The following is a 72,089-nucleotide window of genomic DNA, read 5'->3' on the forward strand; positions in this document are numbered from 1 at the left end:
ACTATTTTTATTAACTACTTATTACCATTTATGTAGGTAGTAAGGTGTATTTTTAAATAGCATATTTTATCCTTGAACTAAGAGTTATAGAAGATTGATAGCCATTTTCTCACAGCTGGATTATCTAGAGTGCTTGAAAATATGTAGTGCAGCACTGCCAGTGCTTTCCTGAAGTCAAACACTGCATCCTTTTTCTAAATATTTCCAAGTGCTCTTGTTCTGCCAAAAAGAAAAAAGTAATGAAACTGGTCAAATAAATAGGTGACTTTGGCTGATTTCTGCCATAAGGAGAGAAAGAGGAAGAGGGGCAAGAGGTGAAAGGGAGAAAGGAAGGAGAGAGAACTTATATTTGAAAAGACCATGCCAGCCGGGAGTGGTGGCTCATGCCTGTAATCTCAGCACTTTGGGAGGCCAAGGCGGGAGGATTGCCTGAGGTCAGGAGTTCGAGACCAGACTGGCCAACATAGTGAAACCCCATCTCTACTAAAGATAGAAAAATTAACGGGGCCTGGTGGTGGGTGCCTGTAATCCTAGCTACTGGGGAGACTGAGGCAGGAGAATCACTTGAACCTGGGAGGTGGAGTTTGCAGTGAGCTGAGATCGCACCTCTGCACTCTAGCCTGGGTGACAGAGTAAGACTCTGTCTCAAAAACAAAAAAACAAAAAAACAAAACAGTCAAACAAAAAACCATGCCCATTCAAGATCGTTAGTAGTATAAGGTATACAGATAGAACTTCTGAGGAAAGAAATTGCCAGCAGAGCCAAGTTTTCCATGTATTAAGTAATCTTTAAGAAAACATTTTTTAGATTTATGATTCACTTGAGACCTGGTTTAGGAGCTAGGAGACCTGTCTGGGTTGTTAGATGCAGCATGCACTTAGAGTCCAAACCTGTCTCCTTTATTTACTACTGGTGTGATTGCAGATAAATTTTGTTTTTCCTGATGTTTCTCACTGCTCTGGGCTTCATTTTCCTCACCTATAAAATGTTCATAACATCTTACAAGGTTTTTTTTTGTGAGAAGTAAATGAGATAGTGTGCCTATTTCTGGCACATAGTAGGTACACAATAAATGGTAGCTATTATTGATTTAAGTATACCCATCTTCCAAACACTTCTCTGCAGATAGCCTGCATCTGAATTTTCTGGGGAGTTTATTCAAAATGAAGATGCCTGAATTCCACCTGAAAATGTCTAAATCGGAATCTTAGAATGGGGCCTGGAATCTATATTTTAATTAAGCACCAGATGAGTTCTTGGGGGAGAGGAGGTTTTTGGGAAGCTGGCACTTTTCAGTCAAAGTACTGAGAAGGAGAAACTCTCTACTAAGGGACTAAGAAAGCTGGAGAATGTATTAGTATTGAATGCACTGTTTCAGAGGGCTTGGTGGAAATTGTTGAGAGCACAAAGAACAGTGTAAGTGGAGATGAAAGTGGAAGCTGACCTCTATGAAAATGGAAGTTTAGGTGGATGTGGGACCAGATGGACTTGAGGTTTTTATGGTGACTGAGGAGAATCAAGATAAGAAGCAGGGATGGAGTCATTTTGTCTTTGCAAAGAGAAACTTGGTATGCAGTTGTTTGGTGTCAGAGGCAGTGCATAATCAACCTAGTCTACTGTAAACCTTTTATTCTTCACAATTTAAATAATTAAATGGAGGGGAACCTATTTATTAAAATGGATTACAAATTGGAGCTAAAGTGAGTATATATTATCTAAATCCAAGCCTTTTGTCTTCTCCCTATTATACTGCTCTTAATTTGTTCTAGAAAGTTTACTTTCTAGTTGCTTTGGCATGAGTTGGAAAACTACCCTGTGCTTTCTAAACCAGCGCATCTGAAACATTTATGTTTGGATGTGTAAGGCACTTGATATTGCTTCACTGGGCAGGTTACTTTTATATTCCCAGAAAGCGTAGAATGTGAAGAGAAACCTTTCGCTGCTGCTTTAATAGCTGGAGGAAAAAAATACATGACAGTAAATCTGCTTCGAGTTCCCCTGATACTAACATAATTAACCAAGCATGGGTACATATTTTATTTCTACTATATTTGAATATTTGCAATAACATTTCCTATTTCTAGAATATACTTTAATGGGGGATAACCACCCCAGTTAATTAAGTTCCAGGGCATTTGTGGGAGGAATAATATGCATCATAATACACCTTTTCAAAGAGATACATTGACCTCTAGAGAAACTAGGTTTTCAATAACAATGCCAATATAAACAAGACATTGTGCTGCTAGAAACAAAGGCAATTGTAATCTTTTCTACTACCATAAAATGAATATATACGATGCTGTTTTAAGGCTTTTGGGTTAAAAATACCTTCTACAGATGTTAAGGAATAAAACGGCTTTACTCTTAAGATTTGCGTGCTATACTCTTTAAACTTTGATTTATTTTTAAGATCTCTGACATTCAACAGGTACAAACCTCCTAAAGGGACTTCCTAAAGAGTGATACCTGGGCCCCTGCAATGAAAGCAACACATCAACTTTAGCTTTCACATATGTTTACAAATGACTAGATGAAATTACATCCTACTAGGATGCCACTCTTCTCCTGGTTTGTGAGCATGTTCAGGGCAGAGATTACAGCTCCAGAGCCTAGCACAGAGTATTGGGACAAAATAAGTATCTGTTGAGTGAGTGACTTAACTGAATGAATAAATTAATAGATCACTGATTATCTTTCACTTGTCTTTCCATCTTGCTATTCCCCTCCTCAGGGCAAACTGAAGCAAACGCTTAGAATTCATCCATATCTTGAATTTTATTGTGAACTCCTAAAGGTGCAAACTTTGGCAAAATGGAAGCACTAAGAGACAGACATTGGTTTTCTTGTCAAGTTGATTTTGCCCAGTGATTCTTATTCAAAAGATTTAAAAACCTCCCTAGCCATTAGAGGCAATACTTAAACTAAATAAATATTTTGTGGGTGTCTCTTAAAAAGTCCAGTTGGCTGGGCTCGGTGGCTCATGCTTGTAATCCCAGAACCTTGGGAGGCCGAGGCAGGTGGATCACGAGGTCAGGAGTTTAAGACTAGCCTGGCCAACATGGCAAAATCCCGTCTCTACTCAAAATACAAAAATTAGCCGGGCATGGTGGCATGTACCTGTAATCCCAGCTACTCGGGAGGCTAAGGCAGGAGAATGGCTTGAACCCGGGAGGCGGAGGTTGTGGTGAACTGAGATCGTGCCAATGCACTCCAGCCTGGATGATAGAGCAAAACTCCCTCAAAAAAAAAAAAAACACAAAAACACAAAAAAACAAGACAAAACAACAACAACAAAAAACCCTCGAGTTTCTTAAAGAAGTATTGTAATCTTAAAACAGTGACCGTATCCACTATAAAGAAAAAGAAAAACACTGCTTCAAACACATAGCAGCCAAGAAGATCTTTTTTATTTTGAAAAACAATTGAATCAGATCATATGGGGTTCCTTTTAAAAAACTCTTCAACAACTTCTCATTGCTCTTAGGATAAGATCCAAAATGTCTAATATGAACTACAAGCTAATTTGTTGATTCATTGAAGAAATATTGATTGAGTGCCTTTTAGGTATTTTAGGCTGGGAATATACCGCTGAGGCGGGGTGGGGCAAAGTCTCAGTTCTCACGGAGCTTACACTGGCCAGAAGTGGGGGCGGGCCAGCGGAAACACTGACAGACTATAAACATATAAATAAAATCAACAAACAAAATCAACAAATAACAAGACAAATTCCTTTCTGACGACTACTATAGAGAAAATAAAATAGAGTATTTGCTAGAGAAAACAAGCTATTCTTTCAGTTCCCCAGGTTCCTTTCTCTCATCCCATGGAATTTGTACGAGTTATTCCCTCTCCCAGGGTTCCTCTCTCATCTTCCTCTCATCCGGAACCATCATTCCGTCTTCAGGTCTCAGCTAAAAATGACAGTTTCTTTTGTTTAAATGTTCCTTTCATATACTTGCCATTGTCCCCTTATGTCTCCTTTGTAATGTTCATTACATTTAAAAGTATCTCTTCAATGTCTTTCTTGCCATAGGGAAGGGTCTTCTAGTGTATGTTCTACTGATGGTGGTATGTCCCCAGCGAACAGAAGGTAGCAGATTATCAATACATTTTGTTAAAATGAACAGAAGGAAGATTGGGAAGATCTTTTCTTTTTTTCCTGTTAAGGGCCACTTGACCAAGAACGGGTAAAAATCATTTGAAGGTCACACATACATAAAAAGAGCATGGGGCTGGGTGCTGTGGCTCAGGCCTGTAATCCCAACACTTTGGGAGGCCAAAGTGGGCGGATCACCTGAGGTCAGGAGTTTGAAACCAGCCTGGCCAACATGGCGAAACTCCGTGTCTACTAAAAACGCGAAAATTATCCAGGAGTGGTGGGTGCCTATAATCCCAGCTACTCAGGAGGCTGAGGCAGGAGAATCTCTTGAACCTGGGAAGCAGAATTGCAGTTAGCTTAGATCGCACCATTGCACCTCAGCCTGGGCGACAGAGCGAGACTCCGAGACTCCGTCTCAAAACAAACAAACAAAACAACATGGGAGGGAAATGCAATTAGGCTAAAAAGAAACCAAATAAGTATTTAGGAGTCGCTTTGGTAGGTTCTAGAGTGGCACTGAATGCCACCATGGGATAAATTGTTTTCAGAAGTACTTTCCTTGATATCGTAAGTAAAGTAGCTCCACATTTATAAAAGAGCACGAATGAATATGTGGAAAAGGAAAAGAAAGAAAGTACATTTGAAGCATGGAAAGAATAAGTGGTAAGGGAGATATGTATTTTTCAAATCCAGGCAGATTTTTCTTTCAAAATAAAAATGGCTCTACCGCTTTCCAATACCAAGTAATAATGCACATTGTAAAATGTTGAAGACAATACTAAAAGAGGTAGAGAACATAAAAATGGGCCCTGAGCAGTGGCTCATGCCTGGAATTCCTGCACTTTGGAAGGCAGAGGCGGGTGGATCACTTGAGGTCAAAAGCTGGAGACCAGCCAGGCCAACATAGTGAAACCTCGTCTCTACTCAAAATACAAAAATTAGCTGGGCGTGGTGGCACGAGCCTGTAGTCCCAGCTACTCAGGAGACTGAGGCAGGAGAATCGCTTGAAACCAGGAGGTGGAGGTTGCACTTAGCTGAGATTGCGCCACTGCACTCCAGCCTGGCTGACAGAGTGAGACTCCATCTCACACACACACAAAAAAAGTAACCTGAACCTATTTACAGCTCAGGTACTCATTTTTAATGCCTACATAGTAGTCTATTATGTGGTTATACTGTAACTAATTATTGTTGAATTGTTATTTTTTCTGATTTGTCAATATTTCGATGTTATAAACCACACTGTAATTAGCATCTTTGCACATGCATTACATACATATTTGCAAATTTGTCCACTTCTTTCCTTAAAATAAATTTCTGTACCTGGACGTGTTGCTCAAATACTATGAATATGAGTCCTTTGAAACACATTACCAAATTGCCTTAAGAAAACTGATACTGGTTGGAAGCGGTGGCTTATGCCTATAATCCCAGCACTTTGGGAGGCTGAGGCGGACAGATCACAGTATCAAGAGATCAAGACTATCCTATCCAACACGGTGAAACCCCGTCTCTACTAAAAATACAAAAATTAGCTGGGTGTGGTGGCGCACACCTGTAATCCCAGCTACTCGGGGGGCTGAGGCCAGAGAATCGCTTGCACCTAGGAGCGGAGGTTGCAGTGAGCCAACATTGCACCACTGCATTCCAGCCTGGCAACAGAGACAGAGTGAGACTCTGTCAAAAAAAAAAAAAAAGACAACTGATATCAATTTGTCTCACTGGCGATACAAATGCGCCCATTTCATAGGATCTTCATCAACAATTAATATTATCAATTTTTTTATCCTTGACATTCTGATAGGCAAAAAAAAGGAATTTTAAAAAATTTTTTTAGTTCATTAAATTTTTTTGTTTTGTTTTGGTTTTTCTGAGTCAGATTTTCACTCTTGTTGCCCAGGCTGGAGTGCAATGGCGCAATCTTGGCTCACTGCAACCTCCCCCTCCCGGGTTCAAGGGATTTTCCTGCCTCAGCCTCCCAAGTAGCTGGGATTACAGGTGCCTGCCACCATGCCCAGCTAATTTTTTTTCTGAAGTTTTAGTAGAGACGGGGTTTCACCATGTTGGCCAGGCTGGTCTCAAACTCCTGACCTCAGGCAATCCACCCACCTCAGCCTCCCAAAGTGCTGGGATTTCGGGCATGAGCCACCAAGTCCAGCAGTTGTTTTTTAATTATTGTGGATACATAACAGTTGTACTTAATTGTTTTTATTTTTATTTTTGATTAATTACTAGTAAGGCTGAATATATTTTCATCAAGTATAAAGTTATTTACTCACAAGAAAAAAAGAATATATTGTCATATGCTTATCAGTCACGTGTTTTATCCTTTTATGAATTACCCATTCATGTTCTTTGCACATTTTGAAATGGAAGTAGATATCTTTTTGTTTTTTTTTTGGTTTTTTTTTGAGATGCAGTCTTGCTGTTGCCCAGGCTGGAGTGCACTGGCACAACCTTGGCTCACTCCAACCTCTGCCTCCCGGGTTCAATCAATTCTTCTGCCTCAGCCTCTCAAGTAGCTGGGACTTCATGCGTGCACCACCATATCCAGCTAATTTTTGTACTTTTTAAAGTAGAGACGGGGTTTCACCATATTGGCCAGGCTGGTCTTGATCTCCTGACCTTGTGATCCGCCCGCCTCGGCCTCCCAAAGTGCTGGGATTACAGGCGTTAGCCACCGCACCCGGCCGGTATTTACCTTTTTAAAAATCAATGTTTAACAACTCTTTATAGGCTAATATTAGCCATATGTGTTTATTTCATATGTAACATTTTTGCTAGTGTTTCATTTATCTTTTATTAAGTAAATATATTACCCCCTGGCTGTAATATGTCATTTTGAAATGATTTTTTTCAGTTTATCATTTGTCTTTTAACTTTACTAACCTTGTATTTTGACATTCAGAAGGTTTACTTTTATTTATGAAGTTGTACTTATTAGTCTTTCCCATTATGGATTTTGTGTTGTATTTCGAAAGTGCTTCTGCATCCCCAAGGCTATAGAAATATGAACCTAGGCCGGAGTAGTGTCTCACGCCTGTAATCCCAGCACTTTGGGAGGCCCAGGCAGGCGGATCATGAACTCAGGAGTTTGAGACCAGGCTGGCCAACATGGTGAAACTCCGTCTCTACTAAAAATACAAAAGTTAGCTGGCCATGGTGGCGTGCACCTGTAATCCCAGTTACTGGGGAGGCTGAGGCAGGAGAATCGCTTGAACCCAGGAGAGGGAGGTTGCAGTGAGCTAAAATCATGCCACTGCACTCCAGCCTGGGCAACAAAGCAAGACTCAAAAAAAAAAAAAAAAAAGAAAGAAAGAAAGAAAGAAAAGAAAAGAAAGGAAGGAAGGAGGAAAGGGAGGGAGGGAGGGAGGGAGGAAGGAAACATAAATAGTAACCTATATTTTTTTCCACTTCTTTTGTGATGTTATATTTTACATTAAGCCACATAAGCCTCAAGAATACGTTAAGGAGTGGCTAATGTTATTGCCATAATCAGAATATCAGGCTTAATGGCAATTGCAGGCTACTGAAGAATTCATTTTACACGTTCTAGGTAAACGTTCTAGTACATGATTATGTAAAATAAGACAATAATCTGAGTAGATACACAGCACCTAAATCATGTATCCCTCTGCCAAAAATGACAATATCAATGAGTCTTCTAGGGAGTTGGGCAGGTAAGTATGAGGGATATTCTTTTAACTGCTTGGAGTGAAATACTTATATTCCAGGCTGATATAACATCCATCAAGCTGAGGGGGTAATTCTCCCAAAGTATTTTGAGGGCTTACTATGTGGTCGCTGGGGACACAACAGTGAACAAAACAGAGAGGTTTACTTCTCAGAAAGGGTGAAGTAAACAAATAAATAACATACTTTCAGATTAAGTGTTTTACAAGAAAAGTAAGCAGGTAAGGAGATGGGACAAATCGTTATTCCTTTTTTCTTTTTTTTTCCTCAGACCCTTTTCCGCCTTCAGGAAGAAGTTATTTTATGTAGGGTGGTCAGGGAAGGCTTCTCTAGGAAGGTAATAATTGTGAGGCTTGGATGATGAAAGCAAAGATATGAAAATAAAATATTCCAGCAAAGGTAAAGTAGTTGAGGTAGGAAGAAGTTAGCTTTGCTGGAAAAACAGTAAGAAAGCCAGCATAGCTGGCATGCTATTGGAAAACAGAAAAATTGGGAAAAGGAAAAGAACCTAAAAACTTGGGTAAGGTTTTCCTTTAACTGTGACAATGGGAGTGGCATGCTGTGTGGCGCGTTCCCTCAATTCTTTCAGGCATTGCTACCGAAGAAAGGCCTTCTTTAACTGTCCTTTTACAAATTCCAACGTTATCAGATTTTCCCACCCTTTTACAATCACCGCCCTTTTTCGAATACTTTAGAGTTACCGCCTCAAAGTTATCAGTCTTTTACACATCTCGAATCCGTTTGCCCCTTGAAGGAACTCTTCCGTCCCCCTTCTCCTTGATTTTTCTCCTTGGTATTTACCACTAACATTATATATATATATATATATATATATACATACACACACACATACATATATATATATTTGTGTGTGTGTATATATATGTATATATATTTGTTTGTTTCTAAATTATTGTCCCCGGCCCTCAGTAAATTATAAAGACTCAAGAACTGGGATTTTGATATTTCCTTTTTTTTTTTTTTTTTGAGACAGACCCTTGCTCTGTCACCCAGACTGGAGTGCAGTGGTGTGATCTTGGCTCACTGCAACCTCCGCCTCCTAGGGTCAGCTATTCTCCTGCCTCAGCCTCCCGAGTAGCAGGGATTACAGGCGCCCGCCACCACGGCTACTTTCGGTATTTTCAGTAGAGAGTGGGTTTCGCCATGTTGGCCAGGCTGGCCTCGCACTCCTGACCTCAGGTGATCCGCCCGCTTCAGCCTCCCAAAGTGCTAGGATTACAGGCGTGAGCCACCGCGCCCGGCCTGTTTTCTTTCTAAATTTTGGTCTATTTTAATTTCCTAAGCAGCTACAATGGCGTTTGACATACAGTTGGCATTCAGTAAATACATGTTGAATAAAACGTAGGCTACTGTATGAACTGGTCTGGACGGATTGTGTGAACTGATGTGATGTCAGGTTAGACTAATATCACATTTCTCACTCTCTGAAAATGTCTTCAAGCAGTCAGACAGTGACGTCCTTCAGTTTTCAAAATGGGAAAGCGAAGGTTCCCACAATTCTCACAACGCAAATTTCTCGCCACAATTCAAAATGGCGGAGGAGGGTGGGGCCTGTCACATGGTGGGCGTCATAACAGCTTTCCTTTTCCAAACCGCCGCGTCGTCTGCCGTCCCCCTCCTCCTCCCGCGGAGCCTTTTCGAGGAATCGACTGGGATTGGCTAATAGGCTGGGAGTGGGGCTGCGATGCCGGGACGCGGCATCATCACTTCCTGTTGTGGGCAGTCGTTTCCTGTCGCTGCTTGGTAACAATGGGGAAGATAATGGCTGCCTGAGCAACGTCTCCGAGCAGGCGCTGGGCTAGAGGCGGGTCTCAACCAGCTACTCATTGGAGTGGGCTTGAGAGCGGCGGCCAGGGAGGTGCGGAGCAGCCTCGGCGGCGGCGGCCGAACCAACCGAGTCGGATCCTGACCCTAAAACCTAGTAAGTGAAGACTTGGGAATCCTGTGAGAAATGGATGTAGAGCGAGAGGAAGACAGCGGAGCCGCGGCTGCCGCGTTCTCTCAAAATGGCCCGAGTGACGCGTCGTGGCAGAGGCTCAGCGCCGCCTCCGGACCCCAGGCCCGTTGCTGCGGGGGGCTCCGTGGCGTAGTCGCCGCTGCCATTTTAGTTGAGTGGTATAGTCGACAGGCGCTTTGAAGGGGAAGAAGGTGGGTAGTACTTCCTCTCCGTGGCCGCGCGAGCTGCAGCCCAGGCCCTCCCGAGCCTTAGGAAATCAGGGGAGGCGGTTTTCGAGTTTTGGCCTCAGGCATCAGAATCTTAGAGCGTCTCAGGCTTTTTCTTCTCTGTTCTCTGGAGGCTTCCCTGAGCTCCCCGCGTTTTTCATGGCGGGCTTGGGTTTGGGAAAAGGGAAGTAAAAAATCAGGCTGCCCAAAGTGAGATGCTGGGAACTCCTGGGCCTTTAGATTTCCCCAGATTTGCAAAACCTCGTTTTGTGCCCTTCTGCAGGGTATTACCAATTAGGCGCCCCCTGGGGCCGCGATGACATCTTCCCTGAGGATCTGAGGCAAATGTGGTCTTGCTCGAATAACCCTGGCATATCCTTTGCCAGGTATCACTGGAAGGATCCCCTGCAAAAGAGAGGGAAAAGCCGTTAGGTGTTTGTTGTTTTCTCCTGGGTAAGGGATGGAATTAGGCCAAATTATTTCCAAGTTAATTTCTGTTTAATCAACCAACAACCCAATCCCTCCCCCGTTTAAAAAAAAAAAAAGTCTAAGGGGTCTCTGCTTATGCAGGCGGTACCTGCCACGCACGCCATAGCTTAGTAACTAGTATTAACCGGTTGGGCTTCTGCTTCCTGAATACTCGGTCCCTTTTTCCCTTATGCTGATTAATTTCAAGATGGAGGAGACAGCCACGTTCCTTCCCTAGACAGTTTCACCATACTTATTCCACAGGTTAGTCTGGGAATGTGAGGCCTAGCAGTCCTGTTATTGAGGTCATTTTTTTTTCATTTTGGGGCAAGAGGAAGCAGTTATATCAGATTGTCATCTACCATTTGCAAGACCCCACAATGATTTTTTTGCCAGAAATAAGGAGCCCGCATTTCCTGAATCAGAATTAACCGCAGTGCTTTGGACTGATTGAAAGGGGGAAGAAATAATAAACCTACTGCTACTAATCATTTCTTTCACTCTTCGTGATTATAGACAAAGTAACTACTTATCACCCCATTAGGTACATTGTGTCTTCCCTGGAAGACTGGCACAATTATAGCCCCTCCCCCTCCCCGTGACTTTTCTAAACTGTAAAAATATAGCTTAGGTAGGTAGAAAGACCAATCCACTTTTTAAAACTTGATTTTAGGACACTCTCCACTTACTGAAAAATGTTACAAAGATTTTTTAGCCCATGATGTTCTGATGAATTTTAATACTTTAGTCCCTACCTTAGGCTAGTGTAATGTGCCCGATAAGTTCTTGAAAGTGACTATCAGAATCTGAAAATAATTACTGATATGATAAGAAAGGCCTATTTTAAGCTTATAATGAAACGTAAATTGTCTCTCAGTCTTAAAAGACATGTTTTATCTAACTCCTGGTCCCCTCTGACCTTCTTGCTCTCACCAAATGCCCTAATACTAGCATTGAGTGAGGTTGGGTTGTGGTGTGTCTGTATTGTTTTTTGTTTTTTGTTTTTTTTAGGTTGTGTCTGATTCAAAGAAAATGTGTATCTTTTAAAAGAGGAAGAATAATGGATTCTTTTTTTTTCTAGAGCAGAGTGTGAAGAAAACTAAAATCCAGTTTATTGTATTTCAATACTATGTCATAACAGTCAGGTAATTTATTTTTTGTTGCGTCTCCTGATGATTTATGTGTAGAATGCATGTTTACAAATATTTATTGTTCTATTTTGCAGGCCCTGTAATTCGATGGGCTCATTGATAGATGTTAGATGGTGTTGGGTATTCTTCATGATAAGAATGGGTACTTTTCACTGGGAATTAAAAGGGTAATGTTTCTGGATACCTGGAACTCACCAGTGCTTTATCTGTGCATTTGACTCTTTAATGTCTGAGGTTTACCAATACCTGTATAGAACAAAAAAAAAATTTGTTGTCTTATATCATTGTTGGAATGGCATGAGTATAAGTAAAATAACATTTAAATGTTCATTGGATAACTAAATGAAATATCAGTAGAATAGCTTACAAGAGTATGATCTTACATTACTTTGGTGGTTGATTTTTTTCCTTTAAGATTCAAAAATTCATAATTGATACATGATACTCTTAATTGGTATTAACTCCTTTCATTATTATTATCATTGTCATTAGGGTAACCACATAATTTATTGCCCTAACCAAGACACTTTTAAGAACAAAAGGAACATTAATAATTCCTGGACAACAGGTGCAAACCTTGATTGTCCCAGACAAACTGGGATGGATACTTAGCCTAAATTCATAACCAACTTCTGCTGAAGGCCTGTGATGCTAGGCTATGTGCTTTACATGCATTATTTTATAATCCTCACAACAAAGCCTTATGAGAATGTTAACTGTTTTATAGAGGAAACCAAACACCCAAAGAGGTTAAGTATAATTTGTCCTCAGTTAAATAGCTTTAAGTGGTAGAGCCCTCATTTTATCCCAGGCCTGTGTGACATTATGCTTCTAGGTTTGATTGCTGTCTAATTAGATAGGAAATTCAATGAAAATGAAAGGTTGTAGTAAAAAAGTCTGTAGGTTATGTTGCATCAGAAACCTTTATTAACACTTAAAGATTATCCAGCAATCCCCCCTTTTTGTCTGTTACATTCCTGTTTCAGCTATTATGCATGTTTACAAATATTTATTCTATTTTGCAGGCCTTGTAATTGGATGGGCTCGTTGATAGATGTTAAATAGATAGCTCTTTGTATATAATTTGATAAACTTAATTTAAAATCAGAAATTATTTTAAGAAATAGCTTAATAATGAAATGATCCGGAAATATTAGGCTGGTTGGATATCTTTGAGGTTAGTGAACATGTAGTGAACCTTAAATAATATAGTAGGTCAAATGAGGCATCTGCCTTTATGGAATTACATTATGTGTACATTAATTTTTCCATGGCCATGGTGGATCAGAAATAGAGCAAATCACCAACCAGCCTCCTCCTGTTCTCTTCATTTACAATAGAGTGGATGACCAATCAGAGAATAAAAAGTCTTCTGTCAAACCCAAACCAATGAGGTCCTAGAATTTTGTGCCACTGCATAGAACTGGACAAGTTTTTCTTTAACACAAAGATTTCCAAAACCTATGGCCCATTGATTTCAGAAAGTATCTAGTTTACATAATAAATTGAAATTCTGATGTCCAATATAAGAAAGCAACAACACTTCTGTGTCTATTTTTCTTTCATTTTTTTTTCTCAACCTCAAGCATGAAAGTTTCCCAGATAATCCAGCAATTCATTTCTCTTTTTATCAATTGAGGTATTTTTAAAATACACCTCACTTGGGGGAATATATTTATGAACTTGTGGTTTTTCTCCTGAAATATATAGTTGGTATTTTTGCTCTAGATTTTCTTATATTTTAATGCTCCAACCCAAGGTGGGTTTTTTTGTTTTTTGTTTTTTTTGGTTTGGGGGAAGGTCAGGACAAGCTTTGCTCTGTCGCCCAGGCTGGAGTGCAGTCGCGTGATCTTGGCTCTCTGCAACCTCCGCCTCCCGGGTTCAAGTGATTCTCCTGCCTCAGCCTCCCAAGTAGCTGGGATTACAGGCATGTGCCACCACGCCTGGCTAACTTTTGTATTTTTGCTGGAGAAGGAGTTTCACTATGTTGGCCAAGCTGGTCTTTAACTCCTGACCTCAGGTGATCCACCTGCCTCAGCCTCCCCAAGTGCAGGGATTACAGGTGTGAGCCACTGCGCCCAGCCCCCAATCCAAGAGTTTAATCTCATTAGTCATAATAGCACCTACATATTTGTGAGACAAATAATCTGTAGGCGGAGAGCACTTGGTGCATTATATAGATTCGTGAATTTCTTGCAGTAATTTTGCAGCTACAGGTTGGGTTGCTATTAAAACATTTGACAGGCTAATGGTGTTTCCATGATGGTGAACATGTTACTTCCTGGGAGAAAGGAGGTATTTGTGTTTGATGTTTTAAATTTTTTTCTGGAATGACAAAAGGTCCCTTCTGATATCCCTTGACTGTAGGAAGAAAGGTGTTAACTACAATTTTCATGTTTTATTGACGAATAAAAGTTCCCTTTAGTGCTGATTATAACTAAGACCATATGAATTATCTAAACTGGGACACTTTTGAGAGTGAAAGGGAGAGCCATATTACTAATTGCTTCAGTACAAGTGTAAACCATTACTCTTCTGGACATAGGTATACTAGTTCAGGAAGGACAATTGTCATCATGGTTGGTCTTAAATACAAAATTATTTCCTCAAATAATATAACTGATTGGTATAGATAGTATTTTTAGTTAAGTGATTTTAATTTTAAAAATTGGCTTCACTCTTTAAAAACCTGATTTTTGATGGAAAAATCTTAGGTCCTTAAAATAGTGCCTTAGTTACTGATGAACACCAGCATTGTCAGTTATCAGTGATTTTTACATTAATAACTTAAACACATGCACTCTGGGTTTTTGAGTCATTTTCTTTTTGACTTCTTAGGAATAATGAGAGAAGCAAGTCAAAATGAGTTTATGGATAAGACCAAATTTTAATTTAGTGGCATAGCTCGATAATAAAAGAACATAAAATGGGTAATTGAAGATTAAATTCACTGTCTAGATTAAAGTATTTGACTGAGATGAAATGTCATAATGGTTTCCTTTTTTAACTAACTTGATCCTGTAGATCGACAGAATTTGGCATGGTCTTCAGTCTTTTGATTTACTGAAGTTCTTAACACTCTTTCAGTTTAACTGTTTTAGAGGGTTTTAGTAAAAGTTGTTTGAGCTGCAAGTCGGTAGGTACATGAGGAACATTCCTGAGTCCTTTTAGTTTTTCTCTGTCCTTTTCAAGTGGTAAAGATAGAAGAATGTAAATGGAGGCTAAGCTAACTGCCATTCAGAATCTCTTATTGCTATAGTAGCATGAGCAGTGGTGGATGCCTTGGTAGCATTTTCTGATAGATCACTCTTGGAAATTATCAACAAATTGTTTAGTTGGTGAGAGGTATCATGCAATAAGGAAAGTCAGTGAGACATTAACCCTTCCTGTTCTTTTTTTTTTTTTTAAGAATGCTTTATATTTCTTTTCAACAAGTTAAGATAACCACATAAGTGGAGGTAGAAGTACATTGAGTGAAATGGTAGTGAGAAAAGCAGAGCTTATAAGCTTATGCCCTAGTTATTTGTGCTGTTTTCTAAACCTAATTTTTCTTAATATCGAAATGTGGCCTAGGTTATGTCTTATTTACAGTCACAGATACATAGAACTGGAAAGTACCTTGCAGATGGTTTAATCCAATACTCTAATATTGGTGGAGATTCTATGGCACAAGAGGTTAAATGAATTGGCCAAATCCACATAACCAAGTTATAGCCAAGACTAGATTTCAGTGTGTCTTTTTTCCTTTCACAGAGCTGAATTTCACCCTGCTACCCATGTGTAGAATAAAAAAAGATACCTGGTTGTTATCAAATATTTGTCTGTTACAAATACCGTAGCATTTGAATTAAACATTCTATATATGAAGAATCCCCAACGCTTTTGGTGCCTACATACATGATGGTACTTTTGGTTTCTGGCCTGAAATTCAGCAGTTCTTTGTGATTTAACTTTTTAAAAACTGAATAAAGTATTTTTCATTTTGGTGATGGTATTTAACATTTTCTTCATTGACACAGATCACATGTTATTAGTTCTTATCTCCTTTATGAGGTTCTTTTTTGGGTTTTGTGTGTGTGTGTGTGTTTGTGGTGCGTGGTTTTTTGTTGTTGTTGTTTGTTTTTGAGACGGAGTCTTGCTCTGTCACCCAGGCTGGAGTGCAATGGCACGATCTCTGCTCACTGCAACCTCCACCTCCCAGGTTCAAGCGATTCTCCCGCCTCAGCCTCCCGAGTAGCTGGGATTACAGGCAGCCACCATCATGCCTGGCAAATTTTTGTATTTTTGTAGAGACAGGGTTTCACCATGTTGGTCAGGCTGGTCTTGAACTCCTGACCTCAGGTGATCCGCCTGCCTCAGCCTCCCAAATTGCTGGGATTACAGGCGTGAGCCTCTGTGCTTGGCCTCCTTTATGAGGTTCTTAATGAAGCTCTTGCAAACAAAATGGATTGCCCTTCTCTTGTCAGTGTGACACATTTTTGTGTTCATACCTGTAATTTTTAAAACATTGGCATGTCCTGCTTTAGAACTTTATTATAGAATTTGGAGCTTGAATGAACACATGCACAAGGTGAACATATTCAACACGATTTAGTAGTTACTTGATGTTAGGTTACCTTAATTCCTCCCTCCCACCCCCCCCTTTTTAAAAAAAAAAAAAAAACAAAACAAAAGAGGTAATTTCTTCCAGGTGACTTTTTAAATTTTGATATGGAGTCTCACTCTGTCACCCAGACTGGAGTGCTGTGGCGTAATCTGAGCTCACTGCAACCTCTGCCCCCAAGCTCAAGCAATCCTCCCACCTCAGCCACATCAGGTCCCAAGTAGCTGGGACCACAGATTGGCGTTACCCTGCCTAACTAAGTTTTTGTATCTTTGGTAGAGACAGGGTTTCACCATGTTGCCCAGGCTGGTCTTGAACTCCTGGGCTCAAGCGATCCGCCAACCTCGACCTCCCAAAGTGCTGGGATTACAGGTGTGGGCCACCACACTCGGCCGGCACCATGCCCAGCCAAGATGACTTACTTTTTAAAATTGGTTTTTACACAAGCATTTCACTTGGTGTTTCAGAATTTAGTTTTGTAAGGTCTGTTTTATTAATGGTATTTTTGGATGCCTTAAGTCTCCTTAATTGGGTACTATAATGTAGTGTGTCCATCAAATATAACATGCCTGTGTTTATGCTTAGCACCAGGTCTCCTGACCTGTTAGTACTGAACAATATGTTTTAAATGACTTTTTGCCTTAACATTATAACAATTAAATTTTTAAAAGTTTGGTGTGCATGGATTAGAAGAATTAAATGAGATATTACATTTAGCAGTAATCAGAAAGTCATTTGCATAATTTATATTAATATATAATAATGACTAGAAGAAGTTGGGATTATTAACAATACTTTAAAATTCTCAAGGTGAATAAAATCTGTTTTAAATAAATCTCAGGCTTGGTGTTCTTGCTGGCCTTTCCTCTCCAGAATTAAATTTACCTGATACAATCCCATTCATTGACCAGATGAGTAGCTCTTTGAAACGATTGGGCAGAATTTCTAATTTGGTTTCTTGTTTCCAGGAATGGATTTGGATATATTGGCACACAGTACTGTAAAAGAAATAAGCTTAATAAAATATGCTGTTTATCTAAGGAGCAACTGTATTTTTAAAAATTACTAAAAGTTGACTTATTTAAAAATAAGTCCATCTAGGTTTGTGCTGCTTATAAAAGGTGTTTTGTCATTTTGGAATTTTTCATACAGGGAGTGAACATGCTGTAAAAAGCTCATAGAATAGTTTAGTCATCCCTATTGGGATTGAAGGAAGGAATGTGTTTTAAAGTATAGAGTCTTGGGTTATGTTGGAGGGCGGTTATCTTAGTGAAAAGTTGACTGGATTTGGAATGCAGAGACCTGGATTTAATTACTGGCCCTTTCCATTTACTAGCCACATGGTTTTTGGTAAATCACTTTCTTTCTCTGTGCTTCTGTTTCTCACCTGTAGAGGTGGTGATTCCTACTTCATGGGATTATTGTGAAGATTAAATGAAATACAGGTGTATGGGCTGTGTAAATACAGGGTGATGAGTATTGCTTATAGCCAGAGAGAGACCTAAGTGACTTCAAAACAATTATATTTCATTGTCTAAATTACTGTATGTTTCACTGGTAATCTTTGTAGAAAAACAGCTGATGCTAATCATATGCTGAAGTCAAAATTTCTGACTTATGTGAGATAAGAAATAGATTTATGTCCTTCTCTTTTACAGTGATGTTGAAAGATCCCAGGGATGTATAAGGATTCTTTTTTTCCTCTTACTACTTCAACTAGAAATGTACCACAGTATTACTTACTGTAAACTAGAATCTGGAGACCTGTTTTGTTAATATGTTATTCTTCACTAATATTTTCACACCCAAAATGGAGATAGAGCTGTATTTGATCATTTGGACTATGGTTTCCTGATATTTTTGGCATGCCTAAACTTTAAAATGTTTGTTTGCACTTAGTAAACAATAGTGGCAGATTACATCTACCTGGGGCAGAATTTGTGGTTTTTAGATTTATTCCATTTCTTTTTTTTATGCCACTTAGTGAAGGACTGCTTAAAATAAGACCGGGCTCATTGGGTGTGTGAGAGTAAAATTATTTTACAAGGCATTTGAGGGCATTGCCTGAATTCTTGATTTCCATTTTCTTTGCAAATGTAATTACCTCTAGTCCAGGGGACCTCTGCAGGTATTGTAGCCATAGCTTACTCTTTAAATTCCCTTTTAAGGGAAGGAGTGCCTTGCCAGTGCTGAAATGTCTTGACCCCCGATTCCGGTCCATGGGAAATGCTAAGTTAATGCAGAAAGGATGGAGTCTTTGAAATAAGTGTGTTGCAGGAATATCACGGGGAAAATATTTTCCTTGATTGTCTCTGGCATATATATGGAAGGGTAGGGGGAAAGGAGACAGCAGCATATTATTATTATTGAAGAGGTAGTGATTTGGATTTGTTCACATGTTGCTTTATGAGTGTGTCTCATTTAAATTTTGAATTAAATAAAATTTAGAAATCCCTCTTTCATGGAATGAAATCCAAGCTCATCAAGCAGGAGCTGTTTAGGATTCAGAAATCTCTGAAATCACAGTGTCAGGAAAATTTTGAATGGAGGTGTTTTGTCTCTAGTTTCCATGTAGGAAATAGTAGAAATTCTAAAAGGTCAAGAATGAATCTTGAAGATTCATGAGCATAGGAAAGACTTATCTATCCCATGAGTATTGAACATTGTAAGATATTGAACCTTATTGTTTTATTTTTGGAAAACATAAAGGGGATGCAAATAGTGGGTTTGTAGAGCATGAACAATATATTGGTCACATTTAAAACTCTCCCTATTTGGGATTTCTCTGTCTTACAAAGAAATACTTTAAAGTTATGCTGCCCAATATGGTAGCCACTAACCACTGTGTGACTGTTAGACACTTGAAATAAGACTAGTGAAACTGAAATTTTAAGGTTTTTTTAATTTTAAGTTTAAAAAACTGAAGAAGTGTAAAATGTTTTTCCACGAAACACAACTTTAGAACTACATTCCATTTTATCCGTTGAAAATTTAGCATCCAACTTGTGAAAGGCTTTAAGTGTAAAACACACACCAGGTTTCAAAGACAGTATTTTTTAATGTAAAACATCTAAATGATTTTTTTTATGTTGATATGTTGAAATGATTTTTTTTCTTTCTTTCTTTCTTTCTTTCTTTTTTTTTTTTTTTTTTTTTTTGAGACAGAGTCTTACTCTGTCACCCAGGCTGGAGTGCAGTGGCTTGATCTCGGCTTACTGCAACCTCCACCTCTTGGGTTCAAGCAATTCTCCTGCCTTAGCCTCCAGAGTAGGAGTAGCTGGGACTATAGGCGCCTGCTACCAGGTCCGGCTAATTTTTGTATTTTTAGTAGAGATGGGGTTTCGCTATATTGGCCAGGCTGGTCTCAGAACTCCTGACCTTGTGATCAGCCTGCCTCAGCCTCCCAAAGTGGTGGGATTACAGGCATGAGCCACCGCAGTCAGCTGAAATGATTTTTTTTGGTTATGTTGAGTCAAGAAGATACCTTACTAAGATTAATTTCACATGTTTTTACTCTTAAAGCAGCTGCTTGACATTTTTAAAAATTACCTATATGGTTCAAATTGTATCTCTTTTGGACCGTGCTGTTTCAGACAGATTACTAAGGGAAATGAACTCAGTGTTCACATTGGATTACTTTCAGTCATTTAAATATCCACAATATGCAAGGCACTGTGCTAGTGGCATTTGGCAGTTTTTAAGGGACTGTAATTCTGGTTCATTCCCTAAAAGAAATTACTTGGGAAGAGAAGACACATACACTTCAAAAATATAAAACATTATGGAAGGCAGGAAGTGCCACTCTAGTAGCATAGACAAGTGCTATATGCAGAGATGGATGGAAAAATTGCTAGCTGAGATAGTAATAGCTCCTTAGGAGGGAATATCTCATTGGATCTTGAAGGGTAGGTGAAATAGGGAGAGGCTAAGAGGGGGCTGAGGGGAATAGCGGTACATTGTGACAGTAGTAAAGCACAAGGTATGTCAGGGAAGGGGAGTATGGGGTAGAGGCAACCTAAGCGGATTGGTGTTGCTAAGAAAATGTTGTAATTTTGTGTCACTGGAGTATGTAGCTTACTATGACCCTAAGCCCAGAATAGAAGACCAAGAGACTTCACTACCCTGAATAGCATTTTAGTCCAAATGGTCTTTCGGAATCAGTCTCTTCTGGCTCTCACCTAATAACGAATCGTTTTTTTAATATCCAGCTTCTGCTTGATTATCTCTGGAGACAGATAGTTTGCTTGCTTCAAGAGACTGGTAGCATCTCTCTTTTTTTGGCAATTTTGTTAGATTGTTTTACTGAAAGGAAGAATTATTTGCTTCCACATGTCTTTAACTATTGACTCTAATTTAACCCTGTGGTTGCGCTCTCTTTCATGTTATTCCTCTCTAAATATTTGAAGATGGTAATTGTGTCCATTTTTAGTCTTTCTGCAGGCTAAGTACCTCCAGGTAATTCATCCATTTCTTTTGTGATGCTCCCAAGCTTCTCACTAGTGTTTCACTTACTCTACATGTAGTCTGCTTTTGTTTTTGAGACGGGATCTTGCTCTGTTGCCCATGCTGGAGTGCAGTGATGCAATCTTGGCCCACAGCAACCTCTGCCTCCCAGGTTCAAGCGATTCTCCTGCCTCAACCTCCCGAGTAGCTGGGACTACAGGCATGCATCACCATGCCCAGCTAATTTTTTTGGTATTTTTTTTAGTAGAGACTGGGTTTTGCCATGTTGGTCAGGCTAGTCTCAAACTCCTGACCTCAAATGATCCGCCCAACTCTGCCTCCCAAAGTGCTAGGATTACAGGTGTGAGCCACCATGTCCGGCCTTCTACATGTACTCTGAACAGCAAGTTTCAGTGGGGCTGTTACCTGCTTTTATTTGAACACCATTCTATGGAAGCAACTTGTGATTCTCATAGGTTTTGTAGCCAGGTCAGACAGGCTTTTTATTGAGCTTGTGTTAACCAAAAACTTGAGGTATCTTTCATGTGAACTGCCAAGACAGGTTCTTCCCCGACTGTATACTTTTACTATGGGCCCTTCATTAAAGTGTCTGAGGTAGGATATTTACCATTGTTTTTATTTCAGCCCATCCTAGGAATCCACTGATAATTCGTGCTAACTCACAGCTTCGAGTTGTTTATGGATTTGTTTACCATGTCTTGGGCAGATTCATCCAACTGGTTCATTTAAAAATGCTAAAGTTTATAGGGCTGTTTGCAAGTTAACATTGCTTCATAATCTTCGAGGGTGGTATTCAACAACTGTGAATCTTTTTAATTGTATTGTCATCAAGCTCCTTACTACTCAAAGAGTGTATGATTCTAGGTTCAGCATCAACATCACCTGGAGGCTTAATAAAAACGCAGAATCTCAGGCCCTACCCCAATCTACTGAATCAGAATCTGTATTTTAACAAGATTTCCAGATAATTCCTATTACACTGATCTATATTTCTTCATAATAGGAAGAAAAACCTCAGATCCTGTGCAGAAATGAAGTCAGTAAGTCAGCAATGTTATCCTGATGTACCTATCAAAGAGATTCTCATCCCTGACTTTCAAAATAGAATTACCTGTGAAATTTAAAAAATATCCATGTCTAACCAACCCCAGAGAAAGTTCCCTAAATAATTCTAATGTGCAAGCCAAGGTTTGGAACCATCCCTATGTAATGCAAATAAGGTTAATCTTTTCGGGGTTTTTTTTGTATTTTTTAAAGTTTACCAGCAGTGAACTCCACTTCTTGTGAACATACTGTCTTCTACATGTTTGTAGTTTATCTGATAATGTATTTGCAGAATTTTCCCCTAGATGTATTGTTAGATTTTACTGCTCTGTAGTTTATAGATCTCACTTTTTTTGAAGATTGGATCATTTAGCATCTCTCCTGTTCTCTATGACATCTCAAAAAGATTGTCATTAGAAATTATGCATTGTTGGCTTTTGATTTTCTTTGAAAAGTTATTTTTTCCACTCTTTCCAGTTAGATGATTCTCATTGTTGAATAAAATAGAAACAAAATGGAAGTTGAGTGACTCTTCTGTCTTCTGTTAATATATCTGATGCACCCCCCTCCATACTCAGTACAAGACCCCTTTCTTGCTTCACATTCAGTGTTTTAAGTCTTTCGCATATTTTTGCAAGTTTCTGTTCCTTCTGGGCTTTTACCTCCCTGATAACTTTTTTTTTTTTTCCTTTGAGACGGAGTTTCGTTCTTGTCACCCAGGCTGGAGTGCAGTGGCATGATCTCGGCTCACTGCAACCCCCATCTCCCAGGTTCAAGTGATTCTCCTGCCTCAGCCTCCCAAGTAGCTGGGATTACACGCATGCGTCACCACACCAAGCTCTTTTTATTTTTAATTTTTTTTTTTTTTTCTAGTAGAGACAGGGTTTCACCATGTTGACCAGGCTGGTCTCAAACTCCTGACCTTAGGTGATCCACCTGCCTCGGCCTCCCAGAGTGGTGGGATTACAGGCGTGAGCCACTGCACCCAGCCCCCTGATACTATTATTAAGACTTTGTGCCACTGCTGTAACTGTCCTTGGCATGTGAGTTTTCTCTTTTCTTTGATTCATGTCCTTCACATGTCAGAACTTAACCAGATATCTTTGCCTTCTTTGGAAGATTTATATTTTTCAAGCCTTTTAACCCTGCAGCTATTTTCAGAACTGTTTACGTATCCTACACAAGTGAATTTTGTCTTAACTTTCATGCATTAGCGTTCAAACTACTAACTGCTTTATTAAGAACATTGGTTAAATGTTCTTAGCAAATTTGAGAAATTATGGCTGACTTTTTTTTTTCTTTGTGCTCTTCTATATTTTTAAAAATCAGCTGCCTGGCCGGGCACGGTGGCTCAAGCCTGTAATCCCAGCACTTTGGGAGGCCGAGACGGGCGGATCACGAGGTCAGGAGATCGAGACCATCCTGGCTGACACGGTGAAACCCCGTCTCTACTAGAAAATACAAAAAACTAGCCGGGCGACGTGGCGGGCGCCTGTAGTCCCAGCTACTCGGGAGGCTGAGGCAGGAGAATGGCGTAAACCCGGGAGGCGGAGCTTGCTGTGAGCCGAGATCGTGCCATTGCACTCCAGCCTGGGCGGCAGAGCGAGACTCCGTCTCAAAAAAAAAAAAAAAAAATCAGCTGCCTTTACCATTTCCAATACCAAGTTGTATTACCTGAGATTCATGTGGGAAAACTTGGCTTCCTTTACTTTTTTTTTTTTTTTTTTGTATTTTTTAGTGCCTGTTTTTTGTGTGTGTTTTATTTAAGCGTCAAAGTTTCAAGTATTATAAAGTAAGCATTTGTCAGAAATGTATATAGTATAATCTTACTACAATTAAGCAATCTCAATTATGAGATTAACAAACTCCAAAAATATTGTGATCTCCCCCCACCACCACCACCACGTTTCTTGACATGCTCATCTTAATTAAACAATGATAGGATAGTTCTAAGAATAATGATCTAAGGAAAACAGTGGAGATCTAGGTATGCCCATGTCTAGACTAAAATCTGTTTAGGCTTAGCAAGCAGGCAGGGTTTGACAAGACAGGCTTCTTTGTGTTTTTATATCTGGAGTAAGACTTGACTTTTCTCTTTAGAATTGATTTGTGAATATTCTGGCACTTCAGGTGTTGTGTGTGGGTGTATGTGGGGTTAAGTCATAGTACCAATATACACTACCCTTTTTCCATAAGTCAAATTTTCATGTTGTCCTAGTCTGTTCAGGTTGCTGTAATAGACTATCGTAAACTGGGTGGCTTATAAACAACAAAAACATATCTTTCACAGTTCTGGAGACTGGAAAATCCAAGATCAGGGTGCCAGCAGATTTGATATCTGTTGAGAGCCCAATTCCTCATAGACAGCTGTCTTCTCACTTTAACCTCAATGGCAAAAGGACAGAGGAACTCTCTGGGGACTGTTTTATAAAGGCGTAAATCTCATTCATGACGGCCCAATCCTTATGACCAAAGGCCCAACCTCCTAATATATTCATCTTGGGGTTTAGGATTTCAACATGTGAATTTGAGGGGGACATTCACATGTTGGGGTTTAGGATTTCAACGTGAATTTGAGGGGAACATTCGGTCAGTAGCACATATGTTCATGGAATTTAGTTGTGTTTGTGGGGAACGTAAGGGGAGTCTGGGGTTGTAAGGGAAAGAATCAGGATGAACATTTTTGTTTGTAGTCTCCCTGTATTTTAGATTGTTGACTACCATTGTTTTTTTGTGTGCAGTTAATTGATGAATATGTGTGGAATGTCTGCCAATATTCTGGTTTCCTTAAACTCGTACAAATAGTGAATGACAAATAAGAATTTTTGGCTAAGTTTATGTATTACCTAGAACAGGAGTTGGCATACTTTTTCTGTAAAAGGCCAGATAGTATAATATTTTAGGCTTTGCAGATCAAAAAGCAAAATTGAGCATATTGTTACTTACACAAAAAAAGAGAGAAACAAAATTCTCAGTTTTTCCTGGTAAAATTCAAAATGTAATAACACTAATTGAGTACAGTGTTTTGTGAGATAGGTTTACTAATAAGAAGAATGACACTCTTTTGAGGGTAACATTTTGCTTAATTGGGATTCATAGCTAGTCTTCCTTATTAGTCATTTGCAAATGTTCATTTATGGCTAACTTAAATATTTAATATTTGAAAGTATCTTTTCATACATATAGGTATTATTATCTTAAGCAATCCACAAGTGTATGATTTTAGTGAAGTGTATTCATCTTTTAGAAGGTATCTACAGAATTTTGTTAGATTTTTTATGGGTTTTTTTTGTTGTTGTTTTTGTTTTTTTTTTCAGATGGAGTCTCGCTCTGTCACCCAGGCTGGAGTGCAGTGGCACGATCTCTGCTCACTGCAAGCTCCGCCTCCCGAGTTCACGCCATTCTCCTGCCTCAGCCTCCCGAGTAGCTGGGACTACAGGCGCCTGCCACCACACCCAGCTAATTTTTTGTATTTTCAGTAGAGGCGGGGTTTCACCGTATTAGCCAGGATGGTATCCATCTCCTGACCTCATGATCCGCCTACCTCAGCCTCCCAAAGTGCTGGGATTACAGGTGTGAGCCACCATGCCCGGCGATTTTTTATCTTTTAATTTTTTATGAAGATGGGGTCTCACTATGTTGCCCAAGCTGGTCTTGAACTGCTAGGCTCAAGTGATCCTCCTACCTCGGCCTCCCAAAGTGCTGAGATTACAGGTGTGAGCCACCACACCTAGCCAGATGATTTTAATATTTACCTTTTGGCATATTACCTCTGCAGAGATACCACTTCCACTTCCAGTTGAGAGTTAGATGGAAGCTCCTCAGTTGCACAGTTAAATGGATTTTGAAATAAGGAAATTTATTTTGTGCTTACATTGGGGTCTGCAAAACACTTCTGGAATTGTAGCTTGAGCTCAGAAAATGTATGTGTTACAAATTTGTATGGGAATGGAGCTGTCATTACTTTGTCAGCACATGAAGTATATAAAACAGCTTGACATTACATGTGATACAAATGTTATTGTTGAAATGGCTTTACCACAGTGTAAGTTTCATATATAAGTGTTTTTTGCTTTGTTGTTTTAGGATGAATTCATGAAGAAACATTATCAAGTCTGCAGGAAACACTAATTTTCCAAGCTATTCATTGTTTGATAATAGTAACTGAGAGCAGTTCTCATGCAGAAAAAAAATTCCATCTTTGCCTTGAGCACAACAAATCACAATAAAACTTTACCAATATTAGCCCATCAAAATGCTGTGTGGTAGAGCAAGACAAGATTTCTGACAAAAATTCATGGAACTTGAACTTAAACCAGAGTTCGTAAGAGAGAAGTTCATCATTAGTGCTACTGGTTCAGTAATATGATAGATTGAAATATTTTCTTCAGATCACCTGCTGATGAGTAATAAAATAAATAACCATAAACGTTAAGTACCTTACATTTTCATAAACTTGGTAAATTTGTCCAACTAGATCTTTTTCCATTCCATATGTATTTTTACCATTCCAGTAGTAACATATCTTATTATCAGATTCTGCTTCAGGTTGTGCTGAATTAGAGTTTTTTCAGCTTTGAAAATATTCTCACCTATGATTATTTCATGTAGACTACACATAGAGGCTACTTCTGCAGTTCAAACTCCTTGAATAATCAACACTTGGTTCTTTGAATAAACAATAACTTTTAAGTAGTATCAGTTACATTTTGTCAACAAATCAAGAGCCAAAGAGAGAACCACTCCATCATTTACCTTATTTTTCAGTTGATTAGTGACGTTGCTTTCAGTATTCCCAACTTTTTGGACCACTATACTCAACAAAATTCCAATATTTATTTTCTCTGGACACAGTTCTTCAGCTTCTGCACTCAAACATAATTTCACTAACTCACCATCAATAAACAGCTTTCCTTGCTTAGCCAATAAATGAGCCGCTTGGAAATTTACTTTGACTGAAGCCTCATTTTTATTTTTGTGAAGAAATATTTTGTGATGAGATTTCACTTTAAATTTTCTAACTTTTTAAACTGTAGCTTTCCTGTGAATTGGGAATATTGTCACTAGTGTTTAATAGTGTCAGTATATATTGTATTTAGTATATAGTCTTTTTTGCATAATCATGCATTCTTTGCCATCTAATCTGATTTTTGAAAAATCCATCCTCTGCTGCACCTTTAAGCATGACATTCAGAGTCCACTTTTCTCTTTGTTTGAGATGATGAGCGTGTACTCAGTTTTTTTTAATGTCACAGTATGAAAGCACTTGAAATGCTGTCGTTATAACTACATCATTGCAACTTGGAGTGCACAGAGCAGCAGTCCAAAGCAATGGAAGTGCCACATACAGTCTCAAAACTGCTCAACTCTGCCATTATAGCACAGAAGCAGACATAGATAACATGTAAATGAATGTGTATGGCTGTGTTCCAATAAAACTTTATGAACACTAAAATGTGAATTTTGTATGTCACAAGTTAGTATATAAAAACCATTCTTAGATTGCAAGGAGAATAAAAATATGCAGCATGAGGCTGGGTGCGGTGGCTCATACCTGTAATCCCAGCACTTTGGGAGGCCAAGGAGGGCGGGTCACTTGAGGTCAGGAGGTTGAGACCAGACTGGCCAACATGGTGAAACCCTGTCTCTACTAAAAATACAAAAATTAGTTGGGTGTGGTGGCAGGTGCCTGTCGTCCCAGCTACTTCGGGAGGTTGAGGCAGAGAATCAACTTGAACCTGGGATGTGGAGGTTGCAATAAGCCGAGATCACACTACTGCACTCTAGCCTGGTTGAGAGAGCAAGGCTCCATCTCAAAAAAAAACACAAAAAATACCACAGTATGTCTGGATTTGGCCCAAGGGCTTTAGTTCGCCAACCCTGTCTGGCTCAAGGGCTGTAGTTTGCCAACCGTTGACCTACTCTTAATATAACAGTGCTTTTTAGGAGTTTTTGTTAGGAAATTTCATTTGAGGTCTGAAAATCCACGTCTAGACCTACATTCTGGATTTTTACATAATTAAAACTTGTATAGAATGCATAGTGACTTTTATTTTCAAGATTAGTCTCCTTTCTCTTTTCAGGTAATTTTCCACTTGTTCATCAATATGGAAAACTCAGATTCTAACGACAAAGGAAGTGGTGATCAGTCTGCAGCACAGCGCAGAAGTCAGATGGACCGATTGGATCGGGAAGAAGCTTTCTATCAATTTGTAAATAACCTGAGTGAAGAAGATTATAGGCTTATGAGAGATAACAATTTGCTAGGCACCCCAGGTATGCTTACATATATTTAAGGATTTATAAATGTAAATTGCTGGTTTAAAAAAAAATACCTGAACCTGTTTTAAAAATCCATTTCTTTAGCCATTATGAAATATTATTTAATATAAGGGATATGGAATGACATTTATTGCTGTATTTATTGCCTGATTGTATTTACTCATGTTTGGAATTATACTATATCAGAGAGATTTTTAACTTATGAATTATAATATGAATTTTTAATGTTCTTAGTTAGCTTTATCTAACTTACTAGATAAAAATCCAAGTGTAGAATAGCTAATGGGAACTTAGTTTTTAGGAAAGACTTATTCTATTTTGTTAAATCTCTGATTTTTTGAATATGTCCCAGTTGTAATACTCCAGAGCTAGCCTTGGGTAACATAGCAATTAGAAGTTTGTGCTTGATTATCTTTTACCCCACGAAGTCCCATTTGATCCTAGTTAAAACTCAGTGTCTGTCTTCCTCCTCATCTGTTTAATTCTACTTACCTTTGAGTAATTGCTTAGATTTTAAAAGGTAAGGTTTTTGCATGACTTTTAAGAGAGGGAGTGTGTTTTGAGCCAACAGTACCAGGCTTGAATCAGAATGCCTTAGTTGGAGTTCTGGCCCTGCTGTTTGATGTGGCTTCTGGCAAGCCAGTCTATCACTCAGTCTGTTTCTTCATTTTAAAATGCAGATAACAATATCTTCCTCTCAAAGCTTCAATTCTTAAAAATTACTTACTTATTTACTTTTAAGACAGGGTCTCATTATGTTGCCCTGGCTGGACTCAAGGGATTCTTCTGCCTGAGTCTCCCAACCTAACAAGCTGGCACTACAGATGCAATACCACTGTGTGCCCAGCTTAGAATTGCCTTTGCCTTTTTTTTTTTTTTTTTTTTAAGCGGAGTCTTGCTCCATCGCCCAGGCTGGAGTGCAGTGGTGCAGTCCCGGCTCACTGCAACCTCTGCCTCCCAGGTTCAAGTGACCCTGCTCCTCAGTCTCCTAAGTAGCTGGGATTACAGGCGCCCACCACCACGCCTGCCTAATTTTTGTATTTTTAGTAGAGATGGGGTTTTGCCATGTTGACCAGGCTGGTCATGAACTCCTGACCTCTGGTGATCCACTTGCCTCGGCCTCCCAAAGTGCTGGGAGTACAGGCATGAGCCACCATGCCTGGCCTAGAGTTGCAATTTTTAAAAGTTAGATCTTATATGCAAAAGAACTTTGTAAATTGCTTGTAATATGTTTCCAAAGAAGTGAATTTTTCCCGGGTCCTACCTACTCCTTGGTTTTTCTCTCAGAGAGTTGGGAACCACCGGTTTTCTTTTTTCTTTCTTTTTTTTTTTTTTTTTTATTACGTTTTCTCTTAACTTTTAAAAATATGATTTTTTTCTAATCATCTTGTGTCAGATTACTATGAGTCACTGATAAAGTATTTGATTGTCATACCCCTAATGTCATTTTTGCCCTGTGGTGTTAAATTTCAGGTGAAAGTACTGAGGAAGAGTTGCTGAGAAGACTACAGCAAATTAAAGAAGGCCCACCACCGCAAAACTCAGATGAAAATAGAGGTATATTTTGGTTTTGGTGGGGAGGTGGATAGATGATAGAATGATAGGAGCTTTGTAATAGTAAATGTCAGCCAAAGATTATCCAAATTTGGCACAAATTAATTTGGTGCTAAGTAACTGCTCATAAAAAGAAAACTGACATTTTCTTATCCTTAGTGAGAATGTCAGCATTTTTTTTCTATCTCACCTTTGGGATGTTTATGTTAATTGGAACACAGTGAGAAATGGCCTATTTAAATGTGATTTTGTTTGTTTTTCACCTCCATTGAAATTTATTCCTACTTAATTCCTGCTTTATAAACATGCGACTTCTTCACCAGCAAAAAGAAATGTCTAAACCCAGTGGCTCCTAATGAGATATAATTTTGTCCCATGTGGGACATTAGCAACGTCTGGAGACATTTGTGTAGAGGGCAGGAATGCTGCCAAACATCCTGACATGCCATAATGCACAACACAGCCCCCATGACACAGAATTAACTGGCTTAAAATGTCAAGTAGTACCACTGTTGAGAAATCTTGCTCTAATCTCAGGTCTGGTGTCTCCCTCCCAGTGTCGAGTAGGGATTTTGACTGTGTAACCTGAGAGGCTACGATAATAATTTGGTTCTTGAGCATGCCAGTGTATGTGCTATGCAAGGTTCAGACTACTTATTTGATCTGATCTTTAATTTCATGTCCATTGAAAACCTTGGTAACTTTAAGAAATATGCAAATGCTTTTAAACCTATAAATCTTGTTTGTATTTTTCTTATGGCTACAATAAGTAGTCCTGTATTTTAAAACAACCTCAAATGTTATCGAAGGCACAGTATGTAGACTAATAAAAATTTGACAGAAATGTAGCTTGAACTAAATGTGACTATTGGTTAAACACTGTCTCCTTACCTAGTCTGATTACATTAGTGTTTTGGCAGAGGACTGAAAAAATGTCTTCTGGCCATCCCACAGTGGTATGCTTGGCCTTTATATGATAAAATACTGGAAACAGACTTCCTCTAGATTCCCTTTAAAAATCAAATAATTCTCTAAATTTCTCTAATATAGATTGCTCTTTTCAAATGGAATTAGAATTTTCTTGCCTTATAAGTTTATGCAGTGTAGTTTGTAAAAATCTGTAATTATGAAATGTGTTCCGAATCTTTAAATTCTTTAATGCAGAGTTTTAGAGCACTTATTATATGATTGTCCTCATTTTAGTAGTTCCTTTTTCTCCCTCTCCCCCTCCTTTGTTTTGAACAGGAGGAGACTCTTCAGATGATGTGTCTAATGGTGACTCTATAATAGACTGGCTAAACTCTGTCAGACAAACTGGAAATACAACAAGAAGTGGACAAAGAGGAAACCAATCTTGGAGAGCGGTGAGCCGGACTAATCCAAACAGTGGTGATTTCAGATTCAGTTTAGAGATAAATGTTAATCGTAATAATGGGAGCCAAAATTCAGAGAATGAAAATGAGCCATCTGCAAGACGTTCTAGTGGAGAAAATGTGGAAAACAACAGCCAAAGGCAAGTGGAAAACCCACGATCTGAATCAACATCTGCAAGGCCATCTAGATCAGAACGAAATTCAACTGAAGCATTAACAGAGGTCCCACCTACCAGAGGTCAGAGGAGGGCAAGAAGCAGGAGCCCAGACCATCGGAGAACCAGAGCAAGAGCTGAGAGAAGTAGGTCACCTCTGCATCCAATGAGTGAAATTCCACGAAGATCTCATCATAGTATCTCATCTCAGACTTTTGAACATCCTTTGGTAAATGAGACGGAGGGAAGTTCTAGAACCCGGCACCATGTGACATTGAGACAGCAAATATCTGGGCCTGAGTTGCTAAGTAGAGGTCTTTTTGCAGCTTCTGGAACAAGAAATGCCTCTCAAGGAGCAGGTTCTTCGGACACAGCTGCCAATGGTGAATCTACAGGATCAGGACAGAGACCTCCAACCATAGTCCTTGATCTTCAAGTAAGAAGAGTTCGTCCTGGAGAATATCGGCAGAGAGATAGCATAGCCAGCAGAACTCGGTCTAGGTCTCAGACGCCAAACAACACTGTCACCTATGAAAGTGAACGAGGAGGTTTTAGGCGTACGTTTTCACGTTCTGAGCGGGCAGGTGTGAGAACCTATGTCAGTACCATCAGAATTCCCATTCGTAGAATCTTAAATACTGGTTTAAGTGAGACTACATCTGTTGCAATTCAGACCATGTTAAGGCAGATAATGACAGGTTTTGGTGAGTTAAGCTATTTTATGTACAGTGATAGCGACTCAGAGCCTACTGGCTCAGTCCCCAATCGAAATATGGAAAGGGCAGAGTCACGGAGTGGAAGAGGGGGTTCTGGTGGTGGTAGTAGTTCTGGTTCCAGTTCGAGCTCCAGTTCGAGTTCCAGTTCGAGTTCCAGTTCGAGTTCCAGTTCCAGTCCTAGTTCCAGTTCCGGTGGTGAAAGTTCAGAAGCTAGCTCAGATTTATTTGAAGGCAGTAATGAAGGAAGCTCATCATCAGGCTCATCAGGTGCCAGGCGAGAGGGTCGACATAGGGCCCCAGTCACATTTGATGAAAGTGGCTCTTTGCCCTTCCTTAGCCTGGCTCAGTTTTTCCTCTTAAATGAGGATGATGATGACCAGCCTAGAGGACTCACCAAAGAACAGATTGACAACTTGGCAATGAGAAGTTTTGGTGAAAATGATGCATTAAAAACCTGTAGTGTTTGCATTACAGAATATACAGAAGGCAACAAACTTCGTAAACTACCTTGTTCCCATGAGTACCATGTCCACTGCATCGATCGCTGGTTATCTGAGAATTCTACCTGTCCTATTTGTCGCAGAGCAGTCTTAGCTTCTGGGAACAGAGAAAGTGTTGTGTAATTAAGATCTGAACTCTCAGCTATGTAGCTGATATAGTGATGGGCAAACAGGAATCACTTGCTTTTATGTCCACTTTTTGAGTGGTACTTAAATGTAAAGTAACAACCTGAATTGAGTCATTGCTTTCTGAAGGAATCATTGTCCTTTCTCCAGTTTTTGTTCCAGAATAAAAGGAAGTATTTTAAAAGCCACGTTTTAGGACCTAAAAATCTGATTTCGGTACCAGTTAAATTGGTAGCATCACTGTTACTGTTAATTTATCATATACACTCGTTAATTTTTCCTTTGTTATCTTAAAAGATCTGCCTTAGCAATGGCTCCTGTTTCATGTTGATCTTTAAATTTTCCCACGCCATAAGAGAGAGGAGCGAAGGAAATTACCAGTTTAGACTAAGTTACAGTATGTGTTTCATAAGTGATTAAAGCTATACCATTCCCAGTTATTAGTTGACACAAATTCAGCCACATTCTGAATATTGTTTGTTCACCTTTCAGACTTGGTGATACTGGACATATCAGTGTAAATAACACTAAGGTTAGGATCTTCTAAGTGTACAACTGTCTCCTAAGCCCATCACTGTGGCACACTGTAGAGTGAGCTTATAGTTTAATTGAGATATTTATCTTGTGGAAATATTAAAAAGCCTATGCTTGTGTAAGTGAAAAAAAAATCACATTCATTTGTTTAAAAATGTAAAGCTATTTTGTAGAGGCTCAGTACTTTTCCAATGCACTGTTGTATGAATGCATTAAAAATTGTAAAGTACCATGCTTAGAACTGAGAAAACTGCTTTTTGTGAGCCAACATAGTAACAAACACACCAAACAAAGTACAAAGCTGCTTTTGTAAGTGTGTAGATGTCAAGAGCAGAACATATCTGTAATATTTAATGTATGTGAACAGCTACTGTGACATGCAAAGGAAAGGACAGTGCAGAATCAAACTGTGTTGAAGACCAGTGGAAATCGTATAATTTAACTTGGATTTAGGCAGGAAGTGAAAGATGGAAGGAATAAAGAAAACGGCTCTGGAGGATTTAAAAGTTTTCCTGAAGACAGTAATAATGCAGACACAAACTGGTTTCATATGGTGAGAGCAGCCGCAGCAGCAGCTTGACCTGGTATTCTACCTGAGTAGACGAAACAGAAGATCAGCAAATTTGGCAGAGTTCTGGTTTAAGAAAAACAAACCACTACCACCTAGCACAAGTTAAATTGATGTTTTTACAAGTCTGCTCCTCAAAAATGAAAAGATGGAGGAAAGAGACTATAAAACCACTTGTAGCATATGAAATGCAGTTGGTACACATGTGTGTGTTAATAGGAAAGTCTTGAATTTGTGTTATTTTTGAGATTTGTCATTTAAGGTACCATTGCACACTTGATAATATTTCATTACTATCTCTTAACACAGACCTAACATCTCGAATTTAAAGACCAGTTGAAGATTAAGGGATTTTTATCCTTTGTTGAAAGTGAGTCATGTTGGGTTATTTGAAATTCAAGTTTTAATTGTGCTGCCCATATATGAAAATGAGACTGCTGACTCACTATCTATGGACATGCACTTTATGTTGGTTTCTTAGTAGTAGGAGTAACTTCATGATAACCCCAGTCGTCTTGCCTAGTTTCTTTTTTGAGGCTAGCTGGGGTTAGGATTAGAATGACTATGGAGCAGGTATTTATTCTTCTGGGAAAAGCTTTAACAGGCCAAAATAGGGATTGAACTTGTCCTTGGCCTTTATCAAAGCAAGCTAGCTACCCAGACATAGTCAGATACTCTACAAAATAAACAAGTCTGCTTTAGGAATTGTCTGGCTACCTTCACTGTTATCAGCTTAGCTGTAAAGATTATTTCAAAGCTCACTCTTTCATGATTTCTTCTGGCTTTCAATCCTACCTAAGTATCAAGGAAATTAACTTGTAAATATGGTAGTTGTTTACTAAGGATATGTACTGCTCTTGCAAGGAAATAATGTCCAAACAAAGCTTCACTTATTTTTTTTATAAGCAGATTTCACTGTTTATGGCGCTTATGTAATACATTTTATCTTTTTAAAAATGTGTCCGTGTAAAGTCAGGATTCCTTTATATTTGTGAGCCTCCTTTTCTCCTTTCCTAAGGATGTAATCTACAGTTTTCAGATCTGCAGGGTAGTCTTGATTGGCTAAAAACAAATCAGTTTTCTTCTTGGCATAAAGTGTTTCATTATTATAGGGGCGTTCATTTTAAATAGTTTAATTGCAGCACATTCTAAGCATAAGAGAAAGTTATTGACAACAGATACCTTCCTAACCTCCCAAGATGTACAACTCATTTGTGAAGTATTAAAGTAAGAGGTAACTCAAGCAGAATGCTGGCTATGAATGTAGATATTGAAGCTATTCATAAACACTGGAAATAGAATTTTAAGCTTGTAGCCTTCAGTGGAATGCACACATTGGACATGTGCATGTGAACACCTTTTTCAATAGCACTCACGGATTTCCATTCGATTGTATAGAATGAATACAAGTATTTTAGTGGAATTTGCTACTTAATTTTTTAATCTTGCGATGTCCATGATTATTACATGCTTACTGGTGTTGTGGACATTGAAGACAAGGTCATTCGTAGGTGTCAGATTACGGTGGAGAACAAAAATCGTTTTCCCCCCACCAACATCCAGTCACCATTCTCGAGGGAACATTTCTTGCAGAACACCTTATATTTCATTTTCTGTCTTTGCACTTTTTCTTAAGTACAGAAATGTTGTCTTTAAGACATAGTTTGAACTTCATGCAGTAAGAGGAACAAGGATAAACAATGTTGGGAGTTCACATTGTTCAAAGCATAGGGAAAAGTACCAAAACCCAAATTTTCTTGAATATTTCAGATGTTTTTAAAAATTCACTTACTAGTCTGAAATGTTTGAAGTGTTTTAACTGAGCAGCTGACAAAGTTGAGGTTTTTTTGTTTTGTTTTGTTTTTTGAGACAGAGTCTCACTTGGTCACTCAGGATGAAGTGCAATGGAGCGATCTCGGTTCACTGCAACCTCCACCTCCTGGGTTCAAGCAATTCTCCTGCCTCAGCCTCCCGAGTAGCTGGGATTACAGGTGCGTGCCACCACACCTGGCTAGTTTTTGTATTTTTAGTAGAGATGGGGATTTCACCATATTGGCCAGGCTGGTCTTGAACTCCTGACCTGAAGTGATCTGCCTGCCTCAGTCTCCCAAAATGCTGGGATTACAGGCATAAGCCACCATGTGCGGCCAAAGTTGAGGTTTATTAGTACTATTAGAAACAAAGTTGAGCAAGGTAAGTTAAAAGTTTGCAGACTTTCTATCAGCACTATAGAAGATAAGCCACCTTGTTAATTTGGAATATTGCTCTAAAAAGAACATGTAAGTTATACCTCAATGGTGTTAATGGAGGTGGGGATTGAGAAAAGTGTTCACATTAGTGTTGGAATGTAGGTAATTATACAGTTCATAAGAAAACCTTCACCAGGAAATAAAATATGTGTGTGTACACACACACAGTTTTTTAAAATGATTATTGGAATTCATCCAAACCTTAAGATAGGAAACTGGTTGGCTGTAAGTGTTGCCTCAAGTAATGTGTCCCCCTCCCCTGGAATAACATGTCTTTTCTGTGCCAAGTATCCTCTCCTAGTGTCAGTGTCTCAAATTATATTTATGGAGGGTTGTCACATAATATGCTTTGTATTTAACTACCTGCTTCCCGAGCGTCCATGACATGAAATGGGTCAAGCATCAGCCATGACTTTCAGTCAGTTCCCAAAATACCCATATGATAGGGAGGTAAAGATTGCAAAATTCCTTTTAGAAGGCCATTTTTACAGCTTGCTAAAATATAGTGGCACCTTGTGGTTAATATTTTTTCTTTTAAAGATGGAGAATGTTTTTATTCTTCCCCTTTTCTCCTTTGTTCTTTTGCGAACAAAAAAATTTATAATCTGCCTTATTTGATTTTTTTTTTAAGTTTTACCTTACAGGCTTCCCTGTCACATGTTTTATCATATTAAGTACATAGAAGCCATGTTTGCAGGGCACTTTTATTCTCCTAGTCTTATAAGACTATGCTGATTGTTACTTTCTAAAGTATTCTGTACCTTAGTATGCAAGATTGTTAAGGCACATGTTAAAGTGTCAGGTGTGTTTTTTTTCCTTTAATTCTTCAGTATGTTTATATTCAATAACAGTATTGTAATTCATTGAATTAACTAGTAAATTGTGTGCTTTTGAAAAAACATGAAAAATGTAAATTGACAGCATACTTCATTTGGAAAAAAGTAAAAGATCAGAGGAACTAGTATGTCACTTATTTATTTTTATTTTATTTTATTTTTTACTTTTTGAGACAGGGTCTTGCTCTGTCACCCAGCCTGGAGTGCAGTGGCATGGTCACGGCTCACTGCAGCCTTGACTTCCTGGGCTCAGGTGATTCTCCCACCTCAGCCTTCCAAGTAGCTGGGACTACAGGCATGCACCACATCACCTGGCTAATTTTTTGTGGAGATGGGGTCTCGCCATCGTGTCCAGGCTGTTCTTGAACTCCTGGGCTCAGGCAATTCGCCTGCCTCATTTTCCCAAAGTGCTGGGATTATAGGCATGAGCCCCTGCGCCCAGCCTCACTTATTTTTAAATCAGATTTTTTAATCAACTAAAACAGCTGTGAGTTAAGTACCTGCCCTGCAAAAATTTTTAGGATTATGAAATTAAGAATTATCTTCCTTAACTGGAACAGTTCTAAAATTTATCTGATACTCCTCTAACAAGTGAGTGATCTCATTTAAGTAACCCCAGTTTGTATCTTAAAGGCTACAGCATGGAATTGAACTGTTTAACAGTGTTAGAACTGTCAAGTGATAATCACAGAACAGTTTGTATTGGTTTTATAATTCTCATGTCTTGATCAAATCTGAAGGAACTAGGCATACCCTCCAACACTCTAAAAATTAGTGAGATATTTATTTTTATTAGGATTTGTTTATTAAAGTTCCACAAGCTGCTTTATGGTCAGTTGGGCTGAGTAGTAGATATCTTAAAGACATGCAGTGAAAGTGAACCCTGTCATACCATGGTGCCTCTTGATTTCAAGGTTCCTCTATAAGTTCTTCATCATGCAGAATTATTTCAATACCAAGATATGGGTGAACCAGCTGTCCAGCCTTAACTCTATTTAGTGCCCCATTACTAATGTTCTTTTAACTGGTTTGTATGTGTTTTAACTGTCCAGTGTTTGGATTTTACCTCTTGATAGCTCCATTTGTCCCTGGTGCTGCTTTTAAGGATGTAGGGCCATGTGATCAGGTATCAAGTTGAGTAGGTACGCAGTTGGCTTATTGATGTATCTGTGCCTGTTTTATCTTCTCCCAGGAAGAGCTGCTTTGGTATAGTTGTTTACTTGGATTCATACAAAGAACAGGGCAGCAATCTTGGAAAGCTTTCTGAAGCTTATAAGAACCTGAAGGGATTTGGAGGGGGAACAGTAACAAAGGCTGCCTTTATGTCTTTGGACACAAAGCACATAGATGTATGTTCTGTAAAGACTAAAGTGATTGTTACACCAGGGCTTCCTGACCTTCGGGAGAGACTCAAAAAAGCAGAGAGGAGCACAAAGTGAAGTTAATTTGGTTGGTTTGCTTTATCTGGTTTCTCATTTTCTTTCAATTTAAACCTGAACATAACACCCTTCTCCAATATCTATCCAGCAGACTCCTGGTTGGGAAGCCCTGTATTAAATTTTGAGAATGTACACAGTTTTCTTTTGTACAGTGCTTTACACCTGCTAAAAGTTAACTTGTTTAATGCAAAACAAGACCTTGAAAGGTCAATCATATTAAAGCTGGTTTGATTATTAATAGTTATCTTTTAGGAAGAAGCTTTTTTCCCTATGTAAGATGTCATACTGCAGATTTAAAATATAGACTATCAATAAAATGCATGAAGTGATCATTTGTGCTTGATCATCTCTCCTTGGGTTTTTCTTTAAAAAGGGGAATCTGCTATAAAGGTTCTGTTGCTTCAAACCAATGTCAAATAGACTTGATTTTTAGAATCAAATGGAATTACAGTGCAACCTTGGTTTTTATTCCCCTCACTGCTATAAGTGTGGGCAGGTACTGGTTTATATGTTATAACTTCTGTTTTATCTGTGTTGTGTAGTTGAATGGCTTAATCGTTGAGTGGTAAAATAAAAGACTATATTCCAATACAAGAATCCTGGAAAGATTTATGTGAATGACATTTTAAGTAGGTGCATCTTTGCTGTTTCTTGTATTCTTGCCATTGCTCTGACACCTCCCTTGCTTGCCCTCTATATATACAAAAACTTGTAGGTGTGCACATGTGTTTGTACTTCTGTCTTCCATTTCTATCTTCAACCTCTTTTTTTTTTTTTGAGACGGAGTCACTCTGTCGCCCAGGCTAGAGAGCAGTGGCGCGATCTCGGCTCACTGCCAGCTCCGCCTCTCGGGTTCACGCCATTCTCCTGCCTCAGCCTTCCGAGTAGCGGGACTACAGGCACCCACCATGACGTTCGGCTAATTTTTTGTATTTTTAGTAGAGACGGGGTTTCACTGTGTTAGCCAGGATGGTCTCAGTCTCCTGACCTCGTGATCCGCCCGCCTCGGCCTTCCAAAGTGCTGGGATTACAGGCGTGAGCCACTGCGCCTGGCCCTATCTTCAACCTCTTAAACATATTGCTTAAGCCACTAAGATTTCCTTGTTTCAAGTAAATCATCTCATTGTGATACCTGGTGTATTTTTTTTATAGTTTCATTTCCTCTGAAACTATAGCAGAGCCATCTGTCATTGGCATCATAACTCAGTTTCTCAGGATAGTTTTGATGTAGTCAGCTCTTCAACTCATGACCTTCCCAGGGTTTTAAGTTTAGTGTCATTCATGATTTTATTATTTGAAACTCAGTACCACCACCAAAAAGTTTGTGCTCTAGACGGTGAAGCCAAAGCACAGGCATCTTAGGTCAGTGAAAAGGATCCAGACATAAATTAGCCAGGTGTGGTGGTGCACAGCTGTGGTCCCAGCTACTCGGGAGGCTGAGGTGGTAGAATCACTTGAGCCCGGGAAGTCAAGGCTGCAGTGAGCTGTGATCACGCTGTTGCACTCCAGCCCGGGTGACAGCGAAACCTTGTCTCAAAAAAAAGGCCCCAGATACCTAGAAGAGAGGATTCGATAAATCTGGGTGGATTATAAACTGAACTCTTATAATGGTCATTTTAAAAAATAAGAAAGCAAGTCCAGTTTATTTGAGGTCTTTGAATTTAGACAAGATTTAACTATAAGACCTTTTATGGATTACTAATAACTATATTTAAATTAGCTAAATTTTTCTGGTTGCTGTTAGGCATTGTATTAAGTACTCTATATAAATTATTTAATCATCACAGTGACTGAGGTGAAAGTATGCCACCCATTTTATAGGTAATGCAGCTGAGATACAGATGTTTGGTAATTTGCCCAGGTCACATAGTAAGTAGCAGATTATTTGCAATCATCTTTGATGCAGAGTTATCTTCCTTGTGCTCTTAATCCCACTACTATATGTAATATTTATCCCAAGCCCTAGACTAGACTGCTTATGAGGTGTAATTTCTTAGAATAAACATCAGTTTTAGCTGGTTTGCCAAGAAAAAAAAGGCCAAATCGGTTTTTGTTTGTTTGTTTTTTTGAGATGGAGTCTCGCCCTGTTGCCCAGGCTGGAGTGCAATGGTGTGATCTCGGCTCACTGCAACCTCCGCCTCTGGGTTCAAACGATTCTCCTGCCTCAGCCTCCCGAGTAGCTGGGATTACAGGCGCCTACTACCACGCCCAGCTTATTTTTGTATTTTTAGTAGAGACAGGGTTTTACCATGTTGGCCAGGCTGGTCTCGAACCCCTGATCCCATGATCTGCCCGCCTCAGCCTCCCAAAGTAGTGGTATTACAGGCGTGAGCCATCACGCCCGGCTGCAATTTTTTTTTTTTTTTTTTGGAGGATTAATGGTAATATACTGTAAATTCAGTAAAGCACTGGGCATTACCAGATACACCTTAGCACTGTGAATAACATGAACTATCATTTTAGCAGTTTAAGTGTACCTTGTAATCAGCCCTAGGGCAAATGGTATCGAGGTGTTTTATTTCCAGAAGTCTCAAAATAGGCTGGAATAAAAATTTGGGGAATTCATCAACACAGACAATGGGTCCACGTCCTGCAGCTGCAGCTGCTGCAGCTACTCCTGCTCTGCGCACCGTTCCACAGTATAAACATGATGCGGGAGTTTGCAATTCTCAGCAACATCTTAATGCACAGCCACAAGTTACAATGCAACAGTCTGCTTATTCATGTACAAGGTCAGGAACATTTGATTGCTTCCATGTTGGCATCTGCCCCTCCTCGAGAGTAAAAGCAAATGTTGGGTGAACGGCTGTTTCCTCTTATTCAAGCCATGCACCATACTTTTGCTGGTAAAATCACTGGCATGTTGTTGGAGATTGATAATTCAGAACTTCTTCATATGCTTGAGTCTCCAGAGTCACTCCATTCTAAGGTTGATGAAGCTGTAGCTGTACTACAAGCCCACCAAGCTAAAGAGCCTGCCCAGAAAGCAGTTAACAGTGCCACCGGTGTTCTGTTTAAAATTGATCAGGGACCACGAAAAGAAACTTGGCTTCATCGAAGAAAAATATCTAAACATCGAAAAACTTAAATATTATGGGAAAAAATTGCAAAATATAAAATAAAAAAGGAAAGGAAACAGCCTTATGTACCGAGCAAATGCCAGGTCTAGCAAACATAATGCTAGTCCTAGATTACTTATTGATTAAAAAAAAACACAACAAAGTAAAATATAAAAAATTAATGTTTTATACACCCTGGGAAAAAGAATTTTCAGCAAAGTACAAAAATTTAAAGCATTCCTTTCTTTAATTTTGTAATTCTTTACTGTGGAATAGCTCAAAATGTCAGTTCTGTTTTAAGTAACAGAATTGATAACTCAGCAAGGAAACGTAATTTGGATTATAAAATTCTTGCTTTAATAAAAATTCCTTAAACAGTGAAAAAAAAAATTGGGGAATTGTTAAATGGTTATCTCAGCCCCTTATTACATGTGCTCTTGGCCCCAATTATGACAATTTGAAATATGAAATGACTAGAAAGATTGAAATGCAGCTTTTTAAAAATATACCCTGCCGGGTACAGTGGCTCACATCTGTAATCCCATCACTTTGGGAGGCCGAGGGAGGCAAATCACAAGGTCAAGAGATCGAGACCATCCTGGCCAGCATGGTGAAACCCCACCTCTACTAAAAATACACAAATTAGCAGAATGTGGTGGCACACACCTGTAGTCCCAGCTACTCGGGAGGCCGAAGCAGGAAAATCGCTTGAACCTGAGAGGCAGAGGTTGCAGTGAGCAGAGATAGTGCCACTGCACTCCAGCCTGGTGACAGAGTGAGACCATCTCAAACAAAATATAAATATATATGTATATATATGCATATATGTGTATTTATATGCATATATGTGTATTTATATGCATATATATGTATACATATACATGTGTGTAGATATACACGTATATGTGTATATATACACATATACATATGCAGATATATACATACACATATGTGTATATATATGTGTGTGTGTGTGTGTGTGTATGCCAGCCAGTTTATTAGTATGCAAGTAAATGCACTTTAAAGTTATTTGCCTTGGGCAGCCATCAGCATTCCAAGAACTTTATTGCTGAGAAGATATTTAGAACTCGTTTAAATAGCTTTTAGAAACAACTTTATGAACCACTGCAAAAAGCAACCGTATTCAATTTGTTCACTTTATTTGCTACCCTTGAGATGAATCTGCTGTTTCCAAGAATTATCTTTTTTTTTCTGGATGAATGGAGATTTGCCATCCTTAAGCATATTCAGAAATGTACTATGCACTCTAAAAGCAATAGCAAACAAAGCATTTCCAAATAATCAGTTTAGTAGTATTTAGAGTAAGTAAATGGCTGCTGAGGGTAGTACTTTGAAAAGATTATTACAGCTCCTTCAACATTTGAAGCACAGGGAGAAAGACAATCCCCACCCACAAAGAACCAGCATTTAGTGAGGAGACATGTAAATAGATAAAATAGTAGGCTGGGCACAGTGGCTCACGACTGTAACCCCGGCACCTGGGGAGGCTAAGGTGAGCGGATCACCTGAGGTCAGTTGTTTGAGACCAGCCTCACTAACATGGTGAAATCCCATCTCTACTAAACATTCAAAAACATTATCCAGGTGAGGTGATGTGTGCCTGTAGTCCCAGCTACTCGGGAGGCTGAGGCAGGAGAATCGCTTGAACCCAGGAGGTGGAGGTTGCAGTGAACTGAGATCACGCCACAGCACCCCAGCCTGGGAAACAGCAAGACTCTGTCTCAAAAACAAAAAATAGATAACATAGTACCAAAACCTTAAGAAATGTACATACTGTAATTATCCATCTCCATTCAAATATGTTGTAACTGCTAGATCTGGTGTGTGTGTGTTTGAGGAGTAAAGTTTATGGGTGAATAAGGGCTCATCTGAATCTCGTTTGTTTTCTTGTTTCCTCAGGAGATAAATGTGTATTGTGCTCCTACTATTAATACGTTCTTGGCATTCTGCTGGTCTGTGGTTTCTCTTCCCTGTGTCTTAGGTAGGGTGGGGACCTGAAGTCTAAAATATTGCTGAGGTTCTCAGTGGACAGTGTTGGTGACTGTGGTGTACCTACTTCTTAAAATTCACAATTTGTCTTCTACATGCACCAAATGCTCTAGAATAGCACTGTCCAGTAGAATATAATGCATCACCACATGTAGTGTTAAATTTTCTGGCAACCACATTACAAAAGGTAATGTGTAAAGATACTAATTTTAATAATGTTTTCATTTAACCCAGTAAATATTTAAACATGTAATCAATATAAAAATTATTAGTGGAATATTTGTATTTTTTTCATACTGAGTTTTCAAATTCTGGTGTGTATTTTACACTTATAATACATTTCAGTTTGGACAAGGCACATTCCAAATGCTTAATAACCACAAGTGGCTAGTGACTACCATACTGAACAGTGCAGCTCTAGAACAATATGGAGGAATGTGATTAAGGTAAGTAGGATGCAAATGGGGTTGACTTTTAAAAGTTCACTCATGAATGTGCATAGGCACATCTTACCTGCTCAAGTACACCACGCCAGAACTAAAGCCTCATTCTTTTAATTGTGCATCAAAACTGTCCAGGCTTACAAGGCTTCCACCTTTCTCCTTCCCTTTAAAAAAAAAATTAAATTTTTTTGAGACAGAGTCTCACTCTTGCCCAGGCTGGCATGCAATGGTGTGATCTTGGCTCACTGCAACCTCCGCCTCCCGGGTTCAAGCGATCCTCCTGCTTCAGCCTCCCTAGTAGCCAGGACTACAGGCGTGTGCCACCACACCGGGCTAATTTTTGTATTTTTAGTAGAGACAGGGTGTCACCATGTTGGCCAGGCTGGTCTCGGACTCCTGACCTCACATAATCAACCCACCTCGGCTTCCCAAAGTGCTGGGATTACAGGTGTGAGCCACTGTGCCCAGTCCCCTTCCCTTTTGCGGTTAAAAGAATACACTCCCAGCTGGGCGCAGTGACTCATGCCTGTAATCCCAGTACTTTGGGAGACTGAGGCGGGTAGATCATCTGAGGTCAGGAGTTTGAGACCAGCCTGGCCAACACGGTGAAAATCCATCCCTACTAAAGAAACAAACAGGCCGGGCGCGGTGGCTCAACCCTGTAATCCCAGCACTTTGGGAGGCCGAGGCGGGTGGATCACGAGGTCAGGAGATCGAGACCATCCTGGCTAACATGGTGAAACCCCGTCTCTACTAAAAATACAAAAAACTAGCCGGGCGTGGTGGCGGGCGCCTGTAGTCCCAGCTACTCGGAGGCTGAGGCAGGAGAATGGCATAAACCCGGGAGGCGGAGCTTGCAGTGAGCCGAGATCGCGCCACTGCACTCCAGCCTGGGTGACACAGCGAGACTCCGTCTCAAAAAAAAAAAAAAAAAAAAGAAACAAACAAAAAAAAATTAGCCAGGCGTGGTGGCGTGTGCCTGTAATCCCAACTACTCGGGAAGCTGAGGCAGGAGAATTGCTTGAACCTGGGAGGCGGAGGGTGCAGCAAGCCGAGACTGCGCCACTGTCCTCAAGCCTGGGCAACAGAGTGAGACTCCATTTCAAAAACAAATACATATATACATACACTCCTTACCAAAGTTTGAAATCTATTAAGAATTAGCAAAAGCAAAAGAACTTGGCTGGCTGAGGATCCTGTGATTAGAAGTTAGGAAAGCCTACCTCAACTGCAGCATTATATAGCGGCCGATAAATAGCAGTTGTTTATTTATTGCAGGAATGAGCACCCAAACTTTTACATAGAGCTTCTCTTAGTTCAGTTCGTAATATATGTTAAAATAATACAAATAAATAACTTCCAAGCAGTTCATCTGAAATAGCTGTATTTGAATATTCCTGGCATTTGTTAGGAACAGCTAACCTGGATTTACCATCTGTTTCCACTTTGTAGTTAAGTACTAAGTGATACCATATGTTTGAGTTTTAAGTTAGTTTTCTGGGGTGGAAGGAGAAAAGTTGACAATATGAGAATAAAGGGCTGCCAGATCAGAATGAAAGCAAGTATTTTCCAACACCAAGTCTTTAATGCCATTTCTGAAAGTGTGTTTTGTTTTGTTTTGTTTTGTTTGGCAACATGGAGTGAAATATTAACAGTCCTCTGAAGAAAGAGCCTTTGGAGTTGAGGTTTTGGAGAAAGATGATTCGTTTGACTTAGTTTGTGCTTTCTGTGTGAGTGTAACATAACACTTTCTGTGGCCTTTTTATTTAAGAATCTGAAAACCAGCCAGGCATGGTGGCTCATACCTATAATCCCAGCAATTTGGGAGGCCGAGGCAGGAGGATCACTTGAGGCCAGGAGTTTGAGACCATCTTTGGCAACATAGTGAGACCCCCGTCTCTATATAAAACAAACAAAATAATCTGAAAACCTACTTAGTAGTAGAGGACAGATGTTGGTTTCTAGCGTGGGTAACTCCAACCTGTCTGTAGTACATGAATCCAACTGCTTACTTGGAAGATGCCAGAGAAGCACATCACTCAGTCTTTCTCTTTCTCTTTTTCTTTTTCTTTCTTTCTTTCTTTCTTTCTTTCTTTCTTTCTTTCTCTTTCTTTCTTTCTTTCTTTCTTTCTTTCTCTTTCTTTCTTTCTCTTTCTTTCTTTTTTTTCCTTTCCTTTCCTTCCTCTTTCTTTCTTTCTTTCTTTCCTTTCTTTCTTTCCTTTCTTTCTTTCTTTCTTTCCTTTCTCTTTCTTTTTATAATCTTGGGTGTAGCCCGATCTAGATTGAAGGTAAAAATTCAGGAAAATTCATTCATTCTGTTTTGCCTTGGCCCTCCCCTTTCCTGGAAGAAACAAAATAATGGAACAGTGTCTGTTGGCACACAGGTACAAGATTGCTCCTAAAACGGGAGACCAACTCAGCAGTCAACTAAGCACAAATTCTGCCCAATCGTTCTGATGGAAAAGAAACTTTCCCCTAATAATGACGCTATCTTTTTTTTTTCCTTGCTACAGTAGGCACTGAGAAGTTATCTTCTTCAGCATCTGAATTAATCCCCTTTCCCCACTTTTGGGGACCAGAAGCATCTATGTATTTAAACAGGAAAATCACTCAGTCTGATCTGCTAAATAGATTACATTCCAAGCTTCATTTTAGTATAGGTGCTGTTTAATAGCCCTTGTACAGACATGGGCCCTGACTGAACCCTTTCTCTGTCTTTTAAAGACAGGTCAAAACCACCTGCAGGGAAAAAAAAAGCTGGAGAGGACATTTGGTTCTTTGCTTCTAACCCCCCCCAAGATGTTCCCTTCAGTATTGTTATTGGTATGGTTGATTTTTTTTTTTTTTTTTTTTTTTTTTTGAGAGAGAGAGAGTCTCACTCTGTTGCCCAGGCTGGAGTGCAGTGGCATGATCTTGGCTCACTGCAACCTCCACCTCTTGGGTTCAAGTGATTCTCCTGCCTCAGCCTCCCAAGTCGCTGGGATTACAGGCCCGCACTACCACACCAGGGTAATTTTTGTATTTTTAGTAGAGACGGGGTTTCGCCATGTTGGCCAAGCTGGCCTCAAACTCCTGACATCAGGTGATCCACCGGCCTCAGCCTCCCAAAGTGCTGGGATTACAGGCGTGAGCCACGACAGCTGGCCGGTATGTTTAGTTTTTTAATACCTTATAAGTTAACTGCCCAGCATATATAAACTAAACCTGACTTAGGCCTTATTTCCTGTTCCAAAATTTCAGCTTATAAACCAAAGCCTAGAAATGAGTGGGCTAGATTCCTGACTCTGACATCTTTGTGTATGACTCAAATATCTACCTATAACTGTTCCAAAGAGGTACCATGAGACTCACAGGAAAGTATACTGCAATTTATACCATCCACCCTCTCCGGTCACCACCACTCTACTACACACTCTTTGCTCCCACTGAAAGGTTAACATGAACTGCCAGCGTGTCCTTGAAAGGGAGGGGGAGATAGAGAGATGGTTACAGATTGATGAGTAGGTCATATACCAAAATATGTTGAATGCTTATTAGCTGCCAGGCCTTTTTACATTTGTCCTCTTAATGTGTTATTCATAACAATTTGGGGGCAATTGGATATTTGCATTTTATAACAGAATCAGAGGTTAAGTGACATGCTCCAGGTCCCACTGCCAGTATTGATCATTCAAGAAAATATTTAAGCTGGGCACAGTGGCTCATGCTTGTAATCACAGCACTTTGGGGGGCTGAAGTGGGAGAATTGCTTGAGGCCAGGAGTTCAAGACCAGCCTACACCACATAGTGAGATCCTGTCTTTACATAAATAAATAAATAAATAAATAAATAAATAAATAAATAAATACTAGGAATCTATGTCTCAAGCACTGTTCCAAGTACAAGGGGTACTGTGGTCAACAAGACCAAGACCCCTGCCATCATGGAGGTTGCATTCTAATAGGGATAGGCAAATAATATTTTTGTAAATACAAATTCAGATAGTGCATTAATGCTGGGAAGAAAAGAAAATGGGGTGATGTGATTGTGACTGAGATGCGATAGGGTGGTTGGAGAAAACCTGAGGAGTTGATCACAAGCTGAGACCTGAATGAATAGATGGAGGCAGAACCTTCCAACCCCAGGGAATGAACTCAGCTCATTATCTGGAAGGAGGAAAAGGGGCAGTGTTAAAGTGGGGAAGCAGTACGAGATAAGGCAGGGCCGGTTCATAAAGGTTGTATAGTCCAAGGAAGGCAGATAGAATTTCATTCTGAGATGAGAAGCTGTTGGAGAGTCTTAATCATAGGAGTGAAATACTCTTACTTAAATAATACTAAGTGGCAAAATCAGGGCTAGAAGACAGATCTGACTCTAGGGCCACTGCACACCACCACAGCAGAAGACTTTCCCATACCTATCCTTTCCTTCCCCAGGTGGAAGTGCAGGGAAGCTGGGTACACAGTACCCTGGAGACGGCTCTGCCTTGCAGAGACGGCTTTTGACTTCTCTTTCCAGGTTTCCTTCCTTTCCTAAGAAACTCAGCTTGTGAGATTCATATAAACAGTGATGTGGCTCTTTGTGTTATTTTAATCTAATCTGGTTTGAATGACCTTAAAAAAAAAAAAAAAAAAAGTTAAGACGGAATCTTGCCCTTTTGCTCAGGCTGCTCTCAAATTCCTGAGCTCAAGCAATCCTTCCACCTTGACATCCCAAAGTGCTAGGATTACAGGCGTGAGCCACCACAGCCGACCTGAATGACCTTTTTCTGCCATCACTGAGAAAATTATCAGATAGGACCCAATATCACAAATTAAACAAAACAAGTTTCTCCCTGATAACTGGGTCAGCATTATTTTGTTTGTTCACTAATAACTGTAGGGATAAGGGTTGTCCAGATAATGAAGAAAAGGGACAGCTGAGTTCTTAATTTTTTAAAGAGCTGATTACACAAATCCTTTTCATTACATGCCTCTTGGTGATTTCTTTACTTGTTAGTGATTTTACTGATGGGTAACCTAAATTCAATAAGTAAATTTAACATATATTTTGGAACAGCTAATATGCCCAGTCACCCAATCCAGCTTCCTACACTGCAAATCATCCTGACTCAATTGGTGGCAGAAAAATGGGAGACTGGATTAGCTGTTTCCAGTTATTGTGGGGATATGGGGTCCCAATCTTGGCATCCAGGTTCTTAGTTCTGGGTTTCAGACATAGGTGCACAAGTTCTGGGGCAGCTATGGGAGCTACAGGAAAGACAATTACTGAGCATAGGAGGCCAGCATAGGAGGCCAATCTACATGGAAATTAGCTCCTTTTCTGCTTGTTTTGATAGCAAACATTGCTTCTCTAGTCTAGATAATTAGGTCCATCTTACAGTCCTACCTCATCTCTCTTTCATGCCACTAATTGTTGGGGTGGATCTGATGGTGATTTCCTAGCCACATTCCCTCTGGATCCCAGCGAAGTCTAGGGATTTTTAGGGTTGCAGGTGAGTGCCCATGGAGCCTGACTCATCTGCAGAGGTGTCTTCTCAGGCTAAACAACAAGTTTTGGGAAGAGGCCCTAGTTCAGTTGGTGTGAAAAGAGATAATGGCCTCCTGAGTTGCTATGATATGGGCTTTAGTCCTATTTAGGACACTCACTTAGGAAAGTTAACTCCTGGGGGCTTCCCTGCTCAACCCCCCTCAAACTTCCCTCTATCTTTGTTCCTTCAAACAATCTATTCATCTGGAGATCCAACTGAATTATTAGAATGTGTCTGGATAAGGACATATGGCCCCAGGAACTTTGTTTAAGAGGCAATATAAGGGTCCAACACCTTTACAGAAATGAGTGATAATCTATTGAGCAAATGGTCCATGGAGAGTTGAAGTGGGGACCTAAATTTGTAGTGAGAAGAATAAAGGTTTAGGAGCCAGTCAGGCTTAGATTCATAGTCCTTTTACAAGCTGTATGGTTTTAGATAACACACTTACCTTCTCTGAGTCTCAATTACTCCCAATTCTGCAAAGTGGGAGTAATGACGCCTACTTTGTTGGGATGCTTAGGGATCACATATGTAAATTTCCTAACACTTTAATGGTAGAGACATTATATTGAACTATAATTAATAAGGTAGAAAATCAGTACTACCCAGCAAGGGAGGAGGTAGCTGGGCCAACCTCCAGTGGCTGTGAAGTCGTGATTTTCAGACATTTTTCAAAGATTTTCAGACATTTTTCAAAGACTGAGTGTGTGAACTGGGACACCAGCTTCAATAAAGATGAAAACAAGCTGGACACAGTGGCTCACACCTATAATTCCAGTGCTTCGGGAGGCCAAGGAGGAAGGATCACTTGAGGCCAGGAGTTCAAGCCTAGCCTGGGCAGCATAGAAAGACCTTGTCTCTACAAAAAAATAAATAGCCGGGTGTGGTGGCACATCACATGTCTAATCCCAGCTACCTGGGAGGCTGAGGCAGAGGATCACTTGAGCCCAGAAGTTTGAGGCTGTAGTGAGCTATGATCACACCACTAGACTCCAGCCTGGGCAACAAAGCAAGACTCTATCTCTTAAAAAAAAAAAAAAAAAAAAAAAAAAAAAAAGATAAATACATTGGCCAATGATCTTTGGATACCCAAGAAATTTTACCAGGTTTGTGTGAAGATGACAGGCAAGGAGACAGGCACAAGTGCTCTAGAATAATACTTGTCCATTGTGAGACAGTACGAAGTAAACAAAAAAGCTCATATAACAAGTCCTTGCTTTACTAGGTAGGTATACTAGGATTACACCTAATTGCCTGCGCAGCAACAAATCAATGGCTGAACATTTGTTGCTATGGCAACCTTTTTTGCTCAACATCTAGCTGCTGTTTAGAGGCTACAACAGGAACTAGATAGGCAAATAATTAGATATATCAGGCATAAAACCAAACAAAAAAAATATGCTGGTGAAATGGGATAATTGGCATACACACACACAAAATCTTACAAAGGTTCTTTTAAAATGTGCATGTGTCTTGACAAAGATTCAATACATGTTGAGTGACGCTAAAAAAGAAATTTTGGATACAGCTAGAAAAGATTGAGAAGGGAAAGAAATGTGAAAAGTGTAGATTTTTAAGCCCAAGGAAAACTCTTCTCAGGAACCAGGGACTCTCAGAATCTTGCCTAGAATTTTCCTGTAATTGGAGGTCCTTTAATTTGAAGGTCCTCTTTGCTAGGAATGGCAGCTCCCAGGTATTCTTTGTCAATCTTTTGAAAAATTTTTATTGAGGCAATATCTTGCTCTGTTGCCCAGGCTGGAGTGCAATGATGAGATCATAGCTCACTGCAGCCTTGACCTCCTGGGCTCAAGCAATCCTCCTGCCTCAGCCTCCCAAATAGCTGGGACTATAGTCACACACCACCAAGCCTGGCTATTTTTTATTTTTTAATTTTTAGTAGAGACAAGGGCTTGCTATGTTGTCCAGGCTGGTCTCTTAACTCTTGGCCTCAAGCAATCCTCCTGCCTCAGCCTCCCAAAGTGTTGGGATTACAGGCATGGGCCACCACACCCAGCCTATCATCCTTTTAGACTCTGTTTCTAGGAACCTTCTATTTTTAATCAGCATCTCAAGGTCTGAGTTAAACTGAGATTTTCCTTTGTTCTTCTGAAAGGAGTGAAGCTATTCCTAGGTCAGAGATAACCTGCAAAAAAACCACTGAGGCCATTCATCCAGAGGGAACCCCTCCTCGTATTACGTCATCCACCACACAAAACCCTGCTAACTTTTCCTCAACATGCGCAGGATGTTTCAAGACTTCAGCCATCAGAGATTATAGCTGAGAAAAAAAGCAGTATTAGACCCTTCATTCTTCTCCAATACTGTTCAACTTTACCAACCCCATAGTATTGTTCCTTTAAGTCAAATTGTTTTTCTTTTGATTACAGAAGAAATTTCCTGATGGTTTACACCAATAACTCATAAATCTGTATCTCTAGACGTGATCCCTCCCTGGAACTTTAGTTTTTCGTAGTCGTTTGTTGAATATCTCAACCAGAATATTCTGCAGGCACTTTAGATACATGGAATATCTTCCATCTCAATAGGTGTCACTATGTAGTGTTCAGCAGTGGACTTGAACTGCTAGGCCTAGCTAATGAGTGGGCCATTTCTCAACAGAGAGGATCATGAAATAGGCAAGAAGTGTCTATGAAATCTTGAACATGACTGAGCCAGAACTGAAGGCTTCCTGTAAAGAGTTAGGAGTGGAGGCCCAGCTTAGTGTCTCACGCCTATAATCCTAATACTTTGGGAGGCCCGGGGGGCAGATCACTTGAGGTCAGGAGTTCAAGACCAGTAGAGATGGTGAAACCCCATCTCTACTAAAAACACAAAAATTTGCCAGTGGCAGGTGCCTGTAATCCCGGCTACTCGGGAGGCTGAGGCAGAAGAATTGCTTGAACCTGGGAGGTGAGGGTTGTAGTGAGTGGAGATCGGGCTCCATCTCAAAAAATAAAAAATAAAAACAGGAGGGGAGGTTAGAAAATCTACCCTAGGGCCGGACGCGGTGGCTCATGCCTGTAATCCCACCACTTTGGGAGGCCAAGGCGGACAGATCACCTGAGGTCAGGAGTTCAAGACCAGCCTGGCCAACATGGTGAAACCCCATCTCTACAAAAATACAAAAATTAGCTGGGCATGATGGCAGGTGCCTGTAATCCCAGCTACTCAGGAGGCTGAAGCAGGAGAATCACTTGAACCTGGGAGGCGGAGGTTGCAGTGAGCCGAGATTGCGCCATTGCACTCCAGTCTGGGCAATAGAACCAGGCTCTGTCTAAAAAAAAAAAGAAGAAAAAAGAAAAGAAAATCTACCCTAGGCCAGGCACGGTGGCTCATGCCTGTAATCCCAAAACTTTGGGAGGCCGAGATGGGTGGATCACTTGAGGTCAGGAGTTTGAGACCAGCCTCGCCAAAATGGTGAAACCCCACCTCTACTAAAAATACAAAAGTTAGCCCGGCGTGGTGATGGGTGCCTGTAGTCCCAGCTACTCAGGAGGCTGAGGCAGAAGAATCGCTTGAACCTGGGAGGTGGAGGTTGCAGTGAGCCGAGATCACGCCATTGCACTCCAGTCTGGGTGACAGAGCAAGACTCTGTCTCAAAAAAAAAAAAAGAAGAAGAAGAAGAAGAAGAAGAGGAAGAAAATCTACTCTAGTAATATATATTTAAGTATATGACTGCTAAAAAAAATGTTGAGCTACCTAGAAGTGGAAAATCCAGTAGAAAAGTAGAACTCTCAAGGGAAATCTGACCAACAAGAAGAGCTAGGTGTAAGGGAATGTGATGGAAGTGTGGGCAAGTTGATGCTGGAAAGTACATTGGTGAAAGTTGTTGAGTTTTGAGAGCTCCAAAGAAGAAGGTTAGATCTTAGGACAGTAATAAAGGTTGCAAAGTCTCAGTACTGCCCTAATAGTTGTGTAACATTGTCATCTGCCCTTTTGGCATCCCAGTGACCCTGTTTGTGAAATAAGGGATTTGGCCTAATTATTTTCCAGCTAATTCAATGTTTTATTTATTTATTTTTTACTTTCAAATAATTATAAGTTCTTCTCTCTCTTTTTTTTTAATTGAGATGGAGTCTCGCTCTGTCGCCCAGGCTAGAGTACAATGGCACGATCTTGGCTCACTGCAACCTCCGCCTCCCAGGTTCAAGTGATTCTCCTGTCTCAGGCTCCCAAGTAGCTGGGGTTACAGGTGCACCACTATGCCCAGCTAATTTATGTATTTTTAGTAGAGATGGGGTTTCACCATGTTGGTCAGGCTGGTCTCAAACTCCTGACCTCATCATCCGCCCATCTCGGCCTCCCAAAGAGCTGGGATTACAGGCCTGAGCCACCGTACCCAACTGAAATAATTATAAATTCACAGGAATTTGGAGAGATAGTAGAGAGGTAATGTATGCCCTCCACCCAGTTTCCCCCAATGGCTACATCTTAAGTAACTATAATACAATATCATAACCAGGAAATTGATACTGGTACAATGTGTGTGTGGTAGTTCTATGCTATCTTATCGTGTTTAAATCCTTACAGCCACCATAGCTATGAAGATACATAACTATTCCATCATCCTCAAAGATCTCCCTTACCTACCAATTTATATTCATACTCATACCTGCTTCACCCCCACCACTTTCCAACCCCTGGCAATCACTAATTCCTCTATCTCCATCATTTTGTCATTCTGAGAATGTTATATAAAAGGAATCACACACTCTGTGACTTGTTAAGACTGGCTTTTTGTCATTAGCCTAATGCCCTTGAGACCCATCCAAGTTGTTGCATGTATCAATCGTCTCTTCCTTTTTATTGCTGAGTAGTGTTTCATTGTGTGTATGTACCACAATGTTTAACCATTCACCTGTTATAGGACTTTCTGGTTGCTTCCAGCTTTTTGATATTACAAATAATTCCATGAATAATCATGTAGAGGTTTTGTGAGGACATAGGTTTTTACTCCTCAGAGATAAATGCCCAGGAGTACAGTTTTGGGTTGTGTGGTAATACATAATTAGCTTTTTTAAAAACTGGCAAACTATTTTCCACAGTGGCTGTAACATTTTATATTCCCACAGCAATGTATGAAAGAGACAATTTCTCCATGATCTCACCAGCATTTGGTATTATTTGGTAATATTTTATAACCATTATTTAGCTGTTCTAATGAATGTGTAGTAACCTTCATTTGCATTTCCCTAATGCAAGTAATGTTGAACTTTTTCTTTTTTTTCTTTTTTCTTTCTTTTCTTTTCTTTTGTCTTTTCTTTTCTTTTCTTTTATTGAGACAGGGTCTCACTCCATCCATTACCCAGGCTGGAGTGCAGTGGCACGATTATGGATCACTGCAGCCTTGACTTCCCAGGCTCAAGTGATCCTCTTGAGAAGGCATTTCGCCATGTTTCCCAGGCTGGTCTTGGACTCCTGGGCTCAAACAATCCTCCCACCTCAGCTTCCCAAAGTGCTGGTATTACAGGTGTGAGCCACTGTGCCCAGCCTTGAACGTCTTTTCATGTGATTATGTGCCATACATATATTGTCTTTAATGAAATGTCTCTTTATGTCTTTTGCCCATTTTTAAATTGGGTTGTTTGAGGTTTTTCTTTTCTTTTTTTTTTTCAATATTCTGGATATGAGTTTTTTGTTAGGTATGTGATTTGCAAATATTTTCTCCCGGTGTTGCTTGTCTTTTTATCATCTTAACAAATTCCTTTGCAAAACAAAAGTTTTTACTTTTGAAGTCCAATTTATTATCTTTACTGTGAATTGTGCTTTTGGTGTCATGTCTAAGAAACTCCTCTCCAAGCTCTAGGTCCTGAAGATTTTCTCCTGTTTTCTTTTAAAAGTGTTGTAGTTTTACATTTTACATTTAAGTCTATGATCCCTTTTGAATTTATTTTTTGTCTTTTTGCCTATGGATAGCCAATTACTCCAGCACCATTTGTTAAAAAGTTTATCATTTCTCAATCAAATAATTTGTGAAAAATCAGTTGGTCATACTTGTGTGCCATACTATGTCAAGCTTCTCTATTCTATTCCATTGTTCTATACATCTGTTCCTCTACCAATACCACACAGTCTTAATTACTATAACAATAATAAGTCTTAAAATCAGATGGAGCTGGGCACAGTGTTGAATGTCTGTAATCCCAGCTATTTGGGAGGCTGAGACAAGAGGATCCCTTAAGCCCAGGAGTTCAAGGCCAACCTGGACAACACAGCAAGATTTTGTCTCTAAAAAGAAAAAAAAAATCAGATGGAGTGATTCCTCCCACTTTATTCTTCTGCAAATAGCAGAATGATAGTATGTGTCAATTTTTCCCAAATTGACATCTTTGTTGAGTCTTTCAGTCTATGAACACAGAATATCTTTCCAATTATATATGTCTTCCTTGATTTCTTTCATCAGTATTTTGAAATTTTCAGCAGAGATCCACTGTACATTTTGTTAAGTGTGCATCTAAGTATTTCATTTTCGTTGTAGTGATTAGAAATGCTATTGCGGCCGGGCGCGGTGGCTCAAGCCTGTAATCCCAGCACTTTGGGAGGCCGAGGCGGGCGGATCACGAGGTCAGGAGATCGAGACCATCCTGGCTAACATGGTGAAACCCCGTCTCTACTAAAAATACAAAAAACTAGCCGGGCGTGGTGGCGGGCGCCTGTAGTCCCAGCTACTCGGAGGCTGAGGCAGGAGAATGGCCTGAACCTGGGAGGCGGAGCTTGCAGTGAGCCGAGATCGCGCCACTGCACTCCAGCCTGGGTGACACAGCGCGAGACTCCGTCTCAAAAAAAAAAAAAAAAAAAAAGAAATGCTATTGCATTTTCAACTTCAATTTCTGCAAATTCATTGATAGTTTATAGAAATGTGATTGATTTTTGTATGTTGGTGTGTTGATATTGTATACTGAGGCTGAACTTACTAGTTCTATAAGGTTTTGGTATATTTCTGGGCATTTTCTATGTAGACCATCATGTCATCACCAAATAGTTTTATTTATTCCTTTCCAATCTATATACAACTTATTTATATTCCTTGCTTTCTTGTTTTGGCTAGAACTTCCAATACTGTGTAAATAAGAGTGGTGGGAGTGGATTTGTATTTGTAGATGCTCTTTATCATGTTAAAGTAGTCCCTCTTCATTCCTAACTTGCTGCAAGTTGTTTGGTTGTTGTTTTTTTAAAATCATGAATAGGTGTTGGATTTCATCAAATGCTTCTTCTGCACCAATTGGTAGGATCATATAACTGAAAAAAGATCATAGGATTCTTAATTTGTTGATATCTTTCTCTTGTCTGATTGTTCTAGCTAGGACTTCTAGTACTATGTTGAATAACAGTGGGCATCCTTGTCATGTTACAGATCACAGACAAAAGGCTTTCAGTTTTTCCCCATTTGGTATGATACTAGCTGTGGGTCTGTTGTATATGGCTTTTATTATGTTTAGGTATGTTCCTTCTATCCCAAGTTTTTTTGAGGATTTTTATTATAAAGGATGTTGAATTTTATCAAATGCTTTTTCAGCATTAATTGAAATGATCATATGATTTTTACCCTTAATTCTGTTTATATGATGTATCACATTGATTGATTTGTATATGTTGAACCATCCTTGTATCCCTGGGATAAATCCCACTTGGTCAGGATGAATGATCTTTTTAATGTGTTGTTGAACTCAGTTTGCTAATATTTTGTTGAGGATATTTGCATCAATATTCATCAGAGATATTGGCCTGTAGTTTTTGTTTGTTTGTTTGTTTGTTTTAACATGTCTTTGTCTGGTTTGGGCATCAGGGTAGTACTGGCCTTGTAGAATGAGTTTGAAAGTATTCCTTCCTCCTCTACTTTTCAAAATAGTTTGAGTAGGATTGGTATTAGTTATTCTTTAAATGTTTGGTAGAATACAACAGTGAAGCCATTGGGTTCCAGGTTTTTCTTCACTGGGAGACTTTTTATTATGGCTTTGTTTTCATTACTTGTTATTGGTCTGTTCAGGATTTGGATTTCTTGCGTTTACAATCTTGGTAGGTTGTATGTATCTAGGAATTTGTCCCTTTTTTTCTAGATTTTCCTATTTATTGGCATGTAGTTACTTGTAGTAGCCACTCATGATCCTTTGAATTTCTGTATTATCAGTTGTAATGTCTCCCTTTTCATTTCTGATTTAATGTATTGGGATTTTCTCCTTTTTCTGAGTTAGTCTGGCTAAAAGTTTGTCAGTTTTGTTTAACTTTTCTAAAAATCAACTTTTTGTTTCATTGACCTTTTGTATTATTTTTATTTCTATTTTATTTCATTATATCTATTTCTGCTCTGATCTTTATTATTTCTTTTCATCTACTAATTTTGGCTTTGGTTTGCTCTTGCTTTTCTAGTTCTTTAAAAGGCATTATTAGATTGTTTATTGGAAGTTTTTCCTCTTTTTTTGATATAGGTACTTATAGCTATAGAATCCCCTCTGAGTACTGCTTTTGCTGTATCCCATAGGTTTTGGTATGTTGTGTTTCCATTATTATATGTTTCAAGAAATTTTTCAATGTCCTTCTTAACTTCTTCATTGACTCACTGTTCATTCAGAAGCATATTGTTTAATTGCCATGTATTCATATAGTTGCCTTGCCAAAATTCCACTTTTTTTTTTTTTTTTTTTTTTGAAACAGAGTCTCTCTCTGTCACCTAGGCTGGAGTGCAGTGGCATGATCTCAGCTCACTGCAACCTCCACCTCCCGGGTTCAAGCCATTCTCCTGCCTCAGCCTCATGCATAGCTGGAATTACAGGTGCCTGCCACCATGCCCCACTAATTTTTGTATTTTAGTAGAGACAGGGTTTCACCATGTTGGCCAGGCTGGCCTCAAACTCCTGACCTTGTGATCCTCCCACCTCAGCCTCCTAAAGTGCTGGGATTACAGGCATAAGCCACTGTGCCTGGCCCCAGTTTTTTTTTGTTTTTGTTTTTGTTTTAAAGTTCTAGTTGTATTCCATTATGGTCAGAGAAGATGCTTAATATTATTTCAAGTTTTTGAATGTTTTAAGACTTGTTTTGTGACCTAACATATGGTCTATCTTTGAGAATAATCCATGTGCTGAGGAAAAGGTTTATTCTATACCTCTTAGAAAAAATGTTCTGTAAATATCTGTTAGATCCATTTGATCTATATTGCAGATTAAGTCTGATGCTTCTTTGTTGATTTTCTGTCTGGAAAATCTGTCCAATGCTGAAAGTACAGTGTTGAAGTCTCCAACTATTATTGTATCGGGGCCTATCTCTCTGCTTAGCACTAATAGTATTTGCTTTGTATATCTGGGTGCTCCAGTGTTGGTTGCATATTATTTACAATTGTTACATCCTCTTGCTGAATTGATCCCTTTATCATTATATAGTGCTCTTGTCTCTTCTTATAGTTTTTTTTTCTTGAAATTTATTTTGTCTCATATAAGCGTAGTGACTCCTGCTCTTTTTTGGTTTCCATTGGCATGGAATATCTTTTTCCATCCCTTTATTTTCAGTCTATGTGTGTCTGGTTTTTTTTTTTTTTGTTTTTTTTTTGTTTTTTTTGAGACAGAGTTTCACTCTTGTTGTCCAGGCTGGAGTGCAATGGCGCAATCTTAGCTCACCGCAACCTCCGCCTCCCAGGTTCAAGCAATTCTCCTGCCTCAGCCTCCTGAGTAGCTTGGATTGCAGGCATGTGCCACCATGCCCGGCTAATTTTGTATTTTTAGTAGAGACGGGGTTTCTCCATGTTGGTCAGGCTGGTCTCGAACTCCCAATCTCAGGTGATCTGCCCACCTCAGCCTCCCAAAGTGCTGGGATTACAGGTGTGAGCCACTGTGCGCAGCCCTATTCGTGTCTTTATAGGTGAAGTGTATTTCTTGTAGGCAATAGATTAAGGGGTCTTGTTTTTTCATCCATTCACCTACTCTATGTATTTTGGTTGCAGAGTTTAGTCTATTTATATTCAATGTTATTATTGATAAGTAAGGACTTACTCTTACCATTTTATTATTTGTTTTCTAATTGTTTAATGGTCTTCTCTTCCTTCTTTCTCTCCTTTCTGCCTTCCTTTTACTGAAGTGATTTTCTTTGATGGTATGTTTTAATAGTTTGCTTTTGATTTTTTGTGTATCCTTTGTATGTTTTTTGGTTTGAGGTCATACCTCTCCGATTCTCCGAGATTGGTACCTGGTGCCTTATTTAGTTCATTTAGTGAGGTCATGTTTTCCTGGGTGGTGGTGGTGCTAGTATATGTTCTTCAGTGTCTGGACATTCAAAGGTTAGATATTTATTGTAGTCTTCACTGTCTGGGCTTATTTTTTAGCTGTACTTTTTGGGATGGCTTTTCAGATATTTGAAAGGACTTAGGTATTGTGATCTAAGCTGTATCTGCTGTAGAGGGAACCCCAAGCCTAGTAACACTGCAGTTCTTGCAGACTTGTAGAGGTACCATCTTGATGGTCTTGGACCAGATTTGTGAGAATTATTTGAGTTACCAGGCAGATATTCTTGTTTCCTTCCCTTACTTTCTAGCAAACATAGAGTCTCTCTCTGTTCTGAGCTACCTAAAGCTGGGGGTGGAGTGACACAAGCACCCATGTGGCCACCACCACCGTGACTGCACTGGGTCAGACCTGAAGCCAGCACAGCACTGGATCTCACCCAAGGCCTGCTAAAACCACTCCCTGGCTACTGCCTATGTTTGCTCAAGACTGTAACCACTCCATGGCTACTGCCTGTGTTTGCTCAAGGCCCTGGGGCACTACAATCAGCAGGTGGCAAAGCTAGCCAGGCCTATATCATTTCCTTCAGGGTGGCGGGTCCCCCAATCCCCGGGTGGGTCCAGAAGTGCCATCTCGAGTCAGGGACTGGAGTCAAAAACTTTAGAAGTCTATGTGGTGTTCTACTCTATTGCAGCTGACCTGGTACTCAAACCACACAACCCAGACTTTCCCACTTTTCCCTCCCCTTTCTAAAGGCAGAGGAGTCTCACACCCTAACCACTACCACCCCAGGCCATGAGGAGTACTGCCAGACTATTGCCAATATTCCCTTAAGGCCCAAGGTCTCTTATGTCAGCTTGTCGTGAACGCTGCCTGCCCTGGGCAGTGGGCTCCCCTCTGGCCCAAGGCAGGTCCCAGAAATGCCATCCGAGTCGAGTACGGGAATCGGGGAGTCCTGGGGCCCGCTTTTTACTCTAAGCTCCTGTTGCTGTGCTGGTATCTAAGGTACAAGACAAAGTCCCCTTTATTTTTCCATCTGCTTTTCTCAAGCAGGAGTTTTGCCCATAGCCACTACAGCTGATAATGTGCTGAGTCTCACCTGAAGCTAGCAAGTCTCAGGCTCACCCAAGGCCCTCGATGTAGTACCTGGCTGTCGCTGCTGGTTATTCAAGGCCCAAGGGCTCTTCAGTTAGCAGGTGACAAATGCTGGCAGGACTAGGTTCTGTCCTTCAGGGCAACAGGTTCCCTTCTGGCCCAAGGTGTGTCTATAAATGTCATTTTGAAGCTAGGTCCTGGAATGGAGGCCTCATGTCTCTGACTGGTGCCCTATCCTACTGTTGCTGAGCTGGTATCCAAGATGCAAGATAAAGTCCTCCCTACTCTTCCCTCTCCTCTCCTCACCTCTCTTCCCTCTCCTCTCCTCAAGCAGAAGGAAGGGGTCTCTTTTGGAGCTGCAGGCAGTGTAGCCTGGAGTTAGGGGAGGGGTGATGCCAGCACTCCCTTGGCTACCCCAGTTGGTGTCTCAGTATATTGTATTTTGGAATATTCATCAACTCAGGTTAAAAGACATCTTCCAGGAACTATTTTCTCATTGCAATCAGATCCATGCATTACGGGTCAACAGCACCCAACTGGTAGAGACAGCATCAGAGGCAGCCCTTAGTCCAAGAGAACTAAGCAGCACCTTGCATGGCCTCTGGATCAATTGCCAGTGAGGGGCTGCCAAACTGTGGGTGGTACCTGAAAGGGCTATCCCAGATGAGCCCCCAAATTTGTAACCACCTGACAGGTTCAACTTGCCTGCTGCCCAGATAGATTAATTTATCAAGACAGAGGAACTACAATAGAGAAATACTTTAAAACATGTAGAGCCACCTAAATGGAAGACCAGAGTTTTATTACTACTCAAATCTGCCTCTCCCAAAATTTAGAGGCTAGGGTTTAAAAAAAAAAGTTTGGCAGGCAGGGGGCTAGGCAATGGGTGCTGCTGATTAGTTGGGGATGCAATTATAGGAGTGTGGAAAATGGTCCTTTGTCACTGAGTCTGCTTCTGGGTGGGGGCCACAGGACCAGTTCAGTCATGAGCTGTGGGTCTGAGTGAAGTCATCTGGTCATCAGAAATGCAAAAGTCTAAAAAGACATACCAAAAGGCCAATCTTAGGTTCTTCAGTAGTGATGTTATTTACAGGGGTAAGCGGGGAAGTTACAAATCTTGTGACCTCCAGAACAATGGCTGGTAATCGTTTAAACCTACATCTTAGAATTCAGGGCCCTTTCATAATCCTAATCTTGTGGACTTTTATTAGTTTTATAAAGGTGGTTAGTTTGTCAAAGGGCTATTATCATTTAAACTATAAATTTCTCCCAAACTTGGCCCACATCCAGGAATGATCAAGGAAAGTTTGGAGGTTAAAGGCAAGAGGTTAAAGGTTAGATGAGATCGCTTCCACTGTCATAATTTTCTCACTGTTATAATTTTGGCTGGGATGAAAGTCTGGGCTCTCTACATAGTCTTCTGTAACTGCCCAGTGAGTTCACCTTGTCTGTTCCCTAGGCAGAGCCAATTTATCAAGATAGGAAAATTGCAATAGAAAAAGAGTAATTCATGCAGCACTGGCTGTGTGGGAAACCGGAGTTTTGTTCTTACCCAAATCAGTCTCCCCGGGCATTTGGGGATTGGAGTTTTTAAGGATAATTTGGTGGGTAGGGGCCAGTGAGTCAGGAGTGCTGATTGGTTGGCTCGGAGATGAAACTGTAGGGAGTTAAAACTGTCCTCTTGCACTGGGTCAGTTCCTGGGTGGGGTTACAAGATCAGATGAACCAGTTTATTGATCTGAGTGGTGTCAGCTGATCCATCAAGTGCAAAAAAAAAAAAAAATTCACCAAGTGCAAAAAAGCACTGATCTTAGATTTTACAATACTGATGTTATCCCAGGATCAATCTGGGGAGGGTCGGAGTCTTGTAGCCTCCAGCTGCATGACCCCTAAACCATAATTTCTAATCTTTTGGCTAATTTGTTGGTCCTACAAAGGCAGTCTAGTCCCCAGGCAAGAAGGGGGTTTGTTTGGGAAAAGGGCTGTTATCATGTTTGTTTCAAAGTATAGACTATAAACTAAGTTCCTCCCAAAGTTACCTTGTCCTACACCCAGGAATGAACAAGGACAGCTTGGCGGTTAGAAGTAAGATGGAGTTGGTTAGGTTAGATCTCTTTCACTGTCTCAGTTATAATTTTGCAATGGCGATTTCACTTCTGTAATGCTACCCTGGTGATGGAAAGGAAGGGTGGTATGTTACAGGAAGATGAAAATGGTTATCTCAGCTTTCTGCCTCACTTTTGCTGGCTGGGGTGGGAGTGGAATCACAGTTTTATCCATGGTGTTTGGCTAGAGTAGAGCAGCTATTGTGTAAAAGTTTTCTATCTTGCTAGGCTGCCCCTTTCCTGGTTATTTGGCTAGAGAGAGCAAGATTTTATTGGGCTTTTTATGTCTGTACCCATTCACATTTCTGGGTTGCTGGCTTCTCCAGCACCACGTCTGAGATCTATGAGGGGAAAAAAAAAAAAAAAAAAGCCAAAAAATCAGGGCACTTACCTCAGGGCACTCAGTACTTAAGTTCTGAGGCTTTTAGCTGGTCTGCTTTTTTCTCTCCACCTTTCAGAATCATTTTAGGTTTGTTTTATATTAAATATTCAGCATTTTAAGCCGTTCTTCATGGGAGGAATAAGAAAAAATACATATAATCAGTCTTTCCAGAAGTATAAGTCTTGATTTGACATAACTTTAAAAAATGTTTTAAATTTCAAACAACAGAATCATTTTTTTTTCAGTGTTAAAACCATTATTCTGATTGAAGAGAAGGAAGAAAGGCCCAGCACTCCACAATCTATTGTTTTCCCAGATATTCATTGAACCTTGCTGTACCTCTGTAAATCCGCCAAAGATTCACAGAGCACAGTTTGAAAATCACTGGACCTGAAGTTCTCCACTATTTCAACTCTGACCTTCTTTGGGTCTTTGATTTCCTCCTGGTAGGATTGATAGACTTAACCAATTTGGTTAAGTTTTTCTCACTGAATTTTCTCACTGTCTTGTAGGCTGTTTCCCCAGTAAGATGAAATCTTCTTAGGGCCTATCCCAGTTAGATAAATACATCTATTCTTGCATTAAGGTATTTCCCACTGGTATGTGGATTAACTGGTAGACATCAGGAAGTCCTAGCTGGCATACATTTGTAATCAAGTAGAAATGGTGTTTGAACTACAGCAAGTCTGTAGAAAGAGGTAGTGTGACCACCTGTAGAGTTATCAATCACTTTAAAAGGTGCAACCAAAGGGGTTGCAGAGTCAACAGAGAGGGCAGTTCCGGAATGGAAGGCAAGGAGAAGAAAGGCAGTTCAGAAAGAGAAGAGAGTGGCAGCAACAAGGACTAAGGTGGAAGTGGCCTTGACAGAGTGCAAGAAGGGTAACAAGAGGGTACAGAGTTCTTTTCAGTTTTAGATTTAGGACCTGATGTAGATCTTCAAGCTTTTGAAGACACTGATTAAATTTTGAATTAGTCTCTTTCAAGGAGGTAACTAGAGACTCCATTTTTTTTCTTTTTTCTTTTTAAAATTTTTGTGGGTACATAGTAGGTGTATAACTTTATGGGGTATATGTTTTGATACAGGCACACAATGTGAAATAAGAACATCATGGAGAATGGGGCATCTATCCCCTCAAGCAATTTATCCTTTGAGTTACAAACAATCCAACTATACTCTTTATTTTAAAATGTGGCGTGGAGCAAGATGGCCGAATAGGAACAGCTCCAGTCTCTAACTCCCAGCGCGAGCGACACAGAAGACCGGTGATTTCTGCATTTTCAACTGAGGTACTGGGTTCATCTCACTAGGGAGTGCCGGACAATCGGTGATGGTCAGCTGCTGCAGCCCGACCAGCGAGAGCTGAAGCAGGGCGAGGCATCGCCTCACCTGGGAAGCGCAAGGGGGAAGGGAATCCCTTTTCCTAGCCAGGGGAACTGAGACACACAACACCTGGAAAATCGGGTAACTCCCACCCCAATACTGCGCTTTAAGGAAACAGGCACTCCAAGAGATTATATCCCACACCTGGCCGGGAGGGTCCCACGCCCACGGAGCCTCCCTCATTGCTAGCACAGCAGTCTGTGATCTAATGGCAAGGCAGCACCAAGGCTGGGGAAGGGGCGCCCGCCATTGCTGAGGCTTAAGTAGGTAAACAAAGCTGCTGGGAAGCTTGAACTGGGTGGCACTCACAGCACCTCGAGGAAACCTGCCTGTCTGTGTAGACTCCACCTCTGGGGACAGGGCACAGCTACACAACAACAAAAGCAGCAGAAACCTCTGCAGACGCAAACGACTCTGTCTGACAGCTTTGAAGAGAGCAGTGGATCTCCCAACACGGAGATTGAGATCTGAGAAGGGACAGACTGCCTGCTCAAGTGGGTCCCTGACCCCTGAGTAGCCTAACTGGGAGACATCCCCTACTAGGGGCAGTCTGACACCCCACACATCACAGGGTGGAGTACACCCCTGAGAGGAAGCTTCCAAAGAAAGAGTCAGACAGGTACACTCGCTGTTCAGCAATATTCTATCTTCTGCAGCCTCTGCTGCTGATACCCAGGCAAACAGGGTCTGGAGTGGACCTCAAGCAATCTCCAACAGACCTACAGCTGAGGGTCCTGACTGTTAGAAGGAAAACTATCAAACAGGAAGGACACCTACACCAAAACCCCATCAGTACGTCACCAGAGGCAGATAAAACCACAAAGGTGGGGAAAAAGCAGGGCAGAAAAGCTGGAAATTCAAAAAATAAGAGCGCATCTCCCCCGGCAAAGGAGCGCAGCTCATCGCCAGCAATGGATCAAAGCTGGACGGAGAACGACTTTGACGAGATGAGAGAAGAAGGCTTCAGTCCATCAAACTTCTCAGAGCTAAAGGAGGAATTACGTACCCAGCACAAAGAAACTAAAATCTTGAAAAAAAATAGAAGAATTGATGGCTAGAGTAATTAATGCAGAGAAGGTCATAAACGAAATGAAAGAGATGAAAACCATGACACGAGAAATACGTGACAAATGCACAAGCTTCAGTAACCAACTCGATCAACTGGAAGAAAGAGTATCAGCGATTGAGGATCAAATGAATGAAATGAAGCGAGAAGAGAAACCAAAAGAAAAAAGAAGAAAAAGAAATGAACAAAGCCTGCAAGAAGAATGGGATTATGTAAAAAGACCAAATCTACGTCTGATTGGGGTGCCTGAAAGTGAGGGGGAAAATGGAACCAAGTTGGAAAACACTCTTCAGGATATCATCCAGGAGAACTTCCCCAACCTAGTAGGGCAGGCCAACATTCAAATCCAGGAAATACAGAGAACGCCACAAAGATACTCCTCGAGAAGAGCAACTCCAAGACACATAATTGCCAGATTCACCAAAGTTGAAATGAAGGAAAAAATGTTAAGGGCAGCCAGAGAGAAAGGTCGGGTTACCCACAAAGGGAAGCCCATCAGACTAACAGCAGATCTCTCGGCAGAAACTCTACAAGCCAGAAGAGAGTGGGGGCCAATATTCAACATTCTTAAAGAAAAGAATTTTCAACCCAGAATTTCATATCCAGCCAAACTAAGTTTCATAAGTGAAGGAGAAATAAAATCCTTTACAGATAAGCAAATGCTTAGAGATTTTGTCACCACTAGGCCTGCCTTACAAGAGACCCTGAAGGAAGCACTCAACATGGAAAGGAACAACCGGTACCAGCCATTGCAAAAACATGCCAAAATGTAAAGACCATCGAGGCTAGGAAGAAACTGCATCAACTAACGAGCAAAATAACCAGTTAATATCATAATGGCAGGATCAAGTTCACACATAACAATCTTAACCTTAAATGTAAATGGACTAAATGCTCCAATGAAAAGACACAGACTGGCAAACTGGATAAAGAGTCAAGACCCATCAGTCTGCTGTATTCAGGAGACCCATCTCACACGCAGAGACATACATAGGCTCAAAATAAAGGGATGGAGGAAGATTTACCAAGCAAATGGAGAACAAAAAAAAGCGGGGGTTGCAATCCTAGTCTCTGATAAAACAGACTTTAAACCATCAAAGATCAAAAGAGACAAAGAAGGCCATTACATAATGGTAAAGGGATCAATTCAACAGGAAGAGCTAACTATCCTAAATATATATGCACCCAATACAGGAGCACCCAGATTCATAAAGCAAGTCCTTAGAGACTTACAAAGAGACTTAGACTCCCATACAATAATAATGGGACTCCCATACAATAGGGACTCCCATACAATAAACACTCCCATACAATAAACACTTCACTGTCAACATTAGACAGATCAACGAGACAGAAAGTTAACAAGGATATCCAGGAATTGAACTCATCTCTGCAGCAAGCAGACCTAATAGACATCTATAGAACTCTACACCCCAAATCAACAGAATATACATTCTTCTCAGCAGCACATCGCACTTATTCCAAAATTGACCACATAATTGGAAGTAAAGCACTCCTCAGCAAATGTACAAGAACAGAAATTATAACAAACTGTCTCTCAGACCACAGTGCAATCAAACTAGAACTCAGGACTAAGAAACTCAATCAAAACCACTCAACTACCTGGAAACTGAACAACCTGCTCCTGAATGACTACTGGGTACATAACGAAATGAAGGCAGAAATCAAGATGTTCTTTGAAACCAATGAGAACAAAGATACAACATACCAGAATCTCTGGGACACATTTAAAGCAGTGTGTAGAGGGAAATTTATAGCACTAAATGCCCACAAGAGAAAGCAGGAAAGATCTAAAATTGACACTCTAACATCACAATTAAAAGAACTAGAGAAGCAAGAGCAAACACATTTGAAAGCTAGCAGAAGGCAAGAAATAACTAAGATCAGAGCAGAACTGAAGGAGATAGAGACACAAAAAACCCTCCAAAAAATCAATGAATCCAGGAGTTGGTTTTTTGAAAAGATCAACAAAATTGACAGACCGCTAGCAAGACTAATAAAGAAGAAAAGAGAGAAGAATCAAATAGACGCAATTAAAAATGATAAAGGGGATATCACCACCGACCCCACAGAAATACAAACTACCATCAGAGAATACTATAAACACCTCTACGCAAATAAACTAGAAAATCTAAAAGAAATGGATAATTTCCTGGACACTTACACTCTTCCAAGACTAAACCAGGAAGAAGTTGAATCCCTGAATAGACCAATAGCAGGCTCTGAAATTGAGGCAATAATTAATAGCCTACCAACAAAAAAAAGTCCAGGACCAGATGGATTCACAGCTGAATTCTACCAGAGGTACAAGGAGGAGCTGGTACCATTCCTTCTGAAACTATTCCAATCAATAGAAAAAGAGGGAATTCTCCCTAACTCATTTTTTGAGGCCAACATCATCCTGATACCAAAGCCTGGCAGAGACACAACAAAAAAAGAGAATTTTAGACCAATATCCCTGATGAACATCGATGCAAAAATCCTCAATAAAATACTGGCAAACCGGATTCAGCAGCACATCAAAAAGCTTATCCACCATGATCAAGTGGGCTTCATCCCTGGGATGCAAGGCTGGTTCAACATTCACAAATCAATAAACATAATCCAGCATATAAACAGAACCAAAGACAAGAACCACATGATTATCTCAATAGATGCAGAAAAGGCTTTTGACAAAATTCAACAGCCCTTCATGCTAAAAATGCTCAATAAATTCGGTATTGATGGAACGTACCTCCAAATAATAAGAGCTATTTATGACAAACCCACAGCTAATATCATAGCTATAATATCACAGCTAATATCAAGACAATCCTGAATGGGCAAAAACTGGAAAAATTCCCTTTGAAAACTGGCACAAGACAGGGATGCCCTCTCTCACCACTCCTATTCAACATAGTGTTGGAAGTTCTGGCTAGGTCAATCAGGCAAGAGAAAGAAATCAAGGGTATTCAGTTAGGAAAAGAAGAAGTCAAATTGTCCCTGTTTGCAGATGACATGATTGTATATTTAGAAAACCCCATTGTCGCCGGGCGCGGTGGCTCACGCCTGTAATCCCAGCACTTTGGGAGGCCGAGGCGGGCGGATCACGAGGTCAGGAGATCGAGACCATCCTGGCTAACATGGTGAAACCCCGTCTCTACTAAAAATGCAAAAAATTAGCCGGGCGAAGCGGCGGGCGCCTGTAGTCCCAGCTACTCGGGAGGCTGAGGCAGGAGAATGGCGTGAACCCGGGAGGCGGAGCTTGCAGTGAGCCGAGATCGCGCCACTGCACTCCAGCCTGGGCGACTAAGCAAGACTCTGTCTCAAAAAAAAAAAAAAAAAAAAAGAAAACCCCATTGTCTCAGCCCAAAATCTCCTTAAGCTGATAAGCAACTTCAGCAAAGTCTCAGGATACAAAATTAATGTGCAAAAATCACAAGCATTCTTATACACCAGTAATAGACAAACAGCGAGCCAAATCATGAATGAACTTCCATTCACAATTGCTTCAAAGAGAATAAAATACCTAGGAATACAACTGACAAGGGATGTAAAGGACCTCTTCAAGGAGAACTACAAACCACTGCTCAGTGAAATAAAAGAGGACACAAACAAATGGAAGAACATACCATGCTCATGGATAGGAAGAATCAATATCGTGAAAATGGCCATACTGCCCAAGGTTATTTATAGATTCAATGCCATCCCCATCAAGCTACCAATGAGTTTCTTCACAGAATTGGAAAAAACTGCTTTAAAGTTCATATGGAACCAAAAAAGAGCCCGCATCTCCAAGACAATCCTAAGTCAAAAGAACAAAGCTGGAGGCATCACGCTACCTGACTTCAAACTATACTACAAGGCTACACTAACCAAAACAGCATGGTACTGGTACCAAAACAGAGATATAGACCAATGGAACAGAACAGAGTCCTCAGAAATAATACCACACATCTACAGCCATCTGATCTTTGACAAACCTGAGAGAAACAAGAAATGGGGAAAGGATTCCCTATTTAATAAATGGTGCTGGGAAAATTGGCTAGCCATAAGTAGAAAGCTGAAACTGGATCCTTTCCTTACTCCTTATATGAAAATTAATTCAAGATGGATTAGAGACTTAAATGTTAGACCTAATACCATAAAAACCCTAGAGGAAAACCTAGGTAGTACCATTCAGGACATAGGCATGGGCAAAGACTTCATGTCTAAAACACCAAAAGCAACGGCAACAAAAGCCAAAATTGACAAATGGGATCTCATTAAACTAAAGAGCTTCTGCACAGCAAAAGAAACTACCATCAGAGTGAACAGGCAACCTACAGAATGGGAGAACATTTTTGCAATCTACTCATCTGACAAAGGGCTAATATCCAGAACCTACAAAGAACTCAAACAAATTTACAAGAAAAAAACAAACAACCCCATCAAAAAGTGGGCAAAGGATATGAACAGACATTTCTCAAAAGAAGACATTTGTGCAGCCAAGAGACACATGAAAAAATGCTCATCATCACTGGCCATCAGAGAAATGCAAATCAAAACCACAATGAGATACCATCTCACACCAGTTAGAATGGCAATCATTAAAAAGTCAGGAAACAACAGGTGCTGGAGAGGATGTGGAGAAATAGGAACACTTTTACACTGTTGGTGGGATTGTAAACTAGTTCAACCATTATGGAAAACAGTATGGCGATTCCTCAAGGATCTAGAACTAGATGTACCATATGACCCAGCCATCCCATTACTGGGTATATACCCAAAGGATTATAAATCATGCTGCTATAAAGACACATGCACACGTATGTTTACTGCAGCACTATTCACAATAGCAAAGACTTGGAAGCAACCCAAATGTCCATCAGTGACAGACTGGATTAAGAAAATATGGCACATATACACCATGGAATACTATGCAGACATAAAAAAGGATGAGTTTGTGTCCTTTGTAGGGACATGGATGCAGCTGGAAACCATCATTCTTAGCAAACTATCACAAGAACAGAAAACCAAACACCACATGTTCTCACTCATAGGTGGGAACTGAACAATGAGATCACTTGGACTCGGGAAGGGGAACATCACACACCGGGGCCTATCATGGGGAGGGGGGGAGGGGGGAGGGGGAAGGGGGGAGGGATTGCATTGGGAGTTATACCTGATGCAAATGACGACTTGACGGGTGCTTACGAGTTGATGGGTGCAGCACACCAACATGGCACAAGTATACATATGTAACAAACCTGCACGTTATGCACATGTACCCTAGAACTTAAAGTATAATAATAATAAAAATAAACAAAATAAAATAAAATTTAAAAATAATAAAAAATAAAATGTACAATTAAGTTATTATTGACTGTAGTCACTCTATTGTGCTATGAAATAGTAGATCTTATTCATTATTTCTAACTATTTTTTTAGAGTTTGCATAATACCAGTTGAAAAATGCCTCCCAGGCCAGGCGCAGTGGCTCACACCTGTAATCCCAGCACTTTGGGATGTTGAAGTGGGTGGATCACCTGAGGTCGGGAGTTCGAGACCAGCCTGACCAACATGGAGAAACTCCATCTCCACTAAAAATACAAAATTAGCTGAGCATGGTGGTGCTTGCCTGCAATCCAAGCTACTCGGGAGGCTGAGGCAGGAGATTCGCTTGAACCTGGGAGGCAGAGGTTGCAGTGAGCCAAGATTGCACCATTGCACTCCAGCCTGGGCAACAAGAGCCAAACTCCGTCAAAAAAAAAAAAAAAAGTAAGAAAGAGAAGAGAAGAGAAAAGAAAAGAAGAGAGGCCTCCCATTGCTTTTGAGAGGTCCAGAATCCTCTCTGCTCTAATTGTGCATGTAGATAGACTAATTTAGGCATATCAAAAGTTCCCAATTGTTCCCAACAAAGCTTTGAGTAATCCCGGGTTATTTGCATCCAGGATCCTTAATATTCACAAGAGTTTTTCCCATAGTTTTAAACATATAGGCTGCTGGAGTTCCCAATGGTGACTGGCCAGTGACCATTACTGTAGTGGGTGAACTACTCATAGCACTCACCTAAAGAAGTCAACTTTAGAGTGTGACCTAAAGTCAACTTTAGAGTAGGTGTTTCTGCTTAGTACACAAGCATTAAGGTCTACCTGCAAACAAGATGGATCGCCTTATTTAAAGAAAATAAAACCTCCTAGATCTCAACCTAAAAGGAGAACATCTTGGATTACAAGAATGTTTACCCAGGCCGGGCGCGGTGGCTCAAGCCTGTAATCCCAGCACTTTGGGAGGCCGAGACGGGCGGATCACGAGGTCAGGAGATCGAGACCATCCTGGCTAACACGGTGAAACCCCGTCTCTACTAAAAATACGAAAAAAACTAGCCGGGCGAGGTGACGGGCGCCTGTAGTCCCAGCTACTCGGGAGGCTGAGGCAGGAGAATGGCGGGAACCCGGGAGGCGGAGCTTGCAGTGAACTGAGATCCGGCCACTGCACTCCAGCCTGGGTGACAGAGCCAGACTCCGTCTCAAAAAAAAAAAAAAAAAAAAAAAAAGAATGTTTACCCAACTCTTTCCTACCATGGCCAGAATACAACCGGACCTTACGGCATCCTTGCTAGCACCTAGGCATTGATTGAGGCAGTAGAGGAAAAGAAATTGGGGGCCACTTTGGATCCTATTCTCATCACCAGAAATGTTAACAAAATGATCATGAGATCTACAGAGGAAGAAAAAATGAGAAAACTTTGATTTTCAGAGCAACAGTCTGCAGAATGGAGAATGTAGCCTCCGGGGAAACTGT

General features: G+C 40.2%; 1 protein-coding gene across 1 annotated transcript; it reads left to right on the plus strand.

Annotated features, from left to right (window-relative positions):
- The first annotated feature begins 9,576 nt into the window (after positions 1 to 9,576).
- Positions 9,577 to 38,636, plus strand: RLIM (ring finger protein, LIM domain interacting). Its single transcript, XM_025372907.1, has 4 exons — positions 9,577 to 9,738; positions 27,794 to 27,986; positions 29,466 to 29,549; positions 30,792 to 38,636. The coding sequence occupies exons 2-4, from the start codon at positions 27,818 to 27,820 to the stop codon at positions 32,411 to 32,413; spliced, it is 1,875 nt and encodes a 624-aa protein (XP_025228692.1). The 5' UTR covers positions 9,577 to 9,738; positions 27,794 to 27,817; the 3' UTR covers positions 32,414 to 38,636.
- The last annotated feature ends 33,453 nt before the right edge of the window (positions 38,637 to 72,089 follow it).

Source organism: Theropithecus gelada, chromosome X, assembly GCF_003255815.1.
Source record: "Theropithecus gelada isolate Dixy chromosome X, Tgel_1.0, whole genome shotgun sequence".
In the NCBI taxonomy this organism is placed as follows: domain Eukaryota; kingdom Metazoa; phylum Chordata; class Mammalia; order Primates; family Cercopithecidae; genus Theropithecus; species Theropithecus gelada.

Coding starts and splice junctions, on each gene's coding strand:
- RLIM (XM_025372907.1), top strand. CDS start 27,818: ATGGAAAACTCAGATTCTAACGACAAAGGAAGTGGTGATCAGTCTGCA. Junction 27,987..29,465: donor CAATTTGCTAGGCACCCCAG/GTATGCTTACAT, acceptor GTTAAATTTCAG/GTGAAAGTACTGAGGAAGAG. Junction 29,550..30,791: donor AAACTCAGATGAAAATAGAG/GTATATTTTGGT, acceptor TGTTTTGAACAG/GAGGAGACTCTTCAGATGAT.